Source organism: Parambassis ranga, unplaced genomic scaffold (assembly GCF_900634625.1).
Source record: "Parambassis ranga unplaced genomic scaffold, fParRan2.1 scaffold_22_arrow_ctg1, whole genome shotgun sequence".
Classification (NCBI taxonomy): Eukaryota; Metazoa; Chordata; class Actinopteri; family Ambassidae; genus Parambassis; species Parambassis ranga.
This window is the reverse complement of record NW_021144778.1, coordinates 3,546,905-3,618,993: the sequence shown is the minus strand read 5'-3', so window position 1 is coordinate 3,618,993 and position 72,089 is coordinate 3,546,905. Positions and strand designations below refer to the sequence as shown.

Sequence of the window (72,089 nt, the reverse complement as noted above, 5' to 3'; positions counted from 1 at the left end):
GTTATGTCTAAAATTTCCCTTATTTCTCATTTTCTCTAATAGTGTTTTCCGCTCTTGTGAGTGCTCAGGTAGGGAAAAAACATACAAACATACAACTTCAGCATGCGTTTTATGTGTTCTCAGGTGGCGAGAAATTTTGCTTTGTGGCTTACCACAAATGTAACAGTAATTTTTTATGGTCATAGTCAACTGACTTGAGTTGTGATTGAGAAGCTGTGCTTCATCCTTTGGCTTTTTCTTTGATGCCTTTTTGGTGGATGTACCTAAATGTGATTTTTTAGCAGCACTGGGAATCACATGGTCTTTAAGAGGTGGTGGAGCCTTGGATTGGCTAGGCCAAACTTGGATGTCTGCATCTGATCCATGAGATGTTCCTTCAGCCATAAGAGTTTTTTCTGTAACCTCTCTACCGCTAGACATCGAGGGTATGCTTGTATCTGAATCATTATCATTTTGTGACTCCGAGTCTGGTATGTACTCCTCATCAGACAGGCTGTGATCAAAATCTGATAGGTTACCCACTTCTGAATTGTCCTCATCTGACACCAGATTGTCCACAGAACATATAGAAGACTGTGGCTCCTGAAAGAATGAGAAACAAATTAAATAATTGGAAACAGCAAGAGATGTTAGATATTCAAGAAACCTTATATAGGGACTCACCTGTGAATGGTGCTGGAGGTCATCTGTAATTCACTCAAGGCATTTTTTATGCCAGACGCCCAAACAAACTGTAACTTGTAACAATTGTAACATTTTAAAAGTTTTAATTTTATGGGTAAATTAAAAATGTCTTGTGTCATAGCAATGATTTACACAGAAACAATAGAAATGTTGTTTTAATTTTAATAAAATTAATTAATTTTAATTTTAATATTTTTTAATTAAATTTTAATTTAATTAAATTATTTTAATGGCTGTATGTGGAGTTATTTTTAGTAAATCTATACTGTTATACGAGCTGTACAATGACTCCTTTAGGTTGTATCAAAGTTTTGTTTCTATAGTATTATCCCATGAAAAGATACAACAGATACAACAAAAATATGAGGGGTGGGCTCACCTTTGTGAGATACTGTAAATGAGAATGCATACACCAAAGGATCAGTTTATTACATGCAACTAGATAAAAATACATGTAGTGTACCATAAAAATGCCACAATAAATCCTCCATCCTGAAGGTTCAGTGTTTCAATAGTTTTAAATGTGGAGGCTTTATTTCTTGGTGGTGTTGAACTACATACAACACCACATTTAGACTTTATTTAATATAATTAAATTGACAAAAATGATTATTGCATGTGTCAGTAGGCTATGACAGAACACGACACAACAAACAACATATCTGACAATTGGCATCCAGTTGCATCAGTTTGTATGCACAAACGTTAGAAGGATTTATTTTTGGACTGTTGTATTAGACACCTTCCCTTTCAGGTGCACCTATGTTTTAGGTAGATGTAAGGAGTGCACGTCCACCTACGGCCCTGTACTACACCACTGTACTAAATACTGCAGCTTACCTTTGCACTTATATCCAAGCCACTTCAAGGAGGATACAGGTCCCACACACTGGATGCACTTGTCCAAGGATGATACTGTTGTGCACACAAGCTGATGCTTCTGACACCGTTGGTGAAAATGTATGGTAATATTTAATAATGTGAAAAGTCACATACTGATAGCTAGAAAACCATATAAACGTAACCTAATATTAACATGGCATACAATATACTGTACCTTTTTATTGCAGACAACTGGATCCATTTCATTAGAACCGATGAACTGTTTCGTGCCATTTTCAGTGGTTCCCTAAAACAGTAAAAAAGAGCCAATGGTTAAAAACTACATCTGCATTGATATCCGTTTTCTCATGTTAGGTTTTGTTAATACCAAAATTGAGGAAGAAACGTAGTGTAAAGAAATACTTGCTTTACAACCTTTATAGTTTTTTAGACATACAGTTTTTTAGACACATTATACTAAACCAGATAAAATTCAGCTTGTCCAAGAACTTCTAAAAACAAACTGATGACACTATCAACCGCACCTTGAGGATTGGTGGTTTACTGCTTAATACACACACACATTCAGATCCTATGCCAACTTTCACTTTCAGGAGAGAGTACTTACAAAACACATTTCACATTCAGGTGACTACATACACACATACCTACATTACTTGTTGGTGGACTTACGCATTGCCACACGCAAAGAATGAAGTGCTAAATTTTATGTACCGTTTCATTCTGGCTGTGTGGACCAAGCAGTGGACTTGTCAAGTTCCTGCCTTCATCCATCTCAGCCTGGTTGCCTTCATCCATGTCAGCCTGGTTGCCTTCATCCATGTCAGCCTGGTTGCCTTCATCCATGTAAGCCTAGTTGCCCTCGACCATCTCCTGTAACAAATACATCATGGAGGAAATTAGTAATGGATATACATCCATAAAGAATGTACTTTGCCACACGCAAAGTAATGAAGGCCTACATTTCATTTACCGTTTCATTCTGGCTGAGTGGACCAAGTTCCGGACTTGTCAAACTCTGGTTGTTTTCATTCACAGACTGTAGCAGATTCAGCATGGACAAACAATACAAATTAACATACTCACATACTGGAAATGTACCATCCCATAGGATATTTGAGGTTGAATAAAAAAACCTACTCCGCGGTGAAAACTTTTCTTTAAGCCTCACTGACTGATTTCATAAGGTATAGAATGTCTTATGACACCTTTGATGATTCAAATTCCAAGTTGTGGAAGGAGAATTTCCCAACTTAAAACTGTGCATGTTTGTGGTAGCATCAGTAACAAAGAGCTTGCTGTGAGGGTTACAGTGCTAACCACTGCTGCCCCCTCACTAGATGTAATTAAACACTTCAGTTTTGCAATATACCTGTGGTAGCACAGTACTTTTCTTACCTTATCAAAGCTTCTGAGAGGACCAGCTGATGTAGCTCTGGCCTTTTTTTGCCACCGTCTTGTTGGCACCTTGGAAGCACGTGTAGAAGGCTCTGATGAGGATGACACAGCGTGCTGCTCCTCCATCGAACTTTCTGCAGATTCCTGAAGAGTTTAACAACAATCATCAGACGAATGACAACATAGTCAGTCTCTTTCACACTGTATGTAGTATGTATTTTAATACATTAATGTCTAACATACATGAATGTTGTAAACAAGCACATTCAAACTAAAGCTACAAGGACAATATACATTGTTCCATAGTTAGACCATAACCACTATCAGAACTATCAGTTTCACAAAACGTTTTTACCACTTTGGATCTCCATGGCCAGTCTGAGTTGCCATAATTATAGGTGAGCTCTTCTCCTGGACTTATGTCTCGGGTTGCAAACAAACACAAGCGTGGCTTCCCTTGCAGGGTCAAGCACTTCATCTTGGCGTTTGGGTTTATGTGGTTGTCATGTATTAGTCTTCCAAATGACCCATCCTCTTTGGCTGCATCAACACTACAAAACCACAACAATAATTTATAATTAGGCAGCTCTTAGTTGGTCTAATATAAATTAACATTTTAATACTTGAAGATTCTATTAGTTAAGTTCAAAACCGTCTTTGATTTAATACCTTATATATATATATATACACATATCAGACAGAATGCGAAGACGAAGACGGCTCGATCCAAAGCAGGATGCACAGTTTAATGCTAGTGCTGAAAGGGACAAAGTAGGATTTGACATCAAATTCATCAATGCCTTCAAAGGTAAGTTGAATCCCTTGATTTAATTATGATTAAATACATCACCTTACTTTTTGCAAAAGTGACAAAATGACAAAAAGTAGGGTGATGTATTTAATCATAATAAGCATACAATTTCACTGAAAGAGAGAGAGAGAGAGAAAATCAGTCTCATTGTCTCTCTGGGTCCGGCCACAGAATTTCATCAACATCGCATGCAATGTCTTCTAGTCCAAGGCACCGGGGAACATGTCTCCTGGAGTGCCGTATCCAGGCCTGACATGATGCCTGGTCCATATCCTCACATGCCTCCTTCCAGATGCTGGATGTCTAGTAATTCTGTGGAGTAACAGTTTCAGTTTTACATGTACAGTATTGTTGTTTTTCTCATTAGAGTATGGTACACCTACAAAACTTAGAGTGAAGGAACTGTACTAACCCATTCTCATCAATATGTCCTCATGATGCTTGCTATATTGTAGCGGCTCAGGCTGAACCCGTTGGCAGCTTCCCTCAGGGTCATTCCATGGTTGATCACATGATCCACTATTGTAGCTCCGATGACATCAGTAATTCTATTTCTTCTTACCCTTCCTCCTTCCTCACCTCCTCGTCCTCTTCCTCCTGCTTCCTCATGTCCTCATCCTCCTCTAATTCTCACTCTTCTCAGTCTTCTTCTCCCTCCATTGTTCTCCACACTGAAGCTTACCTGTGTCTTATTTACAGAGCTCATGCTGATTGCAAAGTGAACTAATGATGTAAAACAGTTCTCACATGTGACAGTGTAGCCAGACAGTTGGCAAAATAGTGTAAATACCAGCCATAAATGTGTGTAGTTTTACTAGGAGTGTGTTGATCATTTGGAAGTTGTGTGTAAAGCAGTGAGTTGTGTTTACAGTTCAGCAACAAGAGTGCTGTGAAGTTTATTATATTTATACAATTGCAAATTGTGTGTTACAAAAGTGCAAATTGAGTGTAAAGCAGTTTTTTTGCTTTTAGTTTTGCAAACTCAGTGAGTGATTTTGCTAAAACTATTAATAGTTTTAGAAATTGTGCTATAAGAATCATTGTTAGTGTTTAAGCAATCAGAAAAAACTGTAATACCATCAGTGTGTAGTTGGCACATTGTGTGCTTAGTAATATGATGGTTTGTGTTAACTGTGTGGTACAGAAATACCATTTTTACAAAGGTTTGAAGAGTTAAGCAAGATGTATTAGCTTTTGCAAGAGATCTACAATGTTTTGCTGATTTGGTGTAAGGTTTTTTTATTTGTGTGTAGAGTTTTGCACAAATAGCCAATAGTTACAGAAATGTGCTTAAGCAATCAGAAAAAACTGTATTGTGTTTTGTTGCTCAGGTCCGAGGATAGCTGCGTTGGTTGCGTGCCAAAAGAGAAGAGGATGCTGCTTCGTTTTACCCTTGCACTGACTTGCTTGGTATTTGCACAGAAATCAAACTTAAACTGTATGAATTAGATTTTATATACTTTACCTTTTCAAAAGGCTGCTGTTTTATTTTTATAAATGCAGGCTGCGTTTTATTGCACTCTGTTTGTTGCCCAGATAAGGGGCACGTTATGCACGTTCCATTTTGTTGTTGTTTTTTCAAATCCTCAAAATAAAAATGACATCAAAAATCGGATTTCTTCATTGCATTTCTTTAATTTCATCAAAGCAATGAAACATAATTCATTAATATTGTAATGGAGTTGTCGTACAACAGAGCAGTCACGTGGTGTCTCATTCCCTACAGGATGCGCTGCAGGGAAAATAAACATTTAATCATGAAGGTTCATTATGTATTTGTAGCCAACTTAGTCATTTTGATAGTAGGCTAATTTTTTGTTTCTTTGGTCCAATATGGCTCTTTCAACATTTTGGGTTGCCGAACCCTGAACTATAGGGATCGTAGTCATGTGAGCTCCTGCAAGATCCACCCACAGAGGTCCTGAACACATAAAACTCGGATTCCCAACCAGAAAAGTAGCAGAACTGAAGAAGCCACTTGGGGAAGTGGCGAAACGTCTTCAAAAAACAATCCTTGATTGACTTTGTGGCTGTGGCATTAGCTCAACATTGAATCATAGTGTATTTGTTGCATAACAGGAAGTGGTCTTGTATTAGTGTGTGACCCTCCTGAGCGCTTTGAGACAATGTCTGATTGTAATATGCGCTATATAAATAAAACTGAATTGAATTGAATTGAGAAGCAGAACCTCTCCTTTATAGGGGTTGGTAATTGTCTCGCATTGGACAGAAATGAAAACTGTGTTTAGATAAGCAAAGATGCTAGCAGGTTAACAGTACTGCAGTGGTTAAACCCGATGGGCCGCTGAAGGGCTGAAAACGTGCAGGCACTATTACTTCAAATTCTGACACGGCCATGTTTGTAGTCCAATGAAAGAGGACAAGCTACTGAATTGAATGGTATAAAAATCTAATGGACTACAATACCCAGCTGACATAAAATCCCTGCGTAAAGACTAGATGCAACAACACTAACGCTAGTGCGCGTAGGTGTTTGTGGAGGTTGTAGTTGCTTTAGTGCGCTTCAGTGACTTTTGGTGAATTTCAGTGAGTTTCAGTGAGTGTCAGAGGGTTTTTTTAGGTTGTTAGCTAGCTTATCTCTTCTTCTTACTGCGTCGAGAGGGGCATGGAGCAGAATTTCAACGGCAGGGATTTCCGGATTTGTTTGACCCCGTTGCCAGCCAGTTGAACGTTGGAAAAGATAGACCCAGTTTATGAGTAAGTTTTGTACATTTATTTTGAAGTGTAAACTATTTGTTGCTAATAAAAATGATTTATTATATAGATACATATACACAGTATAGTATACAGCAGGGTGGTAGTTGGGGTGAGAGAGGAGGATGCAGAGGATAGTGGTGATGATTCACTGTGGCAACCCCTAAGGGAAGAGCTGAACAGAGATGAAGGATGATTCAATCCTATTCAATACTGTCTTTACATATTTATTACATAATGTGTATATTTCAATATGTATGCAATTACAGATAAAAATAAGTGTTATTATTTTCATAGCCAATAAGAGGGAAGAGCCCAGATGGGCCTGGGACCTGGCTTTCCTCTTCAGCGAGGTCCCAGGCCCATCTGGGCTCAATGCTGAGGCATCACCTCTCCTTGTTGTTATTGTATTTTTCTTACTTTACATTTGGTTGGACTTTCATTATTTTACATTAGCTATTAGTTATGATAATAAAAACTGCTCTATTTGGAGACAAAATTATACATTTTGATGTTTTTGATTTTACACTGTGCATAATGGTAGAAGTTGATGAAGTACAAGGTAAAATTCATACCCAAAAGCTCCAGTAGATGGCAATAGACTAGTGAAATGGATGTAAGTTGTATTTTTCAGCCACTTCCCATTGGAAATGATAAGTAACCTATTTGGCAATGTGGTGCCAAATTGTGCCAGAGTGTCCGCCTGGTGATATCCTTACTAAAACCTTTGTGAAGACTTTGCTCTTTGTTCAAATTCTATCAAATTTGGTACATTTGTAGCCAAGGAATAGCTGAATGTGATCAATGGCATCTGTGTACATAGAAACATTGTTAGCATACTGTTTTCTGCTGTCAAACAGGAAAAAAACTTGAGGATAGAAATGTTACATTTCTCATTTAGTTTATTGTAATTCACTCAGGCATACTAATAGACACAATATTTTAAACACTGGAAAAGCATTTTCCGAGGTCCCTGGATGTTCCTAGACACCAAGAACATGCATAATGCACATTATTATTGTCTTTTTAGGTGATTTTTGTTTTATTTTAGGGTTTAAAGGGTTAACATCTGAATGTGGTGTAACAAGAGTACAAAGCTTGCCGCCCAAACAGGGACTTGAACCCTGGACCCTCAGATTAAAAGTCTGATGCTCCACCGACTGAGCTATCTGGGCTCTACATGTCATTTCAGGGACTAATTCTGTGCAGACAGGTTAACTGAAACAGATGAATGCTTCTTTAAGGGTGAACTTCCTGTGTGTGCAGACAGTGGAGGTGGTTTCAGGTGTTATAAATTGGCATCTCCATGGTTCAGATGAAGAAGTGGTTCCAGTTCCTCACATGCTCACATCTGCTAGTCCACAGAGGACAGTGGTCCTATACACATAAAGAACACATACTTAATGAATGTATGTGTTTTTATAGAGGACTTCATATTGTCTGAACCTGAGGAGGAGGAGGAGGAAGTCCTGTTCATATCAGCTGACAGGACTGATTCTGGTGTCAGCACATGTTGCTTTAATCTACAAAGTGAAATTGTTATTTGTTGCCAGTCATACACTCTCAGACTCTGGATTCCATCACAGGACAATGTGGACCTCATGACAGTGTTGTATGGAAAGCCAGTTCAGTTCATTTCTTGATAGTAAATATTTTATTTCTCGCACTAGTAAGGCAAAACGCACTACAGGGCTCTAGACTAACTTTTTGCACTGGTTGCACCGGTGCGCCTAACCTTTTTTTCTTGGGTGCACCGGCACAAAAGTTAGGTGCACCGCATCACACAGCAGTTTGTTTTTTAAATGCTGTCCATATATTTTATGGATCAGGCCTTAACTTGACACCTATCTTAATGCAGAAGTTTTTTTTCATCTTCTCTCATCATCTGCAGCTACATCCACTGTTTACCTGATGGGCCTCGCAGGGCTGTAGCCAAAGTTTTAGAAATACTGAGGTCCAAAAATTGATGTCTAGGAAATATGAACGGGCTTAATAATCACATATCATCCTAAACTGACTTTGGACCCTGTTTAATGAACACAGGTAAATAAAAATAAATAAATACATGTACCGATAGTACTTATTCAAATTATGGACAAACTAGCCAACAGGTCTGCCTGTCAGAAATCCATGATGAAGATTCCAAGTTACAGCACTCTTCAGTTCCCTGTTTGCTTTCTCTCTGTATTTTCTGGCTGTCACTCCTCACTTATCTATCTGGCAATGGGAATTAAAAATCATTTAAATTATATACACCTTTATTTATTTAATAGTTGTGATTGAGATATATATTTTGTTTTCTTCAACACGTTTTTAATGCAGCTACAGTATCTCTTCTCTCATCTTCCTCACCTCTCTTCCTCTCTGCCTCTGTCTCCTCTCTTTCTAAAGCTGAGCTCCAGCTGACAGACTCTTCATTCTGTCTGTCACAGTTTTAGCTGTATGCAGATATCATCCTGGCAGACAGTGGTCCGCTATAGCAGGATAATAACAATACTTTTTAAATGGGCGTTCATCATGTAACCATGTTCTATAACTCCTTAAAACCAGCTGACTGCTGTCAGTCAGAGTGACTCAGCCTTCATGGATGAACCTCACAGGTCAGATAACACTGTCCTCGAAACGTCTTTAATACCTGTCTGTCTGTGTGCGCACGCTGCGAGCTACAGTGAGAGGGCCGTATGAGTTCTGCACACACGTTTTAAAAAGTCCGGGCTGAAACGGACTTTGTTCTCGTCACCTCGGTAACATGAACAGATCTCTCTGTTCTCGTGCAGTATGGAACAAGCTTTAGCACACAGCATCAGCTCTGCGCAGCATATGTCCGCATTCTTCTTCTGAATTTTTGGTCTCGGCTGACCGCAGCAGACACGTTTTCAAAGATACACACACGGAGGTCCCGCCCTTCACCGTCTCTGATTGGTTGAGACCACGATATGGCCCGATGTGTGTCTGTTGCTGGAGACTTTTGAGAGTCGCGGAGAATCTCTCTCTTACAGCTGGTCGTACCGGTGCGACCTCTGATATTTTTTGGTTGCACCTTTGAGAAATTAGGTCGCATGTGCGCCCAAAATGGTCGCACTCTAGAGCCCTGCACTAGTTAACTAGTGAATGCATTTAGACCTGGTTAGTGTTGGGTGTATGTGCTTCAGGGATGTTATTTTAGGTTTGTTGTTTGTATTCATGTTAGTAAACTTGATTAGTTTTTGTGTTGTGTCTCCTTTCTATTGGCTGTTGGCAACACGTGTTTGCAGATGGGTTAAGGGTGAGCCTATTAGAATATGAGAGAGCCTGTTCATGAAGAAGGTCATGACTGAACAGTGTTTGAACGTTCAGGGAGAGCAGCTCACTGTTCACTGGTGCTTTTGTTCTTTTGTGAAAAGGTAACGGCAATTAAATAAAGAGATGTTTGTTTCAAATAACAAAAGTTAAAGCTGTGCCTGTTTTTATTGCACAGTCAAACTAATTTCATGACAAATAGCCTATATCATAGAATTTTAGTCGACTAAATCCACGGCAGATTTACTAGACTAAAAGTTAAAAAATGTTGATGACTAAAATGTTTCTAAAATCAAATGACATTTTAGTCACAAGACTAAAATAAAAACTCCCAAACCACAACCACAACCAAACCAACCGTGCCTCTGCACCACCTGCTGGCCAACCGGAACAGACTTACATGTATATCTGCATATCTTATGGTTGTTCTGTAGCGTCTTTACTTTTACTTTATCTGTTGTTATGCTGCTGCAATGACTTCATGTTCCTCTGGGGGTCAGTATCATCTTATCTGGTGGTAAAAGCCCCCCCCCCCCCCCCCCCCCCCCCCCCCGCTGGACCCTGAGGGAATTTCAAGTGAAACGTGTAAAAACCATTCAAACTTGTTCGTAGAGAAGATTGAAGCAAGGCGTCTGGACTTGTAGAGTTTTCTAGAAGACGTTTCGCTGCTCATCCAAGCAGCTTCATCAGTTCAAACTTGTTACTGTGTAACTACAAACCTATCTTATAGCTGAAGAGTCACACTGACCTGTGTCAGAGCCATTTTTCCATATTTCCTCTTTTTTAATCCACCAACACTGAATTGTGGTTCAGACAATGGCTGTCTATGAATGTTCTTCACAGAGAAACTCGGTTTATTTCGGGTTATTTCTGCTTTGCTTTATTGAATCTTGTAGTGTCAGAACCAATCTTATCAAAATAACTAAACACAAAATAAACGTGTAAAAGCGCACATTTACGGAGCGTCAGTGAACACACCACGACTTATTGTAAATGTCTGACACAGCAACATTTAAACTTTGCCTTGTTGGTCCTATCATGAGCTACATATTTACAATAAATGTGTTTAGTGTTGGTGGAAGCAACAATACTCCAGATGACCAGAACATGTTTGTTGACATTAACAGTGAGAAATGTCGCAGCTTGCTTAGCACACCATGCAGGTAAGTGCACTTTAAATGAAGGACTGTATTTTAACACACAGTTTGTCACTAATGTCCCTGAACATGTTTGGATTCCACAGCTTTAGTTTGAAGCAGTGTTTTACTAATAATTTATGCTTTTACCACATGTATAAATCAATCTTATCAAAATAACTCAACACAAAATAAACGTGTAAAAGCGCACATTTACGGAGCGTCATTGAACGCACCGCGACAGCGCCACAAAGATTTGGCGCAGTTAAACGCAGCGATCGTAGCGCGCTCTGACCGGCTGTGCTTCAGGGTTGGTTCAGAAAGGTCCACAGCTGCGTGGTAGCGCTGCAGTGTCTCTCTGAGTCTTTCTCTGTGTCTTTGCTTCTTTTTAACGTCCCGGGCAGGAGCAGGTGAGTGATCACTCTCTGTCTGTCTCCCGGGCTCTCAGTGCTGGTGTGGGGCGGACAGGAAGTATTATGGCCCTGGATGTGCTGCTTCAACAGGTGGATGAAGGACCAGCAGTGGGTATCAACGCCTTTGTGCACCAGATGAGACTGAATGGACCATGTATGGTGCAGACAGAGGTCAAACTTTTTCATAAATACTGCAAATAAAGTGTGGACTTCAGAAACCCAGTGTTACGGCTTTAACATGCTGTACCTATTACTGATAAGACTAATGCAACCTCCTAAAACACAGGTCTGATCTGGCCTTGGGTTGAGAACTGAGAATTGTAGATCATGCCTTTTCGTGTGCACATAGTCTCAAATGTTGTGCAGTTCTCAGTGCAGTCGTATTCTATTCTATCTTTTTGTTGCTGGGTCATGGCCACACTAAGGCTTGCAGTGCATTATTGCAAACCTTTCAACCCTTTCCTGTGGCAGTTCTCTGGAACACAGAGCACACACAGCAGCATTTAAAATGACCAGAAACCTTTGTTTGTTTGCTTTTCAGTCTCAGTGTGTTCCTGCCCCAGTGCATCATGGACTGTCTGAAGCCAAATGACAAGGCTGATGAGCACATACATGAGAGTGCAGACTGGGTTTAAGTCAATGCTACTGCACTCCAGCAGCATCCTTAATGCAATACATGTACTTCACACTAATCCTAGCCACATATGCACTTAGTACCAAACTGCACGCTGCAAGCTGTTAAAGTCATGTATGTATTTCAACTTATTGTAAATGTCTGACACAGCAACATTTAAACTTTGCCTTGTTGGTCCTATCATGAGCTACATATTTACAATAAATGTGTTTAGTGTTGGTGGAAGCAACAATACTCCAGATGACCACAACATGTTTTAAAATGACATTAACAGTGAGAACTGTAGGTAGAAAATAATCATTTGTACACATCAAATATTTAGTAGAAAAATCCCTGAATGTGCTTTTACTCAGTCTGCAAATGCAGCTGTCACCTTAAGAAGAGTTTAACAGCAACTCACTGTACACACCTGAACACAGATCTTGCAGTGTGAGCAGGTTTTGGATGCACTTAACCCTCAGGTCACTGTGGACTTCTTTGTCCAGTGGGTATTTTTGCCTCTTTACCCGGCACCATTGTATCTGTGTTGGTGCATATGGCACAGTTTGTGTAACAGAGACTCTCTCTAGACACATTGTCCAGTGTTATATGGTTTTGCAGTGTTTCCACTTGAAAGGATGACTCTTTGTGACTGAAGGTCAGCTGGACTCCACTCAGTCATCGCTTTATTTCTGCTTTGCTTTATTGAATCTTGTAGTGTCAGAATCAGGTTCAGATCAGATCAGATCAGGTGAAAAACCCCAAAAAAACATACCAACAAATGTTCAGAATTGAAAGATGAAAGTGACAGTGCATATTTTAGCAGCTAGCTTAGCACACTATGCAGGTAAGTGCACTTTAAATGAAGGACTGTATTTGAACAGACAGTTTGTGTAACCGGTTCTAACAGTATAAAAGTGAATTACAGTATAATAATGATGAAATCTGGACCAGAACCAGAAGAAACCAAATTGGACAGGAGCCACTGTGCTGAGCAGCAATAATGAGGCAGACACAAGAGGAACAGTTGAGCAGCCACTCTTATATTATTACAAATGACAAGATCATTTGTCTGGTTTGTACAAAAATATCAAATAACTCAAAGAGTTAGGAAAAGAAAAAGAAATAGTGTGCACACTATAAAAATGACAGATTTCCCGTTGGGGCCCTTAAACCAAAATCACAATGGTCTCAGGTATATGGGTTGTAGAGTTACGGCAGTTCACCTTGTTCCAAGGATGCTTGTTCTGTGATGTAAGTGTGAATGGGTGTGTATACGTGGATATCTACTCGGTGCTGGAATCTCTTCAGGGGACTTGGCTCGCCATCGGTTTCAGCACAGATGTTGGTCCTGGACAACATCCGTCCTCAAAAAAACCCTGACCTACAGACCAGGTCAGAAAATGACATTCAACACCATCAATTCTCAGATGCATCATTCAGGATATCAAATGTCAGAAACATAAGTCTTTCCATGTAACTCTGACATTAATCTTAATCTCTATTCAAATCTCTAATCTAACTTTCAGTTGTACAACATTCAGTACATCTAAGTATATCATTTCTGAGAACTTGGCATTAAAGTGCTCAAACATTCACTACTGTTCATGTGAGCAGTGTTTCAATAACACTTATGGTCTTATGGTCTTTTTATACCTGGCTACATCTGCCACTAATGTCCCTGAACATGTTTGGATTCCACAGCTTTAGTTTGAAGCAGTGTTTTACTAATAATTTATGCTTTTACCACATGTTTAAAATCAATCTCATCAAAATAACTAAACACAAAATAAACGTGTAAAAGCGTACATTTACGGAGCGTCATTGAAAAAGGGCAATCGGGCAGTTCAACACAAATTTTAGAATTCAAATGTAAATGTTTCTGATCCATCACCAGAACACTGGGAAACACATTTACTACCCTTTGTGTCATCAGGGACAAAAATGTCCGCTTCTAAAAACTGCTCTAAAAACTGAACAGATTCATATTTTTCTGCATCAATATGTGGAACAACTTCAGGACTGCTCAGAACTACCAAACATGACATCATTGGAGGAGTTTAACGCTTTAAATGCCAGTTAGTTGCCAGTGATTGAATGCCAAATTTGATTCTTCCACCTGTTGAATGTCCACTCAGTGAGCAGGATATGGCAGGCCTTAGGGCAAGTATTGATGTTACAAGACCATCACACTCTAACGGCCGAGACGTTTATTTTGATGTACTGAACTATGTGCTTAACCATGTGTCTTAGGCAAGTAAATGTGATATTGTGATATAGATATATGATAGTGTATTTCAAGTGTTCACAATAAAAGAACACTTCCTGAATGCAATAAAACTGACACAATAGGTTAGCAGACATTGTAATGCTAAAAAGCTGCACTGCAGTCATAATTAAACTTCTCAGGAGCAACAGTAACATCTGATCTGTGGTCAGTGAGATGTGTCCCTGAATGCACCATGTCTCAATCAATCTTTTTGTTATCACAACCACTTTATTGTACTTGTTGTGACAATTACAATTACATTACTTGTAATGTTACAGTTGATACTAGTTTACATTATACATTGGCAAATTCCTGGCCCAAATAAAAAGCCTCAATGAGAAGCTTTTTGAAGTCGGAATAACACTTCATGTGTTTCACAGGAAACACTACACTTTTCAAACATGCAGACACAACCGGGTAGCAGACGTTGTGCCTTCCATAATCTGCCTCACAGTCATGATTAAACTTTACAATAAGTGCGAAATCCTTCTTCTCTGATGGAAGCGGAACATGACCTTGCCCTGTGATCCACTGTAAAAACTTAGCAGGTGTGAAGACAGGTTGGCCATCAATGTCATCTTGATGAGCCAGTCCTCCATCTATGGAGTCAATATGAAAATAAGTGTTACATTACAATGTGTTTTTTATTTACATCTAAGTAGTTGTTTAATATAAACAAAGGAGGGCAGATCTCCCTTGTGAGCCAGGTTGTGCTCAAGGTTTCTTCCTGTTAAAAGGGAGTTTTTCCTTACCACTGTCCTTACTTCCTGTAAAGCATTTTGATTGTAAAAGATGCTATATAAACAAAATTGAACTATAAGAAATACCTTCAGCCTCATACAGGAAGTCTTGCAAAAAGTTAATTATCTCCAGCTCCATCTGATGCTTAGTAGAATCTTTCTCACTCAGTTGTGGCTGAATGGAAGCCAAGACAAACTCAGCACTGACCTAGGACGAGAGAAAATACAGGTATCAGCTTTTAAGTTTTATACATTTCTAGAAAGTTTTTCCTGTTCATAATTATAGTAACTCATGTTTGTCTTTACCTTTCTGTCTTCCATGGGAACAAACAGGGGCTGGCAGATATCTGGGTACTGTCTCATCAGTGAAAGAAGGTTGTACAGCTTCAAGCCTTCTTGTAGTTGTTCCATCATAGGCTGCAACCTCAGCACCGTGTGAAGTACGATGGCACTAAAACAGTAGAGAGTACACAATCTTACTCATGTACCTATTAACTACACCAGTGCCTTCATAAACAAACGCACAGAACATACCGAACAATGGAATCCTTATTTTGAATGGAGATCACACCAGTGTATCCACAGTTTAAGATTTCAGCAGTTAAGTCCCTGATTGAATCTTCAGTTGACATCGCAACCTAAAAGTGAAGAAAGGATCAATCCAATACTTCCATCACATAGATCCTATACCTGGTCAATTAAACTTTTCAATTGGACATCTGCAACAGCATCACTGGTGAGAAGAGTTGGGTTTATCCGCCCACTACACAGGTATTGGTAGGTCCACGGGCTGAAAAAGGCAGGGGCTGGTCCACCTTGTGCAAGGCTGACAGCAATAATCTCGCCTACAGTCCTATTAACACAAACCAAACAGAAGTGAATGTCATGCTAAAAACATTGATTTGTTTCTCTTTATCCGCTAAGAACATAAGCACACCTGTAGAGGCCACTGTCATAGTCATTGAGAGAGTACCGGGGGCTCCTCTGATGTGGCGGTCCATCAAAGAAACGGCTCTTGATCCCTGCCACCATTTCTATACACAATTACAAACACTTATGGTCATAGTCCTAGCAGTTTCAGTGTCTGTGTCAGCATAAACACATAAGCAGAAGAGAGTACACACCCACAACCCAATCAATGTCTATTTGTTGGTCTGTCAACAAATGTAAGAGCTATTGTTTTTTACCTGTGAGAAACTCTTTTCTGAGAGCACCTGTGTCCACTCCTGCCTCCCCAAAAAAGGTAACTGTCAAAGTTGTTTTTCCCTGGCCCTGTGACAGTGCGAATGTGAGAGCCAGTGTATCCATGAGAATCAGGTGGAATCATGATCAGTCGCCGCCTCCCCTGGCCACCTGTAAACACAAAAATTATTGTATTTGTGTGTCTTTGCACTTGAAAGGCATTATCACACACATTGCTATGTATTATAGTTGTTATATTATTGGTTTGCTCCACCTGAAGCCTTATAGAGCAGCCATCCTCCTCCATTAAGCCCATGCATCTTTGGGTACTCATGTTGGAGTAGTCTGTCAAACTAAGACAATTACAATTACATAAGGTATCATCTGTCAATTCTAATTTAAAATTATTATTAATCAATTATATTTGATTACTGCAATACCTCCTCATGGCTTAAATCCTTTGACATGGTGAGATGCCTTTTTCCAAGTCCTGCCAGGGTAAGTTCAAACTCTTCTGATGGGTTTGGGGTAGTCTCTGCATTTAGGTTTAGCAGGAATGTGTAGAAAGTAAATGGCTTCCAAGCTTTGGTAGATGATGTACCACAGCTCTTTGGAATCTTTCCTCTTCCGAATGAAAAATCCAGGGAAAGATCTGAATAATTTAAAAATAAAAATAAAATATGAATATTGCATATACTTACACAGCATCACATGTACCATTCAAAATACTTTTAATTAACATAGAAAATGAGACTGCATTAAAATCTAAAACCTGGCCATCTCTTGTTGTACAGAAGGAGAAGCTTGATCCAGTTGTCTTCCATGCTCTTGCTGCCCCTGAGACACATTCTGTGTCAGTACATTGATAAGGGTCTGTGCAGATGTTAACAAAGACATTTCAGAAAACTAAAATTAGCTGTATCACCAGTTATCGAAGGGGAAGCTTAAATACATGGATAAAACGGGCAAAAAAAATAGGTTATTAGCTGTTAGCGCAAGACAGTTTAAGCTAGCAACATGCGTCATTATCATCCTGTGCAGAATAAAAGCATCTTTCCTTTGTTCATGTTTCATAAATGACAGGTCTGTTTATTGCTGAGGTCGAACTCAGAAAGACTCATTAGATAGAAAAGAAATAGTAACAATTCTTACCTGCATTGATGTCTGTGGCCCTGGTGGAGCGGAGGCCATGATGCGCCATGAGTACTGCGGGCACGCGATCACTGACAGATTTGTCAACTGTAAACTGTAGATTATTCCATAATGTGTTGACTCAATATAGTGATTGTTACCAGGTCTGCTTTGAAGCATCTTATACTTTGACTGGTGTCAATGTTTTGCAGCAGGTCACATCAATATGAAAGATAGCGCGTGTTGAGGTAACTCTTTGAAATGTCCAATGTTCCCTGAAGGCACCGTGGCTGAGCAAAGCCCTTAGCCTTCATTGTCCTGCTGTCACTCAGCAGGCCACACCCATGTCCCCACCCCAAGCAAAATCGGGGTCAAAACCTCAAAGGTGAAAAAAGGAGAGGCGAAAGTGGAAAAAAGATTTGAACCTGAAGAAACAAGATGTGAAACTGTAAAAAATTAAGATTTGAATCAAAAAAATCTGAAACTGAAAAAGAAAAATGGTAAATATGAAAATAATTATTGAAATGAAACCTGAAAATAAACTATTTATTCAAAAGAATTTCAAAGTTGATTCCAAAAAAATTTTGAACTGAAAAAAATCAACATCAAAACATAAATGTTCAGTTTCAAGTTTTAGTGTTTGAATGAAATTTATTTTTTCAGGTGAACAAAACTTATGACCCCGATTTGGCTCCATATCCATGCTGCTTCTGCTCTGCTCCATCCTGTGCTGATCTGCAGTTCATTGATTGCTGAGCTCCATCTAGTGGACAGACAGTAGAAGTGAATCAGGAAAAGTCTTTCAGACACTTGTTGGACCGGTTTCACCGTCACTGACGTGTTCAGACTGTGAGGCTGTGAGGAAGTGACGGCGTCCTCAGATCAGATTGTGTCAGACAGCAGGACTGAGGAGGACCAGGAGCAGCTTCTTCTCCACACAGGAAGCTGGAAAGTGTCTGTAAGTCCATCTGAACTGATCCAGCAGGTGAGAGTCCTTCCAGAGAAATCTCTCCATGTCTGATCACACTGTGCTGCATCACTGACTGATGGTACAGTACAGATGTTTCTGCTGCTGATTGGCTGCTTTCTCTTTGCTCTTTGATGACTTTTATAGCAGATGAACAGCTGTTTCAGAACAAGTTGTTACTTGTAGTGTTTTTCTGTTCGAGTCACAGCAGACTGTAGAACACAGCTCTCAGGTCACATGATCAGTGAGAAATGCAGGGAGTGTCAGAACCGGTCTGACAGCTTTCTGAGTTTTTGTGTTCACTGAGCTGTGTGGAGTTACTGTAATTCAATTCATGTCAGACAGACAAACAACAAGCGTCTCTGTTGATCGTTCTCTCTGTAAAGTTCAGCAGCTTCATTTGCTCTGAAACTCAGATCGACTCGTTCAAAGCTTCAAGCGGAGAAAAGGTCGCTTTATTCTGACTTTATCAGATCAGTCTGTTTCAGGTTTAACACGCCTGTGCTGCGTTTTATTTTTCATGAATTCATATCGATGATTGAAACTCATCAGAAGAAACATTTTCTCTTCAAGGGTTCATAAATATGTGAATCTAATATTTGCCATGAGGAGAAGTGTGTCAGTCCTCAGAGCTCAGACAGTAGCTGCTCATGTGTTTGTCCTTTCTATAGAAAACAGTCCACAGACTGTTACAGAGGAAGGTCTCAGTGCTTCACTCAGTCTGTTCACACTGTGACAGAAACACACATGAACACATGTTCATTTATTCACATGTTCACACATGGAGAGAAGTGACAGAATTCTGAAGCAAACACTGAATGTGTGTGTGCACTGTTCCACTTACAGCATGTGACATCAATAATAACAGCATCAGAGATGTTGGTGTGTTTACAGACTCACCAAAATAAAAGCCTGAGAACCAAACCTGGTCTGAGGCTCTGATACTAAGCTAACAGCATGATTAGCCTGTTAGCATCTACATGAAGGATCAATAACAACATGCTGACTGTGTGTTTCTGTGTCATGTTGCTGTGTTTGTGTGAAGGTGTGAGCTCTGCTATGAGTCAGTGTGAGGACAGAGAGGAGGGAGTCCCTCCCTCTAAAAGACCTAAGTGTGGGGACCATGAGAGCCGGACCAAAGCTCAGAGGTAAGAGGACCGTCTCTGACTGTCCATGACTCTTCTCCATGTCAGAGCTCACACTCACATTATTCACACATCTGTGTGTTCAAGAACAAAGCAGCAGCACACTGCACACTCTGCTGGACCTGGACCTGGACCTGCCAGCTGTGTGTCCATGAAGAGTGATGGGTCAAAGGATCAGATCATTTATTTCAAAGATGTTGATCCATCTGAGGGTCAAAGGTCAGAGTTAATGTCACAGCTGCAGTTTGTTTCCATCATTATTAAACATTTAAAGTGTAACATGATGTTCAGCATCATTTTTCCAGAAGAAGCTCAGAGTCAGTGTTTGTGATTCTATCAGGATCCAGGATGTGAGAGCAGACTCTGCTGGACCTGGACCCAGCTGTGTGTCCATGAAAAGTGATCGGTCGATGGTTCTGCCCATTACTTTCAAAGCTGATCAGCCATCTGATGATCAAAGGTAAGAATCACTCTGGAAGTGTCTCCATGCTGTGATGAGCTCTGCTGGACTCTTGGGGTTGTATGTGTCTGTTTGCTCTGCAGGTGGTTGATGGTTTGGAGCATCTGTAGCACAGAGTAATGCATATTTACAGTGCTGCTTCAAAGTGTATGAATCATTTAAAATCTTCTATATGTCTGCATAAACATGACTTAAACATCTGCCTCACTGTACTAGAAAGGCAGCCCACTGAAACAAAGTATGGAAAGACATTTCAGTAATAAAACATTTAAATAAATGATAGATTCATACACTGTATGTAAATATTATACTGACAACAGACAATGCTCCGCTAGTACATTAGGCTAATACAGCAATACTGTGTATTTGAACTCTACACACACACTCTAAAACTAGCTGACGGCGAGTAAAGGATCCATACTTCAGTTCAATGTGAATCAGTCTGTCATTAACAGATTCATGTTAGCAGACCGTAGCTAAAACTGACATCATGACTGACACACAGCATGAAGCATGACACCTTCACTCTTCATCTCCATCTGGACTCGTCTGAACCACATGCAGTCCAGCAGTAAAGTTTATTTGTCGACCTGCAGAATTCAGCATTGATCGTGTTTCGGGTCATATTTATGCAGAAATATAGAAAGTTTCACCAACTTCCCAAAACGACTGTAGCTGTCAGCCTATATGTAGCTAGGAGCTAGTCTCCTCCTCCTCAGATTCCCAGGGTCCTGGTTTGGATTTTTGCACGTACCTCACACTGCTGATTATTCTGACTTGAACACAGCCTGTGCAGAACTTTAAGGTGGCTTCTGTTCTTCGTATTTTTGGTTGAATTTGGTCAAATTGTGATCAAATAAATTGTGTGATAACAGTCTTTCAGTCTCTTGTAGTGGCCATCATGGACACTGATCCAGCTCTGTGTCCATGAAAAGTGAACATTTCAAAAATGTTGATACCACTTTAAGTCCTGTTTCTGTAACTTAGCAGAGTTCTTTAATGATCATGTGGGTCTGCTTGGCTCTGTAAAAGACCCATAAGCAGGTCTGTGTTTGTAGGTAATAGAAAGTATCAGTATGTATTTATGTTGTCATGTTATCATCTCATGGTGGTTTCTAAAGGCTTTAAGTAAAGGAAATAACAAAGGTCTGCAGTGTGATGATATAGACTCTATATCATCACACTGCAACATTGTCTGACTGCGATTCATTACAAACCCATCCTGCTGCACATCGTTTAATGTTAAAGAAAGAGAAACATGGTGAGTGGAAGATTTAACTGAACTCTTAAAGCTGTGCTGGCAGCCATTAAAGCAGAATATGTGAAGAAGAACAAATTACAAACCTGCTGGATGCGGGTCACCAGCCTATGGACTGTTGTGTATCTGTTTAAAGTGAAAACACATCAAAACACTTAGTCAAGTGATTGTGTTGTTAAATGCTGATGTTTCTGTCACAGACTGCAGCAACCCAGTGTTCAGACTCCTGCTCAGGACGCCATATTTATGGTGAGTACAAACAGCTTCTAACTACAACACAACAGTCCTGGTGCTCTACAGAGACCCAGAGCCTGACCCCTGAGCAAGCATTCACAGAGACAGAACTGTGGTAGTAATACTTATAACTACAGCAGCTGTGCATACACAACACTTCATATCTAATGTTGTAGATTCAAGTAATACATGTATGAACATAAGCTGTAATATCATGAAACACTAAACTGTTATTCTGCTCCTCAAAGTCTGAGAGTTTATACTCTGTTGTTCTGTTCCAGCTGCTGGAGGAGAACATTGTCAGGTTTGTGAAGGATGAGCTGAAGAAGATCCAGAAGCTCCTGAGTCCAGATTACCCAGAATGCTCAGAGAGTCAGAGGGAGGATGAGGAGGATGAAGAGCAGAGGAGCAGCAGAGAGTCATTAGTGCAGATCACAGTGCACTTCCTGAGGAGGATGAAGCAGGAGGAGCTGGCTGAGCGTCTGCAGAGCAGTAAGAGGATTTGAAGAGCTTTAACATGATGGAAAGAGGAAATGAAGTTTACATTTACACACTCTGCTGTTAATATGATGCAGACATCTATGAACTCTTCTGACTGAAAACACAAACTGTTTATCTACAACTGATGAACAGATTTCATGGAGACAGAAAATATTTGACACATTTATTGTAGCGTTCACTTATTAATGACATTTATTGTTTGTTTAGGAACTCCTGCTGCAGAGTGTGGACGTAAACTCAAGTCTAACCTGAGGAAGAAGTTCCAGTGTGTGTTTGAGGGGATCGCTAAAGCAGGAGAGCCGACCCTTCTGAACCAGATCTACACAGAGCTCTACATCACAGAGGGGGGGACTGCAGAGGTCAATGAGGAACATGAGGTCAGACAGATTGAAGCAGCATCCAGGAAAGCACACAGACCAGAAACAAGCATCAGACCAGAAGGCATCTTTAAAGGCTCACCTGGAAGACAGGAACCAATCAGAACAGTGATGACAAAGGGAGTGGCTGGCATCGGGAAAACAGTCCTAACACAGAAGTTCACTCTGGACTGGGCTGAAGACAAAGCCAACCAGGACATCCAGTTCACATTTCCATTCACTTTCAGAGAGCTGAATGTGCTGAGAGAGAGAAAGTTCAGCTTGGTGGAACTTGTTCATCACTTCTTCACTGAAACCAAAGAGGCAGGAATCTGCAGCTTTCAGCACCTCCAGGTGGTCTTCATCTTTGATGGTCTGGATGAGTGTCGACTTCCTCTGGACTTCCACAACAATGAGACCCTGACTGATGTCACAGAGTCCACCTCAGTGGATGTGCTGCTGACAAACCTCATCAGGGGGAAGCTGCTTCCCTCTGCTCGCCTTTGGATAACCACACGACCTGCAGCAGCCAATCAGATCCCTCCTGACTGTGTGGACGTGGTGACAGAGGTCAGAGGGTTCACTGACCCACAGAAGGAGGAGTACTTTAGGAAGAGGTTCAGAGGGGAGGAGCAGGCCAGCAGGATCATCTCCCACATCAAGACATCACGAAGCCTCCACATCATGTGCCACATCCCAGTCTTCTGCTGGATCACTGCTACAGTTCTGGAGGACATGTTGGAAACCAGAGAGGGAGGAGAGCTGCCCAAGACCCTGACTGAGATGTACATCCACTTCCTGGTAGTTCAGACCAAATTGAAGGAGGTCAAGTATGATGGAGGAGCCCAGACAGATCCACAGTGGAACAAAAACAACAGGGAAATGATCCAGTCTCTGGGAAAACTGGCTTTTGATCAGCTGCAGAAAGGAAACCTGATCTTCTATGAGTCAGACCTGACAGAGTGTGGCATCGATATCACAGCAGCCTCACTGTACTCAGGAGTGTTCACACAGGTCTTTAAAGAGGAGAGAGGCCTGTACCAGGACAAGGTGTTCTGCTTCATCCATCTGAGTGTTCAGGAGTTTCTGGCTGCTCTTCATGTCCATCTGACCTTCATCAGCTCTGCTGTCAACCTGCTGGAACAACAACAAACAACATCTGTGGAGTCTGAAGGCTTTAGAGACAAACCTGAACTAAAACACCTCCACCAGAGTGCTGTGGACAAGTCCTTACAGAGTCCAAATGGACACCTGGACTTGTTCCTCCGCTTCCTCCTGGGTCTTTCACTGGAGACCAATCAGATTCTTCTACAGGGCCTGCTGACACAGACAGGAAGTAGCTCACAGACCAGTCAGAAAACAGTCCAGTACATCAAGGAGAAGATCAGTGAGAATTTGTCTGCAGAGAGAAGCATCAATCTGTTCCACTGTCTGAATGAACTGAATGATCGTTCTCTAGTGGAGCAGATCCAACAGGCCCTGAGATCAGGACGTCTCTCCACAGATAAACTGTCTCCTGCTCAGTGGTCAGCTCTGGTCTTCATCTTACTGTCATCAGAAGAAGGTCTGGAGGTGTTTGACCTGAAGAAATACTCTGCTTCAGAGGAGGCTCTTCTGAGGCTGCTGCCAGTGGTCAAAGCCTCCAACAAAGTTCTGTAGGTGGATTTATGAACCATTTCAAACATGGTTGATTTTTATATGAACAATAAAACATTGACTTTGTGTTCATTCTTATTTTTTTCTCAGACTGAGCAGCTGTAACCTCTCAGAGAGAAGCTGTGAAGCTCTGTCCTCAGTTCTCAGCTCCCAGTCCTCTAGTCTGAGAGAGCTGGATCTGGATAATAACGACCTGCAGGATTCAGGAGTGAAGCAGCTTTCTCGTGGACTGGAGAGTCCAGACTGTAGATTGAAGACTCTCAGGTCAGGATCCAGCTTTTTGATCATCAGTTAAATTCTGCTTCATGTTCATGTTGAAGATCTGTTGGATTTTCCTTCTTTCTTCTTGAGTTCATGACATGTTTTGTACCTCCAGTCTGTCAGGTTGTCTGATCACACAGGAGGGCTGTGCTTCTCTGGCCTCGGCTCTGACCTCCAACCCCTCCTATCTGAGAGAGCTGGACCTGAGCTACAATCATCCAGGAGACTCAGGAGTGAAGCTGCTGTCTGCTTTACTCAACAGTCCAGATTGTAGTCTGAAGACTCTCAGGTACACAGAGACCACAGAGCATGAGTCCTCCTCAGTCTGTCAGTTTAGCTCATATATCCACAGCTGTTGATGGATGGGTTGAAACTGCAGAGAAGAAATAATCACTGATCCCTGATGTTCATCTTCCTCCATCATTAAGTGTCCATCATGTTAACTTCACTTTTCTTTATACACGTTCTTCATATCAAAATACATACAGACTGATTTTCAGCTACACTTAGTGCAGATAAAGTACAAAATGATGCCCTACTTATTAATGTCCTCAGCTGTAAGAACCACTGAATTATTTCCACAAACAAATGTTCCTGAAACAATCCATATGTGAAGTTTCAGAGGAGACAACAACACAATGGTAGAAGGAGGAGTTCCTTCAGTCAGAGACAGAGAGCAGGGAGACACTACAATACTATCACTGTAAAAACTACACACAGACATGAGTGAATGTATTTATTTGAAGTGTGTCAGAAACTCTTCCATCCATGACACATGTGAACCAGGCTTGTGTTTGCATATAAGTGAAAGGAACAAACAGTCAGAGACAGTGTGGCTTGTTTGCTGCTTTGGATAAATGCACAATGCTGAGATCAAACCTACACTGTTGCTGCATGAAGAGGATTTTACAGTAAAGCACTGACAGAGAGCAATATTTCACAGAATGGAGGACATGAATAAACACAGAGCAGATCAGGAGAGACTCTTCTGGAGTCGACACACATGAGTTTCAGTCTGTTTGTGTGTGTCTGACAAACTGAGGAACTCTGCTTCATGTTGATCAGCAGTTTGGACTCATGTTGGTTAGAAAATCATTCTGACTGTGTTTCTTCCTGCAGGGTGGAGCATGGTGGAGAGCAGAGGTTAAAACCTGGGCTGAGGAAGTGTAAGTTTGACTCAGTCTTTCCTCATGTTATTGTGCATGAGTCAGTGTTCTAACAGTCCATCAGAGCTGTTGTAGCGCAGCCTCGGCGGTTGGATTTCTTTCGTGTTTACTGGAGTTTATTACTCCCCAGCAGGAGTTTTAGGTTCCAGCTTTGTCATTGGTTTTCCTTTTTTCTCTTGTTAGGGAGCTTTAGTGTGTTGTAGTGTCTCTGTGTTTGTTTGGGCACTGCTCAGCTCTGAGTTCATGAACTGCAGCCTAACACTGAAACCAGCCTGTGTAGCTGCCGATCTGAGAGTGGGGACGAGTGGGGAGGTGCAGACATGCTGTGTGTGGGTTTCCCCTCAGCCTGGGACATAACAGAGACAACCAAAGCAGACAAAAGACAAAATCCAATAAGAGACCACAAAGGGTTGAAAAGGTCCAAACACAGGAAGAAACAGCTCCACAGTCCAAAAGCAGGCAGGACTCAGACACAAAGAATCTCATCCAAAGGGTCAGACTGGACTGATGGACTGAAGAGTGAAGACACTGAGACACTGAGCTGTGAGCAGCATTATTAGGGTTAGGGTTAGGGCGAGAAACGCCACTGTTTAAGAAAACGAGTTACCACCAAAATAAGTTTCACACGGGGTCTCTGTTTAAAGTTTTGTAATCAATTTGTAACAAAACACGTTATCCGCCATGTTTCCCTGCACCGTTTCTTCCCTTTTTCCCCAATCTGCTACAAACGCCCTGATTTTCAGCACAATGCAGCATTTCCATTCAACCAATCACGGGGCAGCTTTCCAACTGCCATGGCAGCGCCCTGTCAGTAGATAGAAAGTATGTCCAGCCATCTTTTAAATGAGTGTTTTAGCTATGTGACATGAATAACTTTAACAGTATCCATGAGGCAGTCCTCTTTTCTTCCATGGGAAAAAAGCGGAAGCCTTCCATACAGAATCCCGAAACTCAGCTGGAGGGAAAATACCGGCCATTTCCTGTTCACATACTAAAGAGAAAAACTTTTGTCATGCGGATCAACTGACAGCCGGCGAAATAATATTATTAGAAATACATATATAAATACATAAAATGAGTTTTGTGGATGAAATGGATTTATAGCTTTTTAGGTGGAAAAAAGATTTGATTGTTTAATAAATGTTTAAAATCAAAATATAGATCACAGTGTTTGAACAGGAGAGAAAGGAGTATAACGTGTGTAGTGAGGGGTTCACAGCCTTAAATCATCTAGAATAACTGTAAAAAATAAAGCCCATCACTTCACGGATTTCACCTTTTGCGGGTTATTTTTGGAACATAACCCCGCGGTTAACGAGGGACCTCTGATGAGAAGGAAGAGACTGGGCTCTCAGCTGCAGTAAAGGGGGCAGGTCTGGCTCCAACACAGGTTTCAATGTGCAAGATGTCTTGCCCTCACATTCTTCTTCCATTTCCACTTGTCCTGAAACTTCGGCCTTCGCTGTCAACCTTCCTTTTCTTACTCACACTTGCCATTTTAGAAATGGGCAATAAAAAAAAAACACAGATCACTGGCAAACTGGGTGGTGAGAGTTTGACCATGTTTGCTGCCATCTTGTGGTGAAATGTTAAATATATATAAATAATAATAATTTTTAAACGTGTGATTTCATCCTGTGGACAACAGTACTGGTGGCATATTATGACATTATTGATTTTATGACAGAGGCTTCGGCCCAGTGAACATATGAACTGGACTTTTGGTCTGTTCTACAGGAAGAACCCTCAATGATAATGCACCAACAATCCCAACCAAAGAAAGGAACATAAGGACAGAAGAACCAAACAGGAAAGAAAATAGAAATAACTATTGTATATATAACCTAGAACATTTCACAAGAAATTTTGAGTGGGCCAATGCGCGCTCACCCACACTCTGCTGCCGGTCCGCCCCATTATATACCACCAAACCTCATTCCTGATCACCGGCATATGTGAAAGATGCCACTGATGACATTTCATGCTTTTACAGTGTTTCTGATTGGTTTTATATAAGGTTTAATAGGCCCTAAGCATTTCTCCATTCATTCTGAATGGAGAAATCCTAAAGATGTGGATGTGACTTTGGCTGCTATTTTATGAAGTTTGGTAAAAGACATGAACATGAGGACTCAGTATGATAAAGTCCAACTCCTTATGAGAAGTTTGCAGTTGAAATGAATATTCTGTGTAGAGGCATGCCAGATGATAGGCTTCCAAAGTTAGCTGGGTTTTGTCAGGGATCTCACCAGTTTCCCATTATTTCCTATGAGGGGGGTTAGGTCAGCTCAACTCAATATGTCAGAGGTCTAATGTTTATCTACATTTTACATTTTGAATGAAGGTTCTGTGTGAAAGCATGCCCAAACGCCATGCCTTCAAAGTTTGACAGTGATTTGATGCCTGTGGGGAGGGTTGATCGCAGTTTTTCTGGATTTTTTCAAACACTGCTTATCCGATCGCTACCAAACCTCAGAGGGTAGTAGTCCTGACCGGTCGATTTGATGTATAATTTGTAGGGGTGGCTAGCGCTAGTTAGCTGTGTAATGAATTAGAGGCTTTTATTTTGAAAATCAGTGTGTGTCTGTGTAAGTGTGTGTGTGTGTGTGTGGGGGGGGGGGGGGATGGGGACACTCCCTAATGCATGTTAAAACATGTTTAAGTGTTTTATTTTGAAAATCTACACGTCAGCCATATCCTGTTATTGTGCAGGGTCTTTTATTTTGAAAATCCATGTTTGTGTGTCTGTGTGTTGGCAGGTGTGTATAGTGTGTGTCTGCATATTTCTGGGTGGCTTGTGTGTGATTTGGAGGCTTTTATTTTGAAAATCAGATTGTGTGTGTGTGTGTAGTTGTGTATGTTCCTGTATGGTTGTGTATGTGTCTGCCTCTGTATGGATCAATACAGTGAAGTTACATTGGTTTGAATGAACCCAATGCATTGTTAATGGGAGCGGCCATCTTTGATGATGTCATCAGAGAAGTCAGTGAGGGCACCTGTGGAGGTTACCATGGAAACGGCTCCCTCAGTTTGCGGCTTCCTCCCTGGTTTTGTGACTTTTGCCTTTTTTTCTATCTCTCCCCATTCACCGTCTATGTCGTTCGCCCACTGGTTTTTTGCGATTTACGTGAAAACCGTACGTCGGAGCGGAAAGAAAAGTCATAGCACAGGTGTCCCGGTACAGCCGGACGTCCTGTAACAGTTTCAGGTCGCTCACATTAAAGCTGTGGGACTAGTTCTGCTGAAAATGTGTCCAGAAGAAGGAGAATAATACAGAAGCGGAATAAGTATTTACAATAGTAACAGTGGAACAATATCAGGATAGATCAGGAGGTCTGAGTCTGGTCTTTCAGTCCAGATCCTCCTCCAGACTCTGATGAAGGAGCTTTTGGATGATGCTCTTTATCCAATGATACAGTTGATGCTGCTGTTCTTCTCATGTTCTAAATGTGTCGTCTGTCTTTACTCACATTGCTGCAAATATCCAGTTTGTGTTTGAACACAAAGCTGATAGTTGTGTGTTTGTTCATTCAAACATTAGTGACAAAAAGTCTGATGATAAACTTTGTATGAATGAACAACACATCAGTCAGTAAAGACAGAATGAAGCCATCAGATGTGTCAGATGATAAACTGCAGCTGTGTCTTTTTCTCTCCATCAGATTTCTGTCAACTTGAAGTCGACACAAACTCGGTGCACACAAAGCTCAAACTGTCTGACAACAACAGGGAGGTGACACATGTAGAGGAGGAGCAGCCATATCCTGATCATCCAGACAGATTTGACTACTACTATCAGCTGCTGTGTAGAAATGTTCTGACTGGTCGCTGTTACTGGGAGGTCGAGAGGAGAGGAGGGGTTGATATATCAGTGAGTTACAGAAGAATCAGAAGGAAAGGAGGCAGTGCTGACTGCAGGTTTGGAGAAAACAATCAGTCCTGGAGTCTGATCTGCTATGATGGTGGTTACTCTGTCTGTCACAATAACAGAAGAACATCCATCTCCTCCTCCTCTGTCTCTGGCAGAGCAGCAGTGTATGTGGACTGTCCTGCTGGCACTCTGTCCTTCTACAGAGTCTCCTCTGACACACTGATCCACCTCCACACCTTCAGCACCACATTCACTCAGCCTCTACATGCTGGGTTCTGGTTGTGGTCTGGTTCCTCAGTGAGTCTGTGCTGTGTGTAGAAGCAGAGTGTGTGGAAGTGACAGCAGCTTCAACTTTGTGCTTTAAATGTTGATGATGTTTCACTTTCATTTGAATCACTGACTGTGATTTCAGGTCAGAACATGTTTTTGTCTTAGAAGCAGTGAAATGAAGAATGTGAAGCTGAATTTATGATCATGAACTTTGACATGTCCTCACAAATGAAACCCTTACATTAAGAAATGCATGATTCCATGTTGTTATGGCTCTGATATTAAAATGTAGTATTATAATAGGAGTTAATGGACCTAAGTGGAAAACACCATTTAAAACTGCTGCAATACAAACACTAATAACTCCAACTCAATATTTTGGATAAACTTTGACATGACAGATATAAAATAATGCCTGAGCCTCCCAACTTGTAAAATAACTTGTTTTGTGCATGTTTACATGAAATATTTGCATCATGCAATCTACCTGGCATTTAAAGCGTTAAACTCCTCCAATGATGTCATGTTTGGTAGTTCTGAGCAGTCCTGAAGTTGTTCCACATATTGATGCAGAAAAATATGAATCTGTTCAGTTTTTAGAGCAGTTTTTAGAAGCGGACATTTTTGTCCCTGATGACACAAAGGGTAGTAAATGTGTTTCCCAGTGTTCTGGTGATGGATCAGAAACATTTACATTTGAATTCTAAAATTTGTGTTGAACTGCCCGATTGCTCTTTTTCTCCTCAACCTGTGACGTCGGCGGAACTGCGATCACTCACCTGCTCCTGCCCGGGACGTTAAAAAGAAGCAAAGACACAGATGTAGCTGTGTCCCAATTCAGGGTCTGCATCCTTCGGAGGACGCAGCCTACGCGGTCTCAGGAGGCCGCGTCCTCCTGAGGATCCTCCGGAGGATCCTCCACCGTTGGTAAATGGGACGGTCTGGCCTTCAAAACACTTCCTGATTGTGGCGCGACGTCATAAATTTTGACCCGGGAAAAACAAAAGCAGTCACAGCGACACAACACGGACTACACAACAAGCGGGACAACAGTGTGGATTTAGACATTTGGAACACATTTGTAACATATTTATTTGTTGTTGGAGGAAGAGGAGAGGCGGCTCCAGCGGCAGCAAAACCGGTGACGGCTCATTTTCTTCAGGCTGGGAGAGCGCAGTGGGGAGGTGACGGTAAGCTGCTGTTTAACCATATTATTGATCATAATTAATATACCAGTTACTGAGCAAACGCTAGATATATAACCAGTAGATAGACAAATATGATTAAATGTAATTTATATTTTATTCAATTGTAAGACTTGATACAGGGTCTGTTTGTAATTTTAATACTTTAAATTAAATAGCTAAATGTGTAAGAACCCTGCAAATAACCCTGAAAGCACTGCTTTAATGTGTCATTAAGCATCAGGTCTGTCACTGCACCAGAGAATTACTGCTGGGTGGAGGAGAGTGGGGCTCCCTGCAGGACCAGCTGTCTGTCCTGGAGGAGGTGTACTGACCATCATCACCTTTGGAGGGTGAGGATACATATTTTATAGCTTTTCATATTTTAAGCTGTTTTGGAAGCCGCTCTGTTGAAGTTATTATTTTTATTTTTGCCCTTTTTAAAAACATCTTTAGTAACATGGCAGCCGCCGATCGTCAGCTCTGCAAACCCTGATGGACGATGTGGTGGACAGAGGAGACAGACACCCCCCTCCCCCAGATGATGTCCCACTCACAGCCAGAGGACTCCAAGGTCTTCACCGTGGCATCATCCAGTCCAGCAGCACCAAGGACTCCTGCTCAGCCAAACATTTATATATATGTTCTTTGTGAATAGTATTTTCTGCTGATCTTTATAAATAATAAACTGTACATTTTCATAATGCCCACTGGTAAATAGTTAGAAACTCTCTCTCTCTTGTCAGGTTATTGCTCCTCACGTTTTATACTATACCACAGTAAACAGTCCAGAAACAACATTCAATCAAAACGTTTAGTTTACAGCGCCTCGTATCAACAGGACGTCATATAAAACTCTTTTTTTATAGCATTTTAAAAATCCCTCGAACTACTGCCCTTTACTTACATTTAAATGTGAATTCGGCACTCCTGCCGGTGCCGCTCGCTTGGTCCGTCATTTTACTGTTGAAAAAAATGGGCCCGCAAAGCATCTTGGGATATGTAAGGCCACGAAGGATGGTAGCGATGCATCCTCCGAATTCAGGCAAAAGGAGGACGCATTTGAAGGACCCTTCGAATGTTGGCGAGTTGTGACGTAAGCGGCCTTAAAATGCGCACTCCGAAGGATGCAGACCCTGAATTGAGACACAGCTATTGACATAGCTGTGTCTCAAGAGGCTGGGAACAAAACCTCAGAATGAACTCCAAAGTAAAAAACCCAAATGTACAAAATGAAACCAAGGAAAAACACTAACCAAACCAAAATAAATCCAAAAAGAGAGGAACAGGAGGACGAACTGACAGGGAGGACATGACGGCAGGCAGCCACAACACACAGGTACAAAGAACAATGATCCAAAGAGGACAAAGGGAGCACAGGACTTAAGAAGAGGAGGGAAACCGAGACACAGGTGGAAAAAATTAGGGAGGAGCAGGTAATCACAGAGGCGGGAAACAGAAGGAAGGTAAGGAAGAGACACATACAAAAGAGGTCAGGGCAGGAAGGATAGTAATACAATCAGGAAATAAGAATAACAAAAGGCAGGCAAGAAAAACCACAAACAGAGAACAGAAGTGACATCCACAACAGTCCCAGGTTAAAAGCTGTGATGAAGCACTAATATTGTCCCAAACACAGCAGAACTTCATAGAATTTAATGGCATTTATTTGTCAAGGACAGCAGACTGTCTCTTATCACTATTATAACCATTGATATGAAAAATATGTTGATGCTGTACATAAAGGTCTCCAAAAATATGATGGTATGTGAAGCAGCTTTGAAGGAGTCAGATTCTCTTAAATTAAGCCATTTTTGTCAGCACAACAATGTCATTATCATCTTTTTCTAACCTGATAGCAAACAGTTGTTTATTTACACAGCCAGCTGTTTTGGAACATCATTCATTTGGAGCTGTGTCTCTGTCCACCTGGTGAACGTAAGCCCAATATTCACTCTCCTTTGGTTCTATGTTTTTTTTTTTTTGGTTTCTACATCTGCCTCTCTAGCTGCCAAATGCTCCATATGTTCACCAGGCAGTTGCCAATGCTGTCTGTCAGCTCCTGCTGTTTGCTGCTGAGTAGGTAAAGGAGGGAGTTTAGAGCCAAGTCTCTGAAAGCAGCCGCCTCCTGTGGTTCAACATAACACGGTGAAATCAGCAAGAGTAGCAACAAGTCGTACACTGTTATTTTAAAAAATGTCTACCACAGCTGCTTGATGTGCGCGACCATTAGGTAAAAAATAAACTTAGCCTGTCAAACTTTGAAAATTGTTTCATGATGTTCAATCAGATAACTGATCCGCACATAAATAGTAGTGTTTTAATGGTACACTCCTTTTACCAAGGAGAAAGTGCTTCATTTTATAATTCAAAGGTAATTGACACTAAGTGAGAGGGAGCTCATGGTCCCAAACAGCACCATACTGTATGGTGGCTGGGACAGGTCTAGCAATCCAGATGTGTACAGCATAACTGCGAGCCTAAAACATACATGCAGACTGCATAAGAGTGGAATAAACAGATGATATACATTTACAGCCAGGTACTGTGACAGTGTTGTTACATCACTTTATACATTTATTCATTCATTCATATTTATACAAGATTTACAGAAATCACGAATCACGAGGGATGGTGTAGTCGGCCATGTTGGGAAGACCAGAAAGCACACAGCAGCTCAGCTCGCTGCGGCCGACGTTCATGTCACAGGCCTGAGACCACTCATTCGTCTCACTGTCATAGTACTCAACATTAGAGGTTCTGCCCCCGACAACAAAGAGCCGGTCCTCAACTACTTCAATGCCAAAGTTGCAGCGGGGGGTCATCATGGAGGACACGTTGCGCCAGGTGTTGGTGTGAGGGTTGTAGACCTCAGCGGTCTGCAGACAGCCTGTTCCATCGAAGCCACCAACCTTTGAAGTCAAAGATGAGAAGAAGATGCATCACTTATCAATTCAATTGTCATAAAAAACTAGCTGCTTTAAACCGCTGATGAAAGCTGGTCACACATTTCTTTCATGCACTTACTGCATAAACATGGTTGTCGTATGCAATGACTCCTAGTCCTCTACACCGGCTGGTCATGGGAGAGATCAGGGTCCACTGGTTGGTCTCTGGGTTGTAGCACTCTGCTGTTTGCAGGTACTCATTCCCGTCAAATCCACCACATATGTAGATCTGAATACAAAAAGGGGGGGGACAATAAGAAATTGTCATTTTTGTTGGCTCAAACTGGCAGCAGTGTTTTGTAAACAGATCTTTCTGTTCTCTGGTATGTTCCACTGTGTTCCACCCACCTTGCTGTTGAGTGCTGTGCAGCTGGCGTCACTCCTCTGCTCATGCATGGGTGCAATTTGAAGCCACTGGTTGGTTTCTGGCTGGTAGAACTCAGCACTGCTGAAATGTGTGTGCTCACCATAGCCTCCCATGGCGTAGATGCACCCGTTCAGCACAGTCACGCTCACATAACTGCGGCGATAGTGCATCGGTGCCACCTCTTGCCATGTTCGTGTGCTCAGGTCAAACCTGCACACACTATTCATGGCTTTGGACACCTGGTCAAAGCCACCAACACAGTAGACATACCCACCGAGGTAGGCTGCACCATGACAGGCACGAAGAGGCTCAGAAAGGTTTGTAATGTTCATCCAGTGATTTGCACATACGTCAAATGCCTCGATTACATTAGTTATACGTCTGCTGCTGCTGCTCCAGCCTCCAATGGCCAATAGGATGGCAGAAGGCAGACGAGGCTGACCGAGGATTCTGTCTTTGCATTCGATGACCTCAGAGACCATGGCCTGGCACCTCAAGTTGTCCATCACCAGCTTATTGGACAGCACATGACTCTGTATGTACTCTGTAGGCATCATGCTCAGCCTGACCTACAACAATACAGAGAAGAAAGAGGATATAACTTAAAAGTCTGTGTCAGAATAAATAAAAACACATAAAAAAATCATGGTTCCTAATAAAGAACATCACAATAAATACAACAAGTAAAACAATAAAATAATGGTCAGTTATTTGAAATGCTATTAGCAACCGGAACAAAGGAGGTCTTCATTCTCTTTGTTCTACATCGTGGCAGTCAGTCAGATACTGAGCCCTCTTTGAAGTCTTATCTTTAATATATTTTTTCATTCCTCTCATTACTCTCCTCCCTTCATCTGTCATAGTATCATTATCAGCTTATTGATTGTCTGAGTTGCATTAACCTGCACACAAAGCTTATGCAAATAGCCAGCATTACATGTATATGCTCCTTATTAGTTTATGTACTTGTACTGATAATAATAAATGATTATAAATGCTTGTGCCAGCGACCAGGTTTAACAGGAGGTTTTTGTTTTCTTATATTTTCATTTCTTGCTCTTTCATAGGTAGGTAGGAAAAAATCCGGTACACGTGTTTCGGTTCGCAGCAGGTTCAGCTGCAGGCAGAGCAGAGAGACCCACAGCACTCTGCGTCTGACCGTGCGCAAAAGCTGCCAAAGGTCCTGTCATGGTTTACAGAGCGGGATGTAAATAGCATATTTCAATAGAAAAATAAAATAAAAACACGGACATCAGTAACTTTAGCTTAACCTAGCGTAGTCATAGAGTTCAGTCTATCCTACTAGCATGTAATGAGCAAAGGACAAAGCAACACACGTTCTCTGTCCGACGGTGTGTGTCTGTGTGTGTTTGTCTGTGCATGCGTCTGTGTGTGTATGCACATCGGGCCTCTGCACAGACAGCAGCGCAGAGAGAAATGACATGCTGCCGTGCAGATATCACTCAGGTAGTCTGTGGTGCTTTCTATTATCACTCATCAGAACAGATGATATTGCACCTTCTGGCCTATAAAAGGGTAAAGGATGGCTGTACTGACCATCATCATGACATCTAATAACTGATAACCCTCTATTGGGCTGAGGTTGGCTTCAGTCACTGTCTTGAAATAGATTAACCTATAAAGGGAAAATTATAATGTATAATATAAAGTACCTTTGGCAAGAGAAGATCTGCGTATCCTTCTCGTTCCTGAGGTTCATGTGTGATCCACCGAATGATGGCCTCAAACACAGCTGCCTCCTGTCTCACATTGAGGTTGTCACGGCTGATGATGTCACTGACATCCTGGGCCGAGAGCTGCAGGAACTCTTCACCGAAAGCCACTTCCTCAAAGTGACTGAGGACATAGTGGAAAGCCTTGAGGTGCAGTTCAGGGGCATGGTAGGTTTTTGTGAACTGCCAGATGCCGATGCAGTTGTCTGGGCAGAGCGTCTTTTCAAAAAAGTTGCAGCATATTTGCACCAGCTTCACTATATTGAGGTAATCAGCTGCCATGAAAAGCCTCCGTGCATTGGACTCTGTCACGTTAACAGAGCCGGTGTATGCAAACTCAATGATGAGCTCCATCATGTCTGAGGATAGGTCAGGAATAATGTAGACTTTCTTGTCAGGTTCAGACCAGCGTGTGAAGAGAGCTCTGAAAGACACAGAAAAAGTTCCACAACATTATACACCACTTTGATGCATTTCAGTTTTTAAAACAGATACTAAAATGAGTCACTAAGTCACTGGTGGATTTATGGGTAACTTTATTCAACAGTCTAGTTAAAGGTCTAAATCTGCTTGCTGTAACATTATCTAATTCACTTATGACTTCTAAACTATACATCAAGTTTAAGTTTAAGATAAAATAAGTTTGAGCCTATAGAGGGAGAAATCACTATTAGATGCTTTAATGTCAACATGTCAAACATGTCCTATCATCCAAGTCCCACCTGGGGCCAGCAGATTAACACACACTTGTTCACCGGTTGTTTTTGTCATGTTCAAACATTAAGGACTGCTGCTGCTTTCTTTATGAGGTCAGGCTGACAACATTTTCCCCAGCAGTTGACTAGTCATCACAACAATATCAGCAAACACACTGAAACACTGTGAGCTATAAAAACAAGATTGCAGTGAATCTCCAACACTCACATCATTTTGTCTCCCTATGTAAAGGTTACTAACACATTCATTTAAAATTGAGATAATCAGTTCACCTGAAGTAAGGGGTGCAGTTCGCCAAGATGACTTTGTGGATATTAAAGTCAACCTCCTCCACTCTGATGACGGCGTCACAGAAAAGCTCCTGGTCAAGGAGATCCTTGTAAACTAATTCCCCGTCTTTTTGAGTCATGTTGACTTTGCAGACTTTATATGTCTCTGTGTTTGTTGCCTGTCTCCTCTCAGTACGTAACAGAAGTTCAAAGACACACTGCGAATGGAACTCTTGTCATCAAAGCATTTCACATCACCATGGAGACATGTTAACATGTTGACATTTAAAAACTACCCATCATGCATTGCACATGTGTTTTTAGCTGATTAGTTTGATTGCCGTTGCTAGGCAACAATCAAACTATTGTTCTTCACCCTCTTTCTTCTTTCTTATTCTTCCATACGTTTTTTGGCGCAGCGTATCTTCAGCATACATTCACTGATTTCAGCCACATATCAAAATGTTCATCTCACAACTATATGAATAAAATATGAATAAAAGACTGGCAGTCTTGTTTCTCCCATCCCAACTCCCTCTCTCTTCTTTCTTGTCCTGCTAATTCTGTTCTTCTCTGCTAAACTTTCTCTTCTTTTTTTCCACGCTATCTGAAACAAAACAAATCCAGATCCAGCTTGTGTATTAGGCCACACCGTCCTTTTCAATCTGTTCTTCTCTTTCTTCTTTTTTTCTTCAAGTGATATAAACCCTTTCAAGTTACATACTTTTCAACAGACCTATAACTATTCAAGTGATATAAAACAAAAAGTCTGTCTACACGATTGTATAACATTAATCCTCAGGAGACCCTCAGGACATTTTGTGCCATTTCATTTTTCATTTTCAAGACATTTTAGGTGTGTTGAAGGTACATAGCTCAAAATTGCCAAAGGATATTCATTTTTAACAAATTTTTGAATTTTAGCCTCGGTTCCTTAAATTAGCCTATAATGGCTGTGCTATGCAAAAACTCACACATTTGTCCCTCGGGACAAAACGTGCCCCATTGAAAACCATTGAAACTGCCATTTTTGACCCTCCATTTATCTTACAACATAAAACAACATAAAATATGCAGTTCTTTATGTCGAGATATCATTTTAAACTACAGGCTTCCAAATTTTAATTTTTATATTTGTCCACTAGTTGGCGCTAGTTTTTCCCATTCAAACCATGTGGCAAAAATTCATAATTTTTATTATTTTCTGCCACGGTGTCTTGCTCCTGAATTTGTAAACTCACTTGATAATGATGTGCGTGTGTGAATGTGAAAGAGCTTTTGTGTGCTGGTTGTAAGCACCTCTGTGTGTGTGTGTGCACGTGTGTGTCCAGCTTCAAAGGTCTTTCCTCTTTCAACAGGTATCAAAAAAACTGGACTTTGTTCTGGTTGTTGCTCAGGTTGTTCATGCAGGTGCACTGCATCTAAGCAGCAGTAGAGCAGCAGGAGTCATTTTGCAGGGGTCATTGGACATGGAAAGACACTACAGCACACAGGAGGCTCTGGAGATAACTATGGACTGTGAGGGTACAAGTCAACAATTTCAACTGGTAAATCTTATATTTAAAAAAAAATACACACTCAACAAATACTGTCCGAACACAAGCCTGTGGCAAAAAACAGCCAATTACATGTCCCCACCACTGATTGACAGAAGAACTGGAAGATCATTTCTTTCATTAATTGTGTGTGTGTCACAGATCCAGCTTTGTGTTGTGTATTTTTTATCTGATCACAGAGCAGAAGATCAACAGTCACACAATCGATGAAAAGTGTCAGAAGGTTCACATCTTCAATTTTGGTCTTTGATGGACATAAGTACAAAAATAATAATAATAATAACTTTATTTATAAAGCACTTTTTTAAACACTCAGCTTCAAAGTGCTGTACAATAAAATCCAAGCAGGAACAGCAGAACTTGGTTAAAATACCATCCAGTAACATTCATAAACACAAGGTGAGTCAATAAGACGTAAAACAATTTAAAATATTAAAAATAGAATAAAATACAAAATAATGATAAAAATAAGAATAAAGCATAAAAACAATTAAAAAGCAATAAAGTAAAACAATAAATGAATGGATAAATGAACCAGTTTATGAAAACGCTAAACAATAAAAGTGAGTTTTAAGAAGAGATTTAAAAGAGGTCACTGAGTTAGCCTGCCTGATTTCCTCTGGCAGGGAGTTCCAGATTTTGGGCGCATATGCAGCAAATGCGCGGTCACCTTTTGTAATTAGCCGGGTTGTGGGGACTGATAGGAGGAGTTTTCCAGAGGATCTCAGGCGGAGTTCAGGCTCGTGAGGGGTTAAAAGGTCCTGCATATAGGAGGGGGCGAGGCCATTTATTGCTTTAAAAACCATCAGTAAAATCTTAAAATCAATTCTAAAACTCACAGGGAGCCAGTGAAGGGCAGCTAGAACTGGTGTTATATGGTCACTTCTCCTTGTATGAGTGAGAAGCCTTGCAGCGGCATTCTGTATTAATTGTAGTCTGTGAATGTTATGTTTACTGATACCAGAGTAGAGGGCGTTGCAGTAGTCTAGCCTGGAGGAGATTAGTGCATGTATAACTGTTTCAAACAGAGGTGGGGAGAGGAATGGTCGAATTTTTCTTAATTGCCTTAGCTGTGCGAAACAGGATTGAACAACCTTGGTAACTTGAGTGTCATAAGAAAGTCTGGAGTCAAAGATGATACCCAGGTTGCGGGCCTCAGTGCATATATTTTTAGACCAGGTGCCAAGACAGGTGGAAAGGTGGGCAACATAGCTGGGGTTGGGGGTGGAAGGTGTAATGATAATAATTTCTGATTTAGCATCGTTTAACTGTAGGAAATTGCTGGACATCCAGTTCTTAATTTCTGTTAAACAGGACAGGATATGTGAGCCATCAGAGCTACCGGGTGTGAGTGGTATATAGAGTTAGATGTCGTCAGCATAACAGTGGAAGTTAATATTGTGTCTGTGCAGGATATCACTGAGGGGTAGCATGTAGATAGTGAAGAGAAGAGGACCCAGTATGGATCCCTGGGGCACACCACATGACAGGGGGGCGGACACTGAGGATGTGTTACCCAGTATCACAGAAAAGGACCTGTTTGACAGGTATGAGTGGCTAGTGCCACTTCACTGACTCCAACAGTGTACTTCAAACGGCTGATTAAAACATTGTGATCCACAGTGTCAAATGCGGCGCTGAGGTCTAGGAGGATTAAAATTGAGTGTAGACCAGAGTCAGCCGCCAACAGAAGGTCATTTGAGACTTTTACAAGTGCCGTCTCCGTGCTATGCATGCTCCGGAAACCTGACTGGAACTTCTCAAAAATGTAATTATTATTCATGAAAGAAGTTAACTGGGAAGCCACAACTTTTTCTAGAATTTTTGATAGAAATGGTAGCTTAGATATCGGTCTGTAATTACTTAGAACAGCGGGATCGAGTACAGGCTTCTTTAAGAGAGGGCAAATGATGGCATGTTTGAGAGAAGATGGGACAATGCCAGAGGAGAGAGAACCATTTACAATGGCTAGGATACTGGGACCAACCGTGTGAAGTACATCTTTTAAAAACCAAGAAGGGATGCAATCTGAGAGGCAGGTGGTAGGCCTTAACTGCGTAACAATGCGTTCCAGTGAGGGGAGTGAAATTTCATGAAACTGTTTTAGAGCGAAAGGGGTGGAACAAATATCTTTTGGTTCGACAAAGACAGAACGGAATTGTTTGCGGATGTCATGGACTTTAGTTAAAAAATAGTTAAGAAATTCACCGCATTTCTCAGGAGAGGGTTCAGCAGGCTCAGTCGCAGGGGGACTCAGAACAGAATTTATTGTTTTAAAGAGGATTCTGGGGTTGTTTCTGTTAGTTGTAATGATTTTAGAGAAATAGGTATTTCTAGCTTCTTTTACAGTGTGTTGATATTTAATCATTAATTGTTTTAGGGCGACCAGTGATGTGCTTTGTCTGTCTTTTTTCCATTTCCTCTCAGCTCTCCTGCAATCTCTTCTTATGTTCCTTGTGTCTTCATTTAACCAAGGCAGGACTGTGGGCTTTAAAACTTTACATCTAGCCGGAGCTATGGAGTCTAGAATGTAGGAGCAGGTGCTATTAAAATTACTAACCAGCTCCTCAACTGTGCTGCCGTTTTCCTTTTCAGATTCCCAATTTTCAATAAAAGCTTGGCAGAAAATCGGGGCAGAGAGTGAGCTCAGAGGGCGAGAGTGGATTTTTTTGATAGGTTTATGGTCAGGAAGGAGTGAAATTTGGAACTGCACTGCGCTGTGATCCGTGACAGGAAATGGTGTTAGGGATACTTGTGTTACGTCAACACAGTTTGAGATCACCAGATCTAAAATGTGACCTTTGCTGTGGCTGGGGGATTTTACATGCTGGTTCAGATGAAAAGATTGTAGCAGTTTAATGAAGTCGGAGGCAAGTGGAGAAGAAGTAGGACAACAAACGTGAATGTTAAAATCCCCTAAAATGATTACCCTGTCATATTTGACCATAATGATTGATAAAAAAATGTGCAAAATCCTGAATAAAACCCGAGATTAGTTTAGGAGGTCTGTAGATTAGGACACATAAAAAAGGCAGGTTGTTTCTTACAACAAAGGAGAGATATTCAAATGTGGTAAAGTGGCCAAATGAAACTGGTGAGCAGGTAAAAACGTTTCTGTGGATAAGAGCAACCCCTCCACCCCGACCTGTTAGCCTTGGCTGGTGAAAGAAAGAATAGTTAGGTGGGGTTGACTCAATGAGGGGAGCATGCTCTCCAGGGGCAAGCCAAGATTCTGTGATGGCAAGGAAGTCAATTTTATTTGTCATGATAAAATCCTGGCAGATGAATGATTTATTACTGATAGATCTTATGTTCAGTAAACAGAAATTTGCTGAGTTTACAGCATGGGAGGTGGAAGGGGTGATTTTTATATTAATGAGGTTTTTTTTCGCATGAGTTTTTAAAAGGGGCCAACGGTGCCGACTGCCTCTCAGATATTATAGATGGGATGAATGAAACAGCATCAGCCGCAGCAGGACCCGCATGATCATATAGGGTGCTGAGACTACTCGAGTCATAAAACTGCAGCGGATCATGCTGTGCTGACCATCAGTCCAGGCTAAAGGCAATAAAAACAATAAAATTATGATTAAGTATTTTGGAACCACTTATGTTGAGATGTATGCCATCCTGTTTGAAAAGGTCTGGTCTAGTCCAGAAAGAATCAAAATTACTAATGAACCCAATACCAGTGGCAGTGCAGAAATTTTTTGTCCAGTTATGCAAGCTGAAGAGACGACTGAAACGCTCAGGGTTATGGGATATAACAGGGATGGGACCCGAGAGGACACACCTCCTCCCGAGACTTTCAACTGTGGAGACGAGAGATTCTAATTCATATTGTAGTTTCGTGGATTGCCTGGCCATGACGTCATTACACCCTGAGTGCGAGATCACCGTATGCACAGATGGATGCATGTCAAGGAGAGCTGGGATGAGTTCAATAAAATCCGAAGTTTTGCCTCCCGAGAGGCAGTAGGTAATGCCACCAGGAATGCTTAGATGACGGATTATTGAGTCTCCAACTACCAATATCTCAGGGGAGTTTGAGTCCAGACTGTCTTTGTACACTGCAAGCTTTGCGTTGGAATTAAACGTGGTCATTAGCGAGGTGGGAGAGTGCAGGTGCGCTGGGTGATTAGCCGGCTCAGGTGTATCAGCGAGAGCAGGAGGGTGCGAAGAGGAGGAAGCAGCTCTGGCCGCAGCGGTTTGCTGTGGGGAGCGCGGTGAAGACACCGGACTAGGTGAAGAGCGGGGCTGCCTCTTGGTCTGTGGCGGTGATAACCGGGGCCGTTTGCGTTTAGGAGGTGCTGGTGAGAAAGATAGAGAGGAAAGTGAGTCTGAAATTAGACTGTCCCGGTTTGGAGACGAGCGCTTTCGGACCCGTGCTGCACTGCTTGTGTGAGGGGAAGGTGGTGGTTCTAGCTCTGGGGGAATCCTCGCTAGGGGAGAGAAGAAGTTTGAGAGGGGGGTATCCTCATTGCTGGCGCTGGATGTGTCGAAGAGCGGTAGAGAGAGTTTCTTTTTCTTTGTTCCCTTCACAACGGACGACCAGGAGGGAGCTGAGTTTAAGCCAGGGGCATCAGCGACTGATTCTTCCGGAGCCGCTGGCCGGGGCTGTCGGTTTTCCGGAGGTTCTAGATTTGCCAGCTGGGACCCCAGTAACGCCTGCCGCTGAAGAAGGTCCTCGATAAGCCGTTCCAGGGACTGAAGTTCCGATTTCAGGTCGGCAAATGTACTATGTGGGGCCATCAGTAACGCTGGGGAGGGAGACAGCAGAGAGAAAACGGGCCAGCAAAGTGACAGTAAAATGCCAGGGGATGCACAGGATTTCTTTTCCGCAACCCGTGATGACAGAGAGGAGGTCGGACAACTTACACGCCAGGGCTCCAGAAGGAGCCCGCAGCAGTGAGAGAGCAGATTTTGATTGGAGGACTTGTTTAGTTGTTATTAGATGGAGACTTACCGGCGAGGGCCCGGAAAGCGGGCCCGTTGACAGAGAATGGCTTGGGTAAGTCAGTCCAATTTCGTGTTTCTCGTAGAATCCGTGAAAAATGCAGGTAGTATCAATCCTGAGTTTGACATACGCCGAGTAAACACACGCCGAGTAACACACGCCGCGCACGGTGATGAAAAAAGTATGACATGCATGAAATACATCATAGCTGACATTTAGGCAGCTCACGGCTACATCACTCTGAACACGTCCAATCGCAAGTCAGGTGCTGTGGAAGAGACAGAGACAATTTTAGTGTTTTGGCTTCATTTAAATTGAAATGTCGATGGATGGAAACCACCCTCTGCTAGAGAACACTCCTTTATGTTCCTGTCAGGGTCTATGCAGTCCTCTTCTAAGAAGCTGGATAACTCTTTGACAAACTGTGAGAAGCTGCAGGAGGATCCTGGTGATGTTGCTGTGTACAATGTGCATAAGCAGTGTGCTGGCTGGAACAAATGATTAGACTGCAGCTTCTGAGCTCTGTGACAGCTCACCTGTCTGAACAGAGATCCTGATCACTGCTGTCTCCATGCTGGGATGATGAAGGACACCTGTACAGCAGAGTGATGAGTCAATGAGCACCAGCTGATCAATGAACACAGCTGCACTGCTGCCTGCACTGCTGGGCCAGCTCTCCTCCTGCAGCGTCCTTTCTGTCTGAATGCACTTCTTTCTTCATCAGTCTTACTATATCCCTACAGAAAGAAAAAACAATAGCAGGGTGACCTTGGTGTCAGTGATTTCACGTCTGAAATATTTCAGTGCTGCTGTTAAAGTCTTCTTCATGTCTCAGTCAGTTATAGCTCAGTCCAGGCTTTTATGTGCAGGTGTGCTTGTTAGACGACACAGAGTGTGTCTGACACTGACACCCTCACTGACAAACTGTCCGAAGCAGCACTTGTGTGAAATCAGCCTGTCCAGTTAGGATCAACACTGATAGTGAATCAGTTTCAGCTGCTGTTGTGCAAATGGAACAGACAACAGGTGGAAATGAGAGGCAGTGATCAAGACAGCCCCTATAAAGGAGAGGTTCTGCAGGTGCTGACCACAGACCAGTTCTCTGCTCTCATCCTTTCTGCCTGATGTTTGATCACTTTGGCATTTTGTCAGTGCTCTAGCATAGGTAGAGACACTCTCAGTCTGTCCACATCAGTGTCAGTGAAGATTTCAGATTGTTTATAAAGTGTTCATTCTGGAGCTGTTCCACATTTGTTGTGGAAAATTACAGTAAACAATGAAATACTGTGAGAAAGTTATGTACTGTGTGATGAATAAGGTCCTTGTATTCTATTACAGTGGATTAAGATTATTGAGGACATCTACTGTGAATCTGTCGCTGTAAGTTACATTCTGTTATTTTTCTGACCAACTAAATGAGGTCTACTCCCAGGTTACGGCAGGATTAATCCGATGGATAATCGGTCCAGTCCGTAGATACGTGGAGCTTCCCCTCAGGTAGGCCACAGCCGTTCTCTTGCTGGCGCCTCCAATAATCACTGCTTCGGTCGTCGATCGCTATTTTCTCCTCCTGTCGCTTCCGCCTCTTCTCTCTCCTCTCTTTCTGGCCTCTCGTGCCCGCTTTCCCATGAGTCTTTTAAACCCATGGAGGTCGTGACTAGGCGGCACCTTATCCTTAAAAAAACTCAATTAAACAGACCCAGGTATCTTTTACACATACAATGGACAATCTACATAGCATAACTTACAAACGCTAATGTCACCTCGACTATGCATTTGCTGGTATGCTTGACACATTTACAGTGTCACAGATCCCCCCCCCCCCAGCCTGAGATACGGGAGGCTGAACCCCATAATAGGGCTTCAGATTAACTACATTCACTGAGTCAATCTTTTTAACTTGGTCATTCCATTGTACTTGATAATTCACAGGCCCTAATTTCTTCATCACAGTTGCTGGTCCTGACCATTTGGGCGCTAGCTTAGATGAGAAATGTTCTGATGCACTGGAGAGAGGATGGGTGCGCACCCAGACCAAGTCTCCCGTCAGGAAATGTGCACCTCTTCTGCGGGCATTATAAAACTTAGCTTGTCTGGTCTGACACCGTCCAACTCTCTGTTTTACTTCTTCATTCATTTTCTGCTGTCTTTCCAAAATGTAGTAGGTTGGCTGCTGAGGTGAAGGTGGTGGGTTGATGAGCCGCTCCAGGGGTCCCTTCTCTTAATTTTCTCCCCAGAGTCAACTCAGCAGGTGACCTTCCAGTTGTTTCATGGTAAGCTGCGTTACTGGCAAACCGGAATTCTTTGATCCACTGATCCCAGTTTTTGTGTTGGTTTCCCACGTAGGAGGCGATCATCGTTTTGATATTTCTATTGGCCCTCTCAGTGAGGTTGGCTTGCGGATGGTAGCTGGTGGTGAGTTTATGGGTCACTCCCCAGCTCTTACAGAGGTTAGCCATTTCATGACCGGTGAACTGTGGCCCTCTGTCCGAAACCAGCTCCCGGGGAACTCCAAAACGAGTGAAGATTTCCTCCTTTAAGACTGTTACAATGCGATGCGCCTTGCCATCCTTCAAAGGAAATAATTCCACCCACTTGGTGAAATAGTCTACAATGACCAACAGAAAAACGTTTCCTTTTTTACTTCGAGGAAATGGGCCCATGAGATCCAAACCCAACTTTTCCCATGGCTCTTCCACCGGAGTAGGCTGCATGAACCCAGCAGGTTTTTTATTTTCGGCTTTATAGGCCTGACAGGTACAGCAATGTCTGACGTAATCCCAGATGTCCTTCCTCATTGTGGGCCACCAGGCGAACTCGAGGACTCTTACTATGGTTTTCAGCCTCCCTAGGTGCCCACTGAGTGGATGATCATGGAAATATCCCAGAAATGACTTAATCAGCGTCTTTGGTACCACCAACTGGTACTTATCTCCTCCATCCTTCGTAGGGGACCTCCGATATACCAGTCCTTGTATATTAATAAAACTCACTCTATCCGGTCTACTGAGGGATGTATCTCCTCTAACCAGGCTGACTATCTCAGGCTCTTTTTCCTGTGCCTCTCTTATTTCAGAGAGGGAGGTAGGTAGGTCTGTGGAGCTGCAGCTGGTTTTCACTGCCACACAGGCCAGACAGGAGGGAGGTGCAGCTGATCTGGACAGAGCGTCAGGCACAATGTTGTGTAGTCCTTTCCGGTACTGTACTTTGAAGTGGAATTGTTGTAACTGTAAAATCCACCGAGGGAGCCTGGAAGAGGTTTTTGGGCAGTTAAAGGCCCATGTCAAAGCCGCATGGTCAGTGTATACTGTGAAGTCTACTCCTTCCAAATAGTGCCTCCATACGTCTACGTCTACTCAGTGGCCGCCGTCATCTATTTTGTGTCGAGTTGCAGCTTGCAATCTTAACAACATTAAAGAAAAATAATTATAGAAATAAAGTATTTACAAAAAACAGGACACGATGTCCACATCTTGGACAGAGAGGAAAGGTGGTTTGAAAGAGGAGTGGTTCTGGGTTCCTTGCGGCAGCAAGTGACTCCACCACTCTTGTCAGAGCATCCAACTTTGCACTCAGTTCATCAATGGCCTTATCTTTGCTTTTTCCCTTGTTGTCAGGTGTCTTTGGAATGTCTTTATCAGATTCAAGATGGACAGAGTGAGCGTGAGTTACCTTTTGGCGGGGACACTGTCCCAGTCTTCGCTGTCTCTCACTTTCGTCACTGGTTGCCTTATTAGTCTGTCTTATCAGTTCTTCATCAGTGACAGTGTAGTCTGCTAATAAAGGCTTGAGATCATTACGGACATAACTGTACTTTGGGAGCAGTCCCTGGCAGATAGTACGTAAAAACACATTCTGGATTGTGCGGGGCTCATATTCAATGTCCAAATTGTCTTGTCTGGATGCAAACATAACTTTCTGTTTTTCCTATCATCCTGTAGAGAAACTGTTGGGGATTCTCATGCTCATATTGTTTTGTGCTCATCAATTCCTGAAACAGCTCACTGCCACTCTTCTCACTCAGGTGGGAGCATAAAAAGCTTTTGAGCTCTGTGAGAGTTAAGTCATCCTTGTTGATTAACATGTCCTTAAACTGTCCGGGTTTGATAATACGAAGCACCCCTTGGATGATCTCCCCTTCTGCATAACTTGCCTTACGCCCCTCATCTATCTGCTTGCATAGCCCATGGTAGGTGATGTCTGCTGTATTGTCCCCAACCTGACCCCCATGCACTTTAAATTCTCTGCGCTGAAGGAAGGAAAGGTCCCTTAACGAAACTATACTTTCAGGCACACAATGTTTTGGATCTGTTGTGTTCTGACTATGCACTTGGACCATGGTCCCCCCAGGTGGGAGTGCTGTAGCAGGAGATGTAGGTGTGTACTGTGTTGCTGGTGTGGACTTGAACTCTCGGGCTGTCACAGTAGGTGTGTGCTCTAATGTCAGTGTGGCAACCTCTTTCTCAACTGTGATAGGCTGTCTAACCTCATAGGTACGCCTAGAAATGAGTTCAGTAATCAAATCTTCTATAGATAGCAAATGGGAGACCCCTTGGTCTTCTGATTCAACCAGAGTTTTACAGTTCAGATAAGTACACACATAATCAAAACAAGTTTCCTCATCACCTTGGATTACCTTAGCAGGATCAAGTTCTGGTACAGGTGTAATGTTCTCGAAAACTTGGAAAAGTTCTTCAACAGTCAGTGTGTACAGACCCATCTTTATTTTCCAGGTCAGTTTTCTTCTCTCACTGTCCTCCATTGTGAGTCTTTCCTTCAATATCACCTACTCGTGTCCAGTCAACTGAAGCAAGCTGCTCATGTCCAGCCCAACGATGGTCCACCAACACATTCACAGTCTGGTCGCTCCCTCTGTCGTCTGGCTGCTGCCTCTGGCTCCAGTCTGGTCACTTCTGGTCTGGGTTCGTGGTTCAGGGGATCAGCGCCTCCTCTCGGCCGACGTCGATCCCAGCGGTGCCTCCAAAATTCTGTTACACGCCTCACATAAAGCGCGGCCTGTAGCAGATGTGATGTCCTGTTTTATGCAGGTAAAATATGGACAGGAGACGTTAGCTGTTTCTGTGTCAGCAGGCTGTATCCGTCTTTTATTAGACAATATTATTTCTCTATCCGTGTTTCTCTTTTCCTCTTATAAAATAATATTTAGCAAAATCTTTTGCAATTCCAACTCAAGTCACACATAACTCAATCTTACAATTTAACACTTGCATCACAAAATAAATGCACCATGAATGCATAGTGTACACCACTGGCATCTACACATAACCAGATTTGGCATTCTGTTTGAAAACATAAACATTTCAGCTGTCAAATATTGCTGCACATTGCTGTTATAAAACGTTTCAGATTTAGTCGAAAGTATATTACAGTGAATTTCACACTGTAAATAGCCCACTTTACAGTTTACTACAACACAAAATATTCTTAACGTTCAAATGAACATATTCAACCATACTAATATAACAGTCCCAGCACATTTACAACCTTTCAAAATGACACTCAATAATAACTAAATCTGTCTGTTGAACTGGTGCAAAACCGCATAGACATTTGCTCCATACACTCATTTAACTAGAGCTAGCAGGTAGCCATTTTAACCAGGAGGCCGCATTGTGTTTATGTAACCCGGGTGTAAATTGCAGCCCCAATTTTATTTATGTATATTTTCTTCTTTTTCTTTTGTGGTTAATTATACGTCAGGTATATGTATTATATTTGTATTAGCACTTCATAATGATGCCCATCAAGCATTATGGTGCTGTGACCCCTTTAAGATGCCCAATGCTCAACTCATTGGTATGGTGGGCGGGGAGTTCAGCTCAGTTAGCACTGGTTGAACATGGAGGTCCACGGCACACGTGTCGCTCTGCCTCGCCTGATGTATTATTGTTTTCCCTGCTAGGTGAGCATTGGTAAAAGACCACAGTTTGTTTTGATTTGATATGGATGTTTTATGTCATTTATGCTAGGTTAGCAGTAAGACAAAGTTTGCAAATGTTTGTTAATGGCAGTGGTTAAAGTTAGCTGTGTGATAGCCGCTATGCTAGGCTAAGGTCATTACTGTGTGTTAGAATACTGTGTTGGGTGAAAGAATTTATTCTGCATGGTGTTAACATGCAGTGTGTTCAGATATATAAGTATTCATGTTTATATGTGTTTATCGCTTAATAATGTGATTTTCATAAGTGTTTATGTGTTAGGAAATTTTATAGAAAATCAAAGTAATTTGAGGATACTGAATGTATTAATAAGTAATTTCATAGTATGTCATATAACTTTGTTTTCTGCAGTTCAGGCTGTGGCAGATGAGATCAGTTGTTTTTCTGCTCTCTGGAGAGAGCTCCGGTTGGTACGAGATGGTCATAAATTCAGACTAAGGACAGCAGCACCTTTGACCTGATAAAAGCCAGATTCTAAAGGAATGTGTTTTTCTCCTGAGTACCCAGTTTTATGGTCACCCCCAGATTGGACTCACAACCTATGAGATTTGAGGAATTGAAGTTTTACCTTATTTGGCAGTAAACACTAATGGTCTAGTTGCTGTATGAACCAGGGTCTGCAGGGGGGCGGTAGATGCCCCTGTGGGCCGGCAGGCAGGAACGCCCATGGGGTATATCAATGTGTGAATTCCATGTCCAGTTGTTGTTGCGTTGTTCGTTGTTGCTGTGTGGTTGTTTGTTCTTGTTGGTTGTCCTGTTCTTGTGTTGTTCTTGTTTGGTTCTGTGTGTGCAACAACCCAGAGCTCTGCGACTCAGAATTTGCCTCATTGTTTAATAAATTATAATTTTGAGACCAGAATTTATCCGCTCCTTCCTTACAAACTAATTCAGGGGGTGATCAGAAGGAAACAAGGGGATTTTAACCCCGACAATTTGGCGCCCGAACAGGGACCTGGAAGGAGTGTGGGTCAAATGACATCTTGCCTGACTGAGTGACTACTGGTGGCCACAATAAAACAAGGTAAGCAGAACCTGTTTAACCAAATTCTGCACATTGGACAATCTAAATTAAGTAGTCACTGGGATGGGTACGGTGTTTTAGAGTTCAAATTGTAAGAGGCAGATTGTAAGTCTTAATAAGTGAAGTAAAATGAGATGAAGTAAAAGAAAATGAGATGAAGTAAAAGAGAAAATGAGATGAAGTAAAAGAGAAAAAGGAAAAGTGACACTGAGAGAGATATTAACCAATTAAAAATAAAAGAATAAAAAAAGGGTTAATACAATAACGTGAATGAGCGTTATGTCATTGGGAGTGGCATCCCCCACTATGTTTGGACGCGAGCATAGATAAGCTCGGTTGAGAGCCCGAGGGAATTTGATGACCCCTGAAAAGAAAGAATGGATTGGCAGTAATAGAATCAAAGTGTGTTAAATGAATGAAAAAGTGAAAAACTTGATGTAAAGATTGGGCGTAACCAGAACAAAAGCGGATTGGCAAAAATAACGATTGATTGGCAATAAGTTTAAAATGTTTTAAAACATTGGCAATAAGTTTCAAATATAGGCCTAGGTAAATTGAGAAAGCGCTGTATTGTTAAGGAAAAGATAAACCGGTGATTTGTTGTCTTGTCTTGTCGTGGTTGTTTTATGTACTCCGCGCTGTCGGAGAATTGTTGTGTTTGAAACTGATTCTGCGCTGGCAGAGAAGTGAGTTTGTACAGAGTGTTTGTTGTAAGTTGAATGAGTGACATGTATGTGTGAAAGTGTGTTTAAGTGAAGGTGTGTAACTCTGTTGCCAGAGTCACAGTGAGGGATAGAAGAAGGCACATATAGAAGGTACATTTTTAACATACAGCAGGTACGCAAGAAGGATTTGGTGAGTGGTAATCATGTCTACGTGGAAAATAATTGATGAACAGATGAGTAAGATGTTGAGCCATTGCTGCGGACAGGCAGGACCAGAGGGACAACAGAAGGCTGCAGCTAAGATGGAAGCAGCAGTGTGTACAGCAATGACAGGACAGGGAGTGAAAGGAGATGATAAAAAGCCACTAAAAAGTGTGATTGCAACAGTGGAGAATAGAGTTAAACTAGAGAGAGAGAGAGGAGGAGATTATTAGATTATTAGTGTTAGAGACAGTTGAGTTGAAGGAGGCAGTGCAGGCTGATGAGAGACGTAAGATTCTATATCAGGCATATCTGTGCTGCATAGATGATGATTGTAAGGAGTCTGGTAGTACCACTGACATTAAACAGGAAGTAGAGAGCAAGGGAACTCAGGGGGCGGAGATACCGTCCTCCCTATTCACCCGCCTCTGCTGTAGCTTCTGCTTCGCCTCAGACCCCACTTCCTGGGATGTACCCCATCATGACTGTCCCTGATGGGAGGGGGCGAGTAACAGACAGACAGACAGGAGTGAACTCTAGTCAACCTGGTGCCCAGTAGCACTGGTACAGACAGGCAACAGAGGAGGGGCTTCCCCTTGTTGCTTCAGCAGGCCCAGAAAAATGACCCTGATTTACCAGGAAGTGACTCTATTGCTTGGGAGAGACATGTTGTACACCATATGAATCTACACACAGACACAGAGACCATGGAGATGAAAAGGCTGCAGACACAATTATTAAAGCTGCAGTTAGCTCAAGCTAGAAAGGAAGCAGCATATCAGAGGAAAATGAAGAAATACACCCCTGCATCACAGAGGGTGGTTCAGCCTCAGCCTGCTCCCCCACCTCAGCCACAGTCCCTAGTTGTGGGAAATCCTGATATGTATTTAACCCCATCTTGGGTCACCCGCCCCCACTATCAAGGTGGGTGGGGTCAATATCATAGAGGAAGTAACTGGAGGGGAAAAGAGGGTGGCCGTGGGGGAGGGGGGCATGGAAGGGGTGGATACAGCGGTTTGAGTGGAGGTGACTGGTTCTATTGTGGAAAACCTGGCCACTGGGAAAGAGACTGTCACTACAAGCAGCCCCGTCAGTGACCTCAAGGGGCTCCCTGGTATCCTCCCCAGGGAAATGGCTGTCAAAGATCACACCGGCATCTCAAATCATTTCGTCGGTTGGCTTCTTTTGGGAAACCTTTGCCATTCACAGAACTTGTGAAACTGTGTTAGCAGCACCACAGACATTGTTTCATTCGCTCCAGCTCATCACCAGTGAATCTGATGCCCAGAGACTGGAACCTCCATTATGTGCTCCCCAGATGGATTAATAGTGACTTTTCTTACTGGACAGACTTTTTATGCTTCCAGAGTGTTGGAGTAGCTGGACAGTGGCTGATGAGAACCACTATGATACAGATGTCTTGTGAAGATATCTGCTGGACTCGTTTTTACCTGAGTCTCCTTAAGGGGGCGGTCTCCTCAGTCTATTCCAGCTGTGGAAACCCTGGATAATGTCTTTCTGACCCTATAGGCTGTCCACTGATCCCTGTAGGTTATTCTCTTCTATGACAGGTGTGAGGATCTCTTCTATCAGGAGAGGTTCTACCTCCTAATGAGAGGGACTACATTGGTCCATCACAGCAGATAAATTGTTTGTGACTGAGGAGGGAGTAGCTGCTGACGTATAGTTAACACCAGAACAGTTTTAAATGGCTCAAAATGGCAGATGATAGTGTGCCACTTGTTTGCTTAGTCATTGTACCACACATAATATTAAAGAATTAAGCTCCATGGTTAGGAAATGTAAAGCTATTTCTAATAAATAGGCACAGAGGATAGGTGTTTAGAATTCTTCATCCTTTAAAGCTTATTAGGTTGCCATTCATACAGTAGAGGCATAATAAGGCTCAGGAGATGTTAGCCACACTACCACATAACATCTGGTCTTCATCATTTACTGATGTAGGTTTTGTGCCTCCTGTACTCTTGTCTCTTTCATTGTCTCAACTTCCATAATGATCTGGTTCTCCTAGATCACTTAGTCCCATTTTATCTTGATGTTTCTGAAACAGGTGGAGTTGTGAATGGTGTTCTGTTTCAGAAAAAAGAGGGTGAGACAAGTATTAATGTATTTGAGTTTTAAACCGGACAATAAACTGTTTGATTAACTATTACATTCCACAGCATGGATTGCCAGAATGGATCTCATTTTAAGAGTTTAGACCTGGAAAAGGTGGAGCAGACTTTAGGCCTAAAACATAGGTATGGTGCAGTATATCAATCATAGTCACAGGGAAAAGTGGAAAGGATGAAACTACAACCTAAAACAAAAATTGGCTAAAATCTGTGCACAGACCAAATTTATATGGGTTCAAGTATTGTCTATTGTATTGATGTTCTGTTAATCACGCCATATAATGTACACCCTATGAGCTTCTTACAGGTCGACAGTTTCCTGGACCAGCTGGCCGGCTGAGACTGAAGAAGTATGCAGTATGGTATTAATATAAACCATAATATAATGAATTTAAAGCTTTGGTGCTAGTATTTGTATTAAAGGAGAAAGGAGAGATGGAGAGTCCAGAAGGAGCCACACACAGCTGAGTGGGTCCTCCTGACGGTGATAACGAGAAAGTGGTCGGAGCCAAGGTGGACAGGTCCTTACCAGGTGGTGGAGCGCTCCTCCCACGCGGTGCGGCTGAAAGGCAAAGGAGACACCTGGTATCACTGGAGCCAGTGCACCCCAGCTACAGAACCAGGGAGAACGCTGAGCGACATTAGAAGGAGCAGGAGGAGGATAAAATAAAAGGGGCAGAATAATCCCCTGAAACCAGGAGTGTGACCAGTAGGTAGTCTACCCTACTTGGTTGAAGAGGATGAGACGGTGAATACACATACATGAGCAATCATCAGGATCAGCGTGGGACTAAGAGTGATAGGCGAAGTTAAGCGCATCACTCCAACTAAGGGTGATAGGCGAAGTTAAGCGCATCACTCCAACTAAGGGTGATAGGCGAAGTTAAGCGCATCACCCCACCAGGAGACGAACCACAGTCATCAGTAAGGTCAGCTGTCGAAAGGAAGGTCTAAAGTTTCAGGAGCAGAGGTTTGAGGTCCTGTTACCAAGAAGACTCCAGCTGACAAGATGGGACTGTGGGGTAACTGGAGGGTGTTGGGAGCTTGTGTTTTCATGTCTGTAGTTAGTGTATCTTTGACTTTATTTTTGTGTGTACATAATTATTTTGTCAGTTTTCCAGGATCCAATGGTAAGTCAAATCCAGGGCCCAGCACACGCAGGGTGAGGAGAGCACCAGGGACAGGAGGAGATGCATGTGTGAGAAACGGGGGAGGTATAGAGTTAGACTACTATAAGGGTTCAGAGTTCTCTTTTATCTTTGATTTGTGCGCAGTAATCAACTGCGGGGGATATAATGCGTTGTGGAGACAGTATGGAGAAGTTTGTGGATTGGGGTGGCAGCACACAAATTGGGCACCTAAAAAAGCTAAAACCACCTCAGGCGGGCAGATCTTGTTCAGTGGGTATTTCCATATACAAAGAGATTGGAGCTGCATGCAGAATCCTATTATGTTATCAATTACTGGCCTGGACCACAACCCTTATGTTAAATCTTCCGGAGTGCCTGGCCAATGTTGGGACTCCTAACCCGACATTGTAGTCCATAAGCTCACCCCGTTCGATGTATTAGCGTTATCTACTGGTTATGAGGATGATAATATTTGGTTCAGATGGATGGTAAAACAGGTGAGGGAGCAAAATATGTCAGGTTGTGTTGCCTGTGCATCAGCGAGGCCCCACCTGTGCACTGAACCTGCCCCATTATATCCAGACGATGCATGGGGATTTGATTTCAGATGACTTTGGATATGTTATTGGCAGAGAAAGGAGGTGTATGTGCTATGTTTGATGAAATGTGTTGTACTTTCATTCCCAATAACACTGCTCCCGACGGTAAGGTCACTAAAGCTTTAGAAGGTTTGAGAACTCTTTCCAGTATGTTGCATGAGCACTCAGGGATAGATAACCCCCTGGACGACTGGCTGATTAGGGTGCTGGGACCCTGGGAGGCGGTAGTATGGTATGTCACTAATCACTTCTTTTGCAGCATTTTTGGGTATTTTGACTACATGTGGTTGTTGTTGTTATATTCCCTGTGTGCACTGTTTAGGTTACAGGTTAATTGTGTCAGCAATTGAAAAGAAGGATTCAGGTTTTCATTCTCCTTCATATCAGATGCCTCTGCTGGCAGCAGAGGTGCCCGTGCCAGGTGACGACGAGGAAGATTTGTTGTGAGCTCTTATAAGAGCTCAAAAGAGGGAATTGTTGGGTGAAAGAATTTATTCTGCATGGTGTTAACATGCAGTGTGTTCAGATATATAAGTATTCATGTTTATATGTGTTTATCGCTTAATAATGTGATTTTCATAAGTGTTTATGTGTTAGGAAATTTTATAGAAAATCAAAGTAATTTGAGGATACTGAATGTATTAATAAGTAATTTCATAGTATGTCATATAACTTTGTTTTCTGCAGTTCAGGCTGTGGCAGATGAGATCAGTTGTTTTTCTGCTCTCTGGAGAGAGCTCCGGTTGGTACGAGATGGTCATAAATTCAGACTAAGGACAGCAGCACCTTTGACCTGATAAAAGCCAGATTCTAAAGGAATGTGTTTTTCTCCTGAGTACCCAGTTTTATGGTCACCCCCAGATTGGACTCACAACCTATGAGATTTGAGGAATTGAAGTTTTACCTTATTTGGCAGTAAACACTAATGGTCTAGTTGCTGTATGAACCAGGGTCTGCAGGGGGGCGGTAGATGCCCCTGTGGGCCGGCAGGCAGGAACGCCCATGGGGTATATCAATGTGTGAATTCCATGTCCAGTTGTTGTTGCGTTGTTCGTTGTTGCTGTGTGGTTGTTTGTTCTTGTTGGTTGTCCTGTTCTTGTGTTGTTCTTGTTTGGTTCTGTGTGTGCAACAACCCAGAGCTCTGCGACTCAGAATTTGCCTCATTGTTTAATAAATTATAATTTTGAGACCAGAATTTATCCGCTCCTTCCTTACAAACTAATTCAGGGGGTGATCAGAAGGAAACAAGGGGATTTTAACCCCGACAATTGTTACGGGGAGTTCAGCTCAGTTAGCGCTGGTTGAACATGGAGGTCCACGGCACACGTTTCTCTCTGCCTCGCCTGTTTGTATTATTGTTTTCCCTGCTAGGTGAGCATTGGTGAGCATTGTGTGGTTATGTGTACTGGTTGATGCTACTCCGCCGCCATTGCTGCTCTTCTCCCGCTGTCGCCGTCTCATCGTGTCGCCATTATTGCTATTGCTGTCAGCGCCACTTTGAGCTGCTGCTGAGAGAGAGAGAGGACGTCACCTGAGCACCATCTACTGGACGTCTGGGAAACTACAGGCACCTATTTTATTTTTTTTTCCGCTCATGCAGGAGAGCTCTGCATTTCTTTATTTTTTTTATAGCTGATCAGCACTGAGTCTCCATTGAGAACTTTGAGTTATTTTATTTTTTTATTTGAACTGAATAACAAAAGACTTTTATTTTCCTTGAGCAACAATTGAATGTTGCAGTATGTAATACATAATATACACTCAACAAAAATATAAACGCAACACTTTTGTTTTTGCTCCCGTTTCATGAGATGGACTTGAAGATCTAAACTTCATTCCAGATACACAATATTACCATTCCTCTCAAACATTGTTCACAAATCTGTCTAAATGTGTGATAGTGAGCACTTCTGCTTTGCTGAGATAATCCATCCCACCTCACAGGTGTGCCACATCAAGATGCTGATCTGACATCATGATTAGTGCACAGGTGTACCTTAAACTGCCCACAATAAAAGGCCACCCTGAAATGTGCATTTTGTTTCTGCTTTATTGGCGGTCTGGGGACTCAGAACCAGTCAGTATCTGGTGTGACCACCATTTGCCTCATGCAGTGCAACACATCTTCTTCGCATAGAGTTTATCAGATTGTCTATTGTGGCCTGTGGAATGTTGGTCCACTCTTCAATGGCTGTGCGAAGTTGCTGGATATTAGTGGGAACTGGTGCACGCTGTCGTATACGCCGGTCAAGCACATCCCAAACATGTTCAATGGGTGACATGTCCGGTGAGTATGCTGGCCATGCAAGAACTGGGACATTTTCAGCTTCCAAGAATTGTGTACAGATCCTTGCAACATGGGGCCGTGCATTATCTTGCTGAAACATGAGGTGATGTTCATGGATGTATGGCACAACAATGGGCCTCAGGATCTCATCACGGTATCTCTGTGCATTCAAAATGCCATCAATAAAATGCACCTGTGTTCTTCGTCCATAACAGATGCCTGCCCATACCATGACCCCACCACCACCATGGGCCACTCGATCCACAACATTGACATCAGCAAAGCGCTCACCCACACGACGCCACACACGCTGTCTGCCATCTGCCCTGAACAATGTAAACCGAGATTCATCCGTGAAGAGAACACCTCTCCAACGTGCTAGACGCCATCGAATGTGAGCATTTGCCCACTCAAGTCTGTTACGGCGGCGATCTGGAGTCAGGTTAAGACCCCGATGAGGACGACGAGCATGCAGTTGAGCTTCCCTGAGATGGTTTCTGACAGTTTGTGCAGAAATTGTTTGGTTATGCAAACCAATTGTTTCAGCAGCTGTCTGAGTGGCTGGTCTCAGACGATCTCGGAGGTGAACCTGCTGGATGTGGAGGTCCTGGGCTGGTGTGGTTACTCGTGGTCTGCGGTTGTGAGGCCGGTTGGATGTACTGCCATATTCTCTGAAACGCCTTTGGAGACGGCTTATGGTGGAGAAATGAACATTCAATGCACGAGCAACAGATCTGGTTGACATTCCTGCTGTCAGCATGCCAATTGCACGCTCCCTCAATGCTTGTGGCATCTGTGGCATTTTGCTGTGAGACAAAACTGCACATTTCAGGGTGGCCTTTTATTGTGGGCAGTTTGAGGTACACCTGTGCACTAATCATGATGTCAGATCAGCATCTTGATGTGGCACACCTGTGAGGTGGGATGGATTATCTCAGCAAAGCAGAAGTGCTCACTATCACACATTTAGACAGATTTGTGAACAATGTTTGAGAGGAATGGTAATATTGTGTATCTGGAATGAAGTTTAGATCTTCAAGTCCATCTCATGAAACATGGGAGCAAAAACAAAAGTGTTGCGTTTATATTTTTGTTGAGTGTATATTGTGATGATAAGATGCTGCTTCAGTCCAGAGAATAAGTCTTAACTGGAGTGATAGTAAACTGCTATCAGAACACTGACCGGTCTCTGCTCATTGGGTTACATTTACATGGGAGCCGCCATTACGATCGGTCACAAAGTGGATTTAAACATAAAACTACGGGTTTCCTCAATAAACCTCATTAATACCAGCTCTGTAAGGTTTCAAGAATCCTTGGAAATGTTTTTACAGTACATACATATACGTTACTGACCTGTTTTATGCAGGTAAAATATGGACAGGAGACGTTAGCTGTTTCTGTGTCAGCAGGCTGTATCCGTCTGGAGGCGGAAACACTCCTGCCCACCTACCACAGCACACGTCTACCTGGGCCAACACTCCCCCTTGTGGCACAATATTGAAACTGCATGTTATTGCATACAACGTCAAATTATACAAAATACACATATAATTGCGACCGCCCACACCATTAAAACATAAAAATAAGTGGCAATACACTGGTAGGTGTCACACCAACAGCCAATAGAAAGGAGACACAACACAAAAAACATGAATACAAACAACAAACCTAAAATAACATCCCTGAAGCACATACACCCAACACTAACCAGGTCTAAATGCATTCACTAGTTAACTAGTGCAACGTTTTGCCTTACTAGTGCGAGAAATAAAATATTTAATATCAAGAAATGAACTGAACTGGCTTTCCATACAACACTGTCATGAGGTCCACATTGTCCTGTAATGGAATCCAGAGTCTGAGAATGTATGACTTTATAACAAATAACAATTTCACTTTGTAGATTAAAGCAACATGTGCTTACACCAGAATCAGTCCTGTCAGGTGATATGACCCCCCCCCCCCCCCATCAGGTTCGGACAATATGTAGAAGTCCTCTATAACAACACATAAATTCTTTAAGTATGTATTCTTTATGTGTATAGGACCACTGTCCTCTGTGGACTAGCAGATACTGATAGAGACTGATACCATCAAGGCCAAGCAACAGTAACTGTTCATCGGTTAATCTGAACCATGGGGATGCCAATTTATAACACCTGAAACCACCTCCACTATCTGCACACACAGGAAGTTCACCCTTAATCAATGTTCTCTGTTTCAGTTAACCTGTCTGCACAGAATAATTCTCTGTAGCAACATAAAGAGCCTGGATAGCTCAGTCGGTAGCGGAGCATCAGACTTTTAATCTGAGGGTCCAGGGTTCAAGTCCCTGTTCAGGTGGAAAGCTTTGTACTCTTATTTCAGATGGTACAATCTTTACTTGTCTGAATATCTGTCCAATGAGAGACAATTATCAGAGGAGAAGTTCTGCTTCTCAGGACACCCTACTACAAGACCACTTCCTGTTATGCAACAAAAATAAACTTTATGATTCAATGTTGAGCTAATTCCACAGCCACAAAAAGACATTTCTCCCAGCTGCTAGACAGCAAGCCTTATCTAGACATGGAGGACAGTCTCCTCATGGAGGACAGTGATATGCAAAGTGCTCAATCTTTGTTGACACAATTAGAATTGAATTGAATTGAATCTGAGTTCAAATCTCAGTGGAACGTTTTGTTTGGACAGTAATACTGGTGTCCTTTCTACTTTCTCTAAAAATTCAGGGCTCACTTTGCAGATTTCCAGTCAGCATGTTGTAACTGAATAACTATCAGAGTGTATCAGAAGGAGAAGTTACATAAAGATAGAATTTAAATCTCTCTCCTAAATGACACCTTAATCTGGGATTATGAGTATAAAAGTAGCAGACATAATTTATTAAAGTATTATAACAAATACCTCCTTTATAGGGCTGTCTTGATAACTGCCTCTCATTTCCACCTGTTGTCTGCTCCATTTGCACAAACTGATTCACAATCAGTGTTGATCCTAACTGGACAGGCTGGTTTCACACAAGTGTGGCTGACTTTTTGGGGCAATATTATAACAAATACTTATGTAGAGAAGATTGAAGCAAGGCGTCTGGACTTGTAGAGTTTTCTAGAAGACGTTTCGATGCTCATCCAAGCAGCTTCATCAGTTCTAACTGTTTGGTGGGGAAACAGTACATATTGAGGAGGACAGGAGCCTCAATGTGGAAGTGTACAGGAAACCCACACACACGGACCAGTACCTGTTGTTTGATTCACACCACCCACTGGAACACAAACAACACCAGGCAGAGAAAGAACATCTCCATTCCATATGTGTCAGGAGTATCAGAGAAACTCCGCAGGATCTTCAACAACCATGACATCCCGGTCCATTTCAAACCTATGACAACACTGAGACAGAGACTGGTTCACCCGAAGGATAAGATTCCCAGGGAGAAACACAGCAATGTGATATATGCAGTCCAGTGCAGTGAGGAATGCTCTGATCTGTACATTGGAGAAACTAAACAACCACTCCACAGAAGAATGGCTCAGCACAGGAGAGCCACCTCCTCAGGACAAGACTCAGCTGTTCACCTCCACCTCAAAGACAAAGGACACTCCTTTGAGGACAACAATGTTCACATTTTAGACAGGGAGGAAAGGTGGTATGAAAGAGGAGTCAAGGAAGCCATCTATGTTAAGCTGGAAAAACCTTCCCTTAACAGAGGTGGTGGCCTCAGACATCATCTTTCTACCACATACAATGCAGTGATTCCATCCATTCCCAGGAAGTTTGCACATACTCACAGTAAGAACAAAGGGCTGTCAACCAGTCCCCCTCCGGCAGTTTCATAGTCGTTAGCCAGTCGTTAGACACACCTGGCCCAGTCAGCCAGAACATCACAGGTAAGTATGGAAACATTTAGTGCTATTTTTTTTAAGTTTTACCCAGACCCACCCACATAGGTCTGTAACCACATATAATAAGATAATAATAATATAAGAAAGATCAGACTTCATCATGACTTCAGCTCCATTCAAAGCTTTAGGAGGCTTCATGGCCTCCATCACTCCATAAGACTGTTCCATCTGTTCTGCATCTCTGATATGTGCTGGGACGTGGTCGCTTGGATGTTTCAGTGCAGCTCATCTAGTAATAATGTGTAACACATATATGAACATCAAGCTGATCATGTCATGCTAAACTGAGTCCTTGGAAGAGCAGAAGCTGTGAACGGGCTTCATGGAGCATTGGTAGCGCGCCTGACTTCAGATCAGAAGGTTGCATGTTCAAATCATGTCAGGGTCACTGGTTTTATGTAATTTAGTCCTCTTTCTGTTCACACCAGGTCCACTAGAGCTCTCAGACTCCTCCACTGCACTGAATTCTGGGTAGTTTTCACTTGAAGCAGAATGTCGGCTTTCTCCTGTGTTTTCTGGTTAAATTACTGCACATTCAGGGAAAATAGAGTTAGAGTTAAACAGAGCAAAAAATCCTGAGTTATTGATCTGCGTTCGTTTAGAGAGCCGCAGAGAGCAAGTGTGAAAACACCCTAAATTTGAATCTTAAGTGGGACCAACACTCCCCCGAGTAGCTTCTTCAGTTCTGCAGTGACAATGTTCTTCCTCAGCCAGTTGTTGTCTTTGTCTTGTTGTCTGTGGGTCTTGTTTTTGTGGCTTTGATGACAGCCCAGCTGGGATAGTCACAGGTTTGCAGGGCCTTCCTGATGTGATGTTGCTCCTTCTTCTTCTCCTCTGAGCTGGTCGGTACAGTTTGAGCTCTGTGCTGCAGCCATTGCGACAGCCATCGCACCTCAGAGTGATCCAGCAGTGCCTCATGTTCAGCAGCATACAGTGAGCCGCTTTAATCTCTGGATTGACAGACTTTATCTGCGCAATAACCTACAGAACAGAAAGTCTTCCAAAATATCTCCTTTCCGGGGATAGCACACCAAAACTATCAACTGAGCAGCACTGGAGATGCTCTGCTCTGTCGATTCATCCACCTGAAAGGAAAATTTCTTACATGATCGCAGTCTATCCAGCAGCTTTGCCTGAATGTCAGCTGAGAGATCTTCTGCTCTCCTCCTCACCATGTCATTTGAAAAAGGTACAACTTTCAGTTTATTAGCTGCCTCTGTGCCAAGCAAAAGCTCACACCAGTCACATCTCGTACGGTCACAAAGCCGGGGGCAGCGATGCTGTTTTCCGGGATGTCTGAGTGCAGTCCTTTTTTCTAGCTCTCAGGACAGGAGGTGCAACAGGTATCCACCCTGAAGGACGGCATCACAGGAAGTTAAAATGCACTTCGACTCTGGTGGGACTCGAACCCACAACCTTTGAATCACTTCTCCTGTGTTTAACTAGAAATCCAATGCGCTATCCATTGTGCCACAGAGCCACAAAGCAGTCCATTTTTTTGTCCTCGAATGAAAGGCAGAAATCCGGAATAAGCAGCAGCATTCCAGAATAGTCATCAGTATTCCGGAATTATACGTAGAATTCAGGAGTAACAGTCAGTATTCTGGCAAGTCAGCAGTCCAGAAGGGAAGGTAACATCAACAGTGGCTCAGTGGTAGAGCAGGGTTGTGTCCTTTACCCACATTGCCTCCAGTGCTGGTCATTGTATGACACTGCTTGGCAGCAGCCTTAAGCAATTTCCCTTCTGGGATTATTAAAGTATTTTTTTTTAAAACGTCAGCATAACAGAGGTTACAGCATCACTGAGTTTCCCCTCAGGGAAGCTGCTTTTTACTGCCACCCCTGGATATATGCAGTCCAGTGCGGTCCAGTGAGGCATGCTCTGTTCTGTACAATGGAGAAACCAAACAACTACTCCAAAAACTGGCCTTCAATGTTTGTCAAAGTTTGTCTTCAAACAAGATGCTTATGTTTAAGGCAAAAGCTGTGACAGAAACAAGTTTTTCTTCAAAGATGGCTTGCCACTCCATTGTGCTCTGAACACGTGGGTTCGAATCCCATCCTCATCGTGTTGTGTTTTAAGTTCAACAGTAAAAACTATGGACAGAGCTTCCGAGACATCGCCCATTTGTTTCTGAAGAGCCGCTTTGAAGCTCGGTGGGAGGCTCTGGGACACTCTGATCACCACCATGTTTGCAGCGTTGCGTCCGCCAAAACTCAAAATACGGACAAAGAGGGGTAGCACTAGCAGAGTTTAGGGGGGCGGGCAATCGTGGAAGCAGGAAACTCGTGCTGTGATATGGCAACCGTCTGTCGCTCAAGCGCCAACGCTCATAATTATGCGTGATTTTAAGTCTGAATACAATCCCACAGCAGCTCATCAGCTGGGTAAAACTCACAAACAATAGCACTAAATGTTTCCATAATTACCTGTGATGATCTGGCTGCCTGTGCCAGGTGTGTCTAATGACTGGCTAACAACTATGAGACTGCTGGTAGACAGCCCATTGTTCTTGCTGTTAGCATGTGACTTGGAGTGAAACTTCCTGGGAATGGATGAAATCACTGCATTGTATGTGGTAGAAAGATGAGGCCACCACCTCGAGAAGGTTTTTCCAGCTTAACATAGATGGCTTCCTTGACTTCCTCTCTGTCTAAAATGTGAACATTGTTGTCCTGAAAGGAGTGTCCCTTCTCTTTGAGGTGGAGGTGAACAGCTGAGTTTTGTCCTGAGGAGGTGGCTCTCCTGTGCTGAGCCATTCTCCTGTGGAGTGGTTGTTCAGATCAGAGCATTCCTCACTGCACTGGACTGCATATATGATATTGCTGTGTTTCTCCCTGGGAGTTTTATCCTTTGGGTGTACCAGTTTCAGTCTCAGGATTGTCCTCCAGTGGAGACTGCAACCTTAACACAGCGCCTTGGACGAAAAGCAGACTTGCAGAATGAAAGGCAGCATTTCGGAATGAAAAGCATTCCAGAATGAAATTCAAATTTCCGGAATGAAAAGCAGAAATCTAGAATAAGTGGCAGCATTCCAGAATAGACATCAGTATTCCAGAATGATAGGCAGAATTCCCAAATAACACTCTGTATTGTGGAACAGAAGTCAGCAAGACATCATTCTGGAATGAAAAGCATCCCAGAATGGAAGAAAGCATTCCCAAATGAAAGGCAGAAATCTAGAATGAGAGCATCCTGGAATAGACATCCATCCACCCACTCCAGAATAATAGGCAGGATTCCGGAATGGTAGACAAAATTCCGGAATTAAACCCCTAACCCGACAGCGGCCTGTGACGTCATGGAAGTCAGCATTCCGACATGGAAGGCAACATTCCGGGACAAAAGTCAGCAAGACAGCATTCTGGAATGAAAAGCATTCCAGATTGAAAGGCAAAAATCTAGAACGAGCGGCAGCATACCAGAATAGACATCCATCCATGCCAGAATGGTAGACAGGATTCCAGAATGGTAGACAAAATTCCGGACTTAAATCCCTAACCTGACAGCAGCCTGTGACGTCATCCAATCAGAGCCAGAGACTGAACCTCCTTAAGGGCAACAGTGGCAAGAAAAAACAGGAAGAACCCCTGTAGGTTTGGTGTAATGTCTCATCATATCAGATGAAATCATCCAATTGGCTTCTGTGGTCTGGGTTAGAATCTAAGTCAGTCAGTTTCTTCCCCACTGTCCAACATTTCCAACATTTGACCAATCACGGTGGACAAATGTTGGAGCAGAGAATCAGTATGGCGCATACCGGTCGTCATTCATTCTGCACTAGCTAGCGAGAAAAACAGTCGGTACGGTAATTAAACACTTGCTACAGTGCCGTGTGACACTAGTTTATGTTTGTGTGTCATGTAAACTCTTGTACTGTGTTGACGTTTTTATAGATTTGTTGAGTTACGGCCGTTACACAAAGTGGATTTTGTTTTGCCACTCGGTGCTTACTAATGTTATTTAAGGTGCAGTGTTTTAAACCTGAGAATCAAAGTATTTCCACCCACGTTTAAGCACTACCACATAAGTAATGTTTTTATTTAGATTTTATGGTGTATTGCCATATAGAAATGTCTTCCTGTAAATAAACATTGTCCCTTAATGCCTATTACCTATAGAGAAAGGCCACTCAAGGCAACGGCATTCTTTGTAATATTTTATTTTATATTGTTGTGAGGACAGCGGGGGTCGGGTGATCTATTTTGCCAGCTGACATGCTGTGGGTGAAAGGAGACGAAGGACTGTCATCAGGGGAGGAGAGACGCCAAGGACAGCGGTGGCAGACAGGTGAAGGAAAACGGGAAAACGGGGAGAGTAAGAGGGACCCGTGATGCGAAAAAAAAATACGGACAATAACCATTTTTTTATGGACAAGGATCGCCCAGGGAGAGAGAGGATCCCGCGTGGGGTTCACCAGGAGGAGTTTTTTGTTTGTTCGTCTGTTTGCCTGTTACTTTTTGATTGGGACTGAAGGGACATTTATTTGTAAATATGGGTCGGATTACAGCGTTATTTGGGATGTAAGAAAATATGATTTTGAGTTAATAAACCCGAAACAGTCTCATTCAAGTGTCTGTGGTCTGTATTATGCAACAAAGGTAAATAGAGTACAACACGGGAGAGTCCCTGCTTAATAGTAACACTCCGTTTACTTTAGGCAGACTGTTAAAACGTTTATCCATATGTCCATTTGTAAAAATGATGCCAAAAATGTAGCAGATGCAGATCAACACTAGCATTCCTGTGGTTGCCGGTTCGAATCCAAGCTGTGGTCCAAAGTAAAATCCTAAAAGTGTCAATTTGAGTTTCTGCATCCTGAAATACGTACATAAATTAGATATGTTTCCACAACTTTCCTTTCTTTTTTCATTTTTCCCTTTTCCCCTCTTTTTCCTCTTCTTTTCTTCTCCCCCCTTCTCCCCCCTTCTTCCCCATCTTAGACGGACGAATGTTCCCCAGCTTGAACGCAGCGCCTTGGACCGCTCGGCCATCCTGACACTGATGTGGACAGACTGAGAGTGTGTCTGTCTATGCTATCTCAACAAGTCTCAAGTCTTGAGCCAGAGATGAGATTTTTCATCTGGTCACCACATGATGAATCATTCTGACTATTGTAGTACCTTGAGATCTGCCTTTCCCAGGTGTTTTGTCCTTAAGGTGAAGCAGTCTCTGCCTCAGGGTGAAACTGGGTTTGAAATGTGCTGGGACGTTTTATCCTTTGCCTCCTCACTGCACACCAGTTGCTCTCGGTCCAGCGTTTTTAAAATGATAGTTTTTGGAAGTGTCAGATGGACTGTGCCAGGGTTTGGTCCTCAGACAGTCAATATAAATGGCAGCACTCTGACTGGTCAAGATGAACTTTTTCATAGAGCTCGTTGTTAACACATCAGACTTGTTAAGTGTAAACGATGGAGGGGCATAAAGTGATCTTGGAGATGAAAAGAACCGTTGTTGGCAGGATTCGAACCTGCACGGGGAAACCCCAATGGATTTCTAGTCCATCGCCTTAACCACTCGGCCACAACAACCGGCGAAAGGTAACGATGAAGAGTCTGATGACCCAGGTTGGTTCTGTCCATGAGTGCATGGTCTTGTCCAGTTTGGTGTTGGCTCTCCTTTACTTGTTTTCCATTTCATTCGCAGGTTTGATTGTTCACACCTGTGATCAGTCATCAGCCAATCCTGCTGCAGCTTCCATCTAGTATATGTGTCCAATGGAAGCTGAGCAACATGTCAGCTACACACATAGAAACACTACACATAGTTTGTCATATAAATAACATGGATTGAATCATGTTGTACAGTCAATGGAAACAAAAAGCACTGAGAGTGGTGCTGGTAGTGCAGCAGTGGATGGAGGCTGAAGTGCTGCCACCTAGTGTCAATATTTGGTATTACTCTGACTACATATTCCACCTTTAACTCTCTGCCATATATACTGTGCCATGTGTGAAGTGATAATAAAATGTGAATGTGAATTTATTGTAAAGAACTTTACTTATTATCCCTGTTACAAGCAGTGTGTGTTGACCTATTACATACATATTTTATAGCTTTTCATATTTTAAGCTGTTTGGAAGCCGCTCTGTTGAAGTTACTCCCTCTCTCCCTCTCTCTCTCTCTCTCTCTCCCTCTCTCTCTTTCTCCTCTCCCTCCCTCTCCAGCCTCATCTCCTCCGTTATCAATTGTCAGGTTTCTTCTGTTTCCCTCTGCTCCTCCTACAACAAAATGACAACAGGCAGAATGACCGTTTGATATAATAACCATAATATTGCTCCTCACGTGAACTATATTTTATACTATACTACAGTAAACAACAAGAAACAACATTCAATCAAAGCGTTTAGTTTACAGCGCCTCGTGTCAACAGGACGTCATGTTTGTAAATATAAAACTCATTTTTTTATTGCCGCTGTCACTACTAGCATTTTAAAAATCCCTCGAATTACTGCCCTTTACTTACATTTAAATGTGAATTCGGCACTCCTGCTGGTGCTGGTGCCGCTGCCGCTCGCTTGGTCCGTCATTGTACTATTGGACAAAAAGTAGATCCTCCAAATTCAGGCAAAAGGAGGACGCATTTGGAGGACGCATTTGAAGGACCCAGCCTTTGCGCAGCGTTGTGACGTACGTGGCCTTAAAATGTGTCCCTTAATTGGGACACAGCTTATGAAACCTGTAGTAATATACAAATGGTCCACCAGAGGGAGCCAGCGTGAGTATATATATATAGTGTCCACCAGAGGGAGCTACATAATAATTCTATGAGAAGGGCCTACTATGAAACCTGTAGTAATATACAAATGGTCCACCAGATGGAGCCAGCGTGAGTACCGTATTTTCGCGACCATCAGATTTATAAGGCGCAGTGTCTGTTACAGGGTCTATTTCTGTCCTCAGCACATACACAAGGCACATCGTATTATAAGGCGCATGCTACGCTAAAACATACCAGTACGTAAATAAAAAGGTAACAGGAGCAAAACAGTGAGTTAAGTTGAACTTTATTGTTGTGAAGGAACAACTTTGTATATAGTTTGATTACTCGCTGCATATAGCGCTGTAGCTCGCAATAATCACATAATACAGATGCAGCGGTTTGTTACTCACACGTTATTCTGCATAACAATTTGAAATGTGTATGTACAATTTTCTGTTTCACATGCCGCGCCTGTGTGTTTTTCTTGTTGTGCTCTGAGCTGCAGTGACGTACGCTCGGACCCTCACATCTCAGCTTTTAGACAGAGAGTTACGCTGTGCTGACTCATTTGCATACGGACGCTGACAGAGCCGTTGCTTGACACTATAGGGGCCCTAGGCAAGAAGGTAACACTGGGGCCCTACGGGCTACTAGATTCTATAGAAATGCCGCCCCAAACACAAAGACGTGTACAGTGATGATTATATAAGCAACCTTTTATTTAAATAATGTGGAACACACATATGAAAATATTATCTTAAGGAAACATAACAAATAATCAAACATAAAAAACAATCAAAATACACCATAGAAATATGTACTCTCTGAAGACTGTCCACAGTGGTGGAAAGTAACTAAGTATTTGTACTTTGTTACTGTACTTAGGTAATTTTTCATGTATTTTTTATGTATCCCCAAGTTAAAAAAAACAATCCTTGAGTCCCGTTGCCTTGTTTTAAACTCTTGGAAATTGAAAGTAAGTACTTACGACTTTGGTTAAGTAGGATCATTGATGTAGCACATCTACTTTTACTTGAGTATATATTTGGCTGGGTAATTGTACTTTCACTGAAGTACCAAATATCAGTACTTCCTCCACCACTGACAACACAAGATATGATGACTAGTATTGTTATTATTAAGTTTGTCCACAGTGCAGGATCATCAGTGAGACCTGGACACCTTGGAACCTTCCTCTGTTACCAGGTCAGGTGCTGGAGGAGCAGAGGAAGGAGTGGAGGCTCTCAGGTGTTGGACTGCTGCTGGGACGTCCTCTGGAGTGTCCTCACAGGGCTCCACATGACCTGTGTGGTATAAGACCATAAGGATCAGCCTGATAACTAACACTGTAAATAATCCAGATTATACCTTCATCTGTGGAGGTTGTGGCATCTTCATGAGGAGACACAGACAGGTGTTTAAGCACAGCACCTGAAAACATTTAAAAAAGCCATAAAATAACAACTATATGACAATAATTCACTAGCTTGTCATTTACAGAGAAACACCTGAGCATTAATAAACACTAAATAGACTAAATACATACATTAGTTTTTCCTGCTGTGGTTTAGAGCTCATTAACTCTAATAGTAAGTTGTAACAGCAGCACTTAGCTTAATGCTAAACAAGCTAAAGTAGCATTAGCATAGCAGCTACACACTGTTGCTGCATGAGCTAACAAGCTACTTTACAGCTTCATTCACGTTTTTATACGTTTACGTTTTATATCACGTCATTATATTGACGTTTGTAACTCATTTAGCAGACGTTTGTACGCAGAGCGACTCACAGTGAACATTCAGGCTGCAGCATGAAGGAGGCTGTAGTGACGTGAAGCCTGCGTCTCTAAAAGTGTTCTGTGACACAATGTGAAAAAGACAAACAGTGGTGCAGTAAGATGAGGCTGAGCTGTGTCACAGACTCTTCCCTCTCTTGTTTTGTCCTCTGCTCCTTTCCTTGCAGCCTGCAGAGTGTGTGCTTCCTCCTTTATTTTGAACAGCCGCTCCGCTTCTGACTTTATGTGGAGGAGGATTGATTTTGGAATGAGGAAGCTGCAGCCTGCAATTCCACCACTAGATGTCAGCATTGCACAGCATTGGTGGTTCAGTTCAGATTGAGAGAATGCAAAGAGTGTGCAAAGCTGTCATCAAAGCAAAAGCTGGCTGCTTGGAAGAATGTCAAACATCAAACATATTCTGCTTGGTTTAACACTGTTTGTTCACTACATCATTCCACATGTGTTCCTTCATAGCTCTGATGTCTTCAGGATGAATCTACAATGTAGAAAGTCATAAAAACAAAGAAAAACCACTGAGTGACTTTTGACTGGTACATTTAAAATGTCATCATATGTCCTAACCAGCAGGGGGAGCACTGATCATAAACTCTCTGTCTCACACGTTATTGTCATGTGTTTTTATGGAAGATGATGCTGACTGTTGTTTTCTTGCTTCTCTCTGTAAACAGCTTGTAAACAGCAGCTTCCCTGAGGGGAAACTCAGCTAATAAATGATGCTGTAACCTCTGGGAATTGATCTGCTGGGTGGGAGTCCACTACATTATCCATCCATCCTCATCCATCCAGCTACACCCTCCCTCCTAAAATGCAGGCTGGAGGATGCAGGCATCGATCCCGCTACCTCTCACATGCTAAGCGAGCGCTCTACCATTTGAGCTAATCCCCCTTGTATAAAGGGTCAATTGCAAGTCAATCAGGACTCACTGCACTACATGAAGTGTACTAGTGAAGTATTGGAAGCATCAGACTTTTAATCTGAGGGTCCAGGGTTCAAGTCCCTGTTTGGGCAGAACACTTTGTACTCCCTCTTGCTTGTACACCCCTTCCCTCTCTGTTAATGTGCTTGGACAGAGCTCTGTGAACAGCCAGCCTCTTTGTGTCTTGCCCTCCTCGTGCAAGGTGTCAATGGTCGTCTTTTGGGCAACTGTCAAGTCAGCAGTCTTCCTGTGGTTGTGCAGCCTACAGAACTAGACTGAGACCATTTAAAGGCCTTTGCAGGTGTTTTGTTCATTATCTGGTTAGAGTGGCTCCAGGTGTCTTCAATATTGAACCTTTTCACATATTCTCATTTCCTGACATACTGAATGTGGGTTTTCATTGGTTGTCCGTTATAACCATCAAAATTAAAAGAAATAAACACTTGAAATATTTCAGTCTGTGTGGAATGAATGTTTGCATTATACAGCTTTCACCTTTTGAATGGAATTACTGAAATAAATCAACCTTCTGATGATATTCTAATTATATGACCAGCACCTGTAGTGGTGTTTTGTTGCAGCCTGTGGGGTCACCATAGAAACCAAGCTATTTTTTATTTTGCTTAGAGAGCACTTGAGAGCACTCCCTAATACTTGTTCTAGTTTCCTGAGTAATGAGAGAGTAATGAGTACCCTAATTAAGACACCTGTGTGATTCTCCTTTCACTCCTGTCAGGGCAGATCCCATGTATTTTAATGGGGGTTGCACCCTCCGAACAACTTCTCTTTTTGTCCAAACCGAAGCCTTCATACCAAAAATAAGAACACCGTCAGAATCACAAGAAGTTGCTCTAAACACAGTATAATTTTTATGTGTGTGATGTCAAAGATGTGGAGATGGTGGTGAGTTACACAATATGGCTGCTCTGCTTCTCTGTTTTTGGTTTTACATGATGTCTTAATGGAAGAATGACCAGCACTCTTGCCAAATAACTGGATCTACAGGCAAAACGGTTTGGTGTTCAGTTTTAAGAGTGACACCATCAGAAAGCTAACTAGTGTTCCTTCGAGCCGATATACAAATTATCCCAGTTATCTCCACATTGAGGGAGAGGTTGTGGTCTCTGCACCACTCGGCCAGAAGGTGCATCTCATTCCTGTAGTTTGTTTCATCTCCACTGGAGATGTCGTCCACAAACTTTAACGTGCAGTCATGGGTCAGCAGAGTGAAGAGGAGGGGGCTCAGCACACATCCTTGGGGAGTCCCGGTGTTCATTGTGATGGTGCTGGATGTGTTTCTGCCGACCCGCACTGTCTGAGGTCTCCCGGTGAGGAAGTCCAGCAGCCAGTTGCACAGCAAGGAGTTCAGCCCCAGCTGGTTCAGTTTGTTGATGAGCTGCTGTGGGATTGTATTCAGACTTAAAATTACGCATAATTATGAGCGTTGGCGCTTGAGCGACAGACGGTTGCCATATCACAGCACGAGTTTCTTGCCCGCCCCCCCCCTAAACTCAGCTAGTGCTACCCCTCTTTGTCCGTGAGTTTGAGTTTTGGCGGACACAACGCTGCCAACATGGCAGCGATCAGAGTGTCCCGGAGCCTCCCACCGAACAAACGGGTGATGTCACGGAAGCTCTGTCCATAGTTTTTACTGTTGAACTTAAAAGACAACACATG

The 72,089-nt window shown here is 42.4% G+C and overlaps 1 protein-coding gene and 2 non-coding genes across 3 annotated transcripts; 1 reads left to right on the top strand and 2 right to left on the bottom strand.

Moving 5' to 3' along the window:
* The first annotated feature begins 17,282 nt into the window (after nt 1-17,282).
* Nucleotides 17,283-48,948, top strand: LOC114430300 (NACHT, LRR and PYD domains-containing protein 12-like). The gene is made up of 8 exons (XM_028398604.1): nt 17,283-17,324; nt 21,569-21,770; nt 21,987-23,790; nt 23,882-24,055; nt 24,168-24,341; nt 25,172-25,218; nt 28,881-29,386; nt 48,886-48,948. Exons 1-8 carry the CDS (start codon nt 17,283-17,285, stop codon nt 48,946-48,948), a joined length of 3,012 nt encoding a protein of 1,003 aa, XP_028254405.1.
* A 13,433-nt stretch (nt 48,949-62,381) lies between these two features.
* Nucleotides 62,382-62,473, bottom strand: trnar-ucu (transfer RNA arginine (anticodon UCU)). The gene is given in 2 exon segments: nt 62,382-62,417; nt 62,437-62,473. It is a non-coding gene; the product is annotated as a tRNA-Arg (tRNA).
* A 3,970-nt stretch (nt 62,474-66,443) lies between these two features.
* On the bottom strand, nt 66,444-66,525 carry trnas-aga (transfer RNA serine (anticodon AGA)). The gene has a single exon. It is a non-coding gene; the product is annotated as a tRNA-Ser (tRNA).
* Between the last annotated feature and the right edge of the window lie 5,564 nt (nt 66,526-72,089).

Excerpts from the sequence above, each read along its gene's own strand:
- LOC114430300 (XM_028398604.1), top strand. The coding sequence starts at position 17,283 with ATGAGTACTGCGGGCACGCGATCACTGACAGATTTGTCAACT. Across the intron at positions 24,056-24,167 it reads TGTAGATTGAAGACTCTCAG|TCTGTCAGGTTGTCTGATCA; the intron begins GTCAGGATCCAG and ends TTGTACCTCCAG. Across the intron at positions 24,342-25,171 it reads TGTAGTCTGAAGACTCTCAG|GGTGGAGCATGGTGGAGAGC; the intron begins GTACACAGAGAC and ends TTCTTCCTGCAG.